At 43.7% G+C, this 72,089-nt stretch overlaps 2 protein-coding genes and 1 long non-coding RNA gene across 5 annotated transcripts in view; 2 read left to right on the forward strand and 1 right to left on the reverse strand.

Moving 5' to 3' along the window:
* LOC143784316 (uncharacterized) overlaps window positions 1–6,924 on the forward strand; it is a 7,973-nt gene extending 1,049 nt beyond the window's left edge. Inside the window, exons 2-4 of the mRNA XM_077272458.1 lie at window positions 4,824–4,849; window positions 5,739–6,073; window positions 6,654–6,924. Coding sequence (XP_077128573.1) covers window positions 4,824–4,849; window positions 5,739–6,073; window positions 6,654–6,699 — 407 coding nt within the window. The 3' untranslated portion in view covers window positions 6,700–6,924. The remainder of the gene's footprint in view (window positions 1–4,823; window positions 4,850–5,738; window positions 6,074–6,653) is intronic.
* Window positions 6,925–18,741: 11,817 nt separating this feature from the next.
* Window positions 18,742–30,845, reverse strand: LOC143785825 (uncharacterized). Its single transcript, XR_013218097.1, has 3 exons — window positions 30,780–30,845; window positions 20,947–21,019; window positions 18,742–19,575 (listed from the first exon to the last, which is right to left on the reverse strand). It is a non-coding gene; the product is annotated as an uncharacterized LOC143785825 (long non-coding RNA).
* Window positions 30,846–30,987: 142 nt separating this feature from the next.
* LOC143784307 (uncharacterized) lies at window positions 30,988–49,033 on the forward strand. 3 transcript variants are annotated; one of them, XM_077272437.1, is made up of 4 exons: window positions 30,988–31,012; window positions 46,956–46,981; window positions 47,873–48,234; window positions 48,815–49,033. In XM_077272437.1, the coding sequence occupies exons 3-4, from the start codon at window positions 47,882–47,884 to the stop codon at window positions 48,858–48,860; spliced, it is 399 nt and encodes a 132-aa protein (XP_077128552.1). In that variant the 5' UTR covers window positions 30,988–31,012; window positions 46,956–46,981; window positions 47,873–47,881; the 3' UTR covers window positions 48,861–49,033. The 3 variants fall into 3 exon arrangements, with proteins under 3 accessions (XP_077128552.1, XP_077128548.1, XP_077128551.1); XM_077272433.1 differs by lacking the exon at window positions 30,988–31,012 and adding an exon at window positions 32,742–32,900; XM_077272436.1 differs by lacking the exon at window positions 30,988–31,012 and adding an exon at window positions 45,279–45,356.
* Window positions 49,034–72,089: the final 23,056 nt, after the last annotated feature.

Here is a 72,089-nt window from a genome sequence, read left to right on the forward strand (position 1 = left end):
GGACATGCCTGCTGTTTTTGACCAATCTCAGAGAGCGAGCACTCCACAACTTTCTCAATCCACCGTAACATCTCAGCCTCCACCTCTTTCACGATCCAGCAGGTTGTCCGGTTCACTGTACTCTGCCTTCTCTCAGCACTGCAGCCAGCCCATGGTTCTGCAGTTGTGGTTACATAAAAGATATTTTCCTCCTGCACACGACAAAGCTTTGTGTGGGACTGCCTGTTTGTTAAGCAACCCCCACATGTATTCAGGCTGTCTAGCAGTCGCAAATCATGCAGCTGCATCAACATAAACTAAATCTCCGAGCACGTTGAAATAGTCGGAGACAACCCAAGCACGCTCGGAGAAACCCGAGTAACGAGCATACTCGCTCAGCACTAGTCTCCTTCATGCATGTTGGATGTAGCAACATGCTCCATATTGGGAAGGAAACATTTAGGAAGATGTGTATCCACTATCTACTGCATATAATTCCCACAAAGTTACTGCTAAGTAAAGAGTTTATTTTCAACTGGTGGTCTCCCTCATTGAAGTCTTCAACATCTGGTCCTGGCCAGCCAAAGGCACCTGTACTATGCATCCTGCAAGGACGTAGGGTCCCAATGGCACCGTACACACACCCAGCAAGGACCCTCACCTTCATGTAACATGTTGGGGTGTGAGAAATGAACACCTCACCCACAGCTACTACCCTGCGTCACGTTATTGGTGGACATTAAAAATCATCACTGTGTACTGCATATAGGAATATCCCACCTTATGTGTACAGCTCCAAGATTAATATTACCTCTTTTGTTGTCTTTTTCTGTGAATCTCTAATGGGAATCTACAGTATTATCAGGAAATGATCTTTTGTTCAAATTGAGTATATATATTTATTTTTTGGCAATATTTATTTTTTTATTTTGCAATCTGTATTTACAAAAAATAAAAAATAAGTACAGAAATTGCTATTTTCACACTGACCTCTGCAGTTATTTTAGGTTCATACTTCCTGTACTTTCAGGAACAGCTAATATAAGTCTCATTATCATCATAAACAGGATTACAATGAATGGTACTACCTCTAAACACAAGTGGTAACACTGGATCCACCAATCACAATAGGAAATGTGACAGTTCACCCTCATTAGATGCTTCAATAAAAAAGGGAGGGTTAGAGTCAGCCGATTGCTGCTAATGTACATATGGGTTGCCTAAAACTAAAGGAAGTAAGAGTTTAGAAAAGCTCAAAATAACAAAAAAAACCCAAATGTTTAAAAAAATCACAAAATAACAACCAAATTTGAACATTAGGTTATTCTCTGATGACACCCTTTAAATCTTCCTACATGTGTGTCATATGATACTGTTAATTTTGGTCAAGAGACCTGCAGCAGAGCCTAATAAAGATATGAACAGCCACATTACCACATTAATTACCCCTTAGTTGATGTTCAGCTTATATTTTTGCTATTTGAGGTAAGCACAAAAGCACAGTCAATCACACTTTTGTGCTTCCCTTAAGTAGGTGGTGCTGTCGAAAAGTCAGACCGAGCACAAACTGATTGCATCTGCGTCAATAAAATCAATGGCCCTGTCAGTGATTTTGCCTCATCACATTTTTCAGAGCTTTAGATGGAAGATCCACTGACCTGTGGCCAAATTTTAATGTGAACCTAGCCTGAAAAAATAGGTAATAAAACAGTTATGTGAATGAGATGAGGAGGTATTGTGGTTTGTGCATCTTACAGATATGATGTATCCAGGGCCGGCGTTAGGGGTAGACAGACCAGGCAGCTGCCTAGGGCCCACGCTCCTCCAGGGACCCCAAGCTAAGCAAGTGGTGTGCCCCTAATAGCGACACATCACATGGCCGCTGAGGGGCCTGGTGCCGCCCCCATCACTGATTCAAGTTATTGTCATCATAGACGCCAATATAGTAGAAAGCAGTGATGGAGGAACGAGCGTCTGCTGATGCTCCCTCTCCCATCACTCCTCCTGCCTGTGATTCAGCAGGCACGCAATGACATCACTTCATCGTGCGCCACACTGTGACAGCATTAGAGGTGATGAGACTGGAGCAGCCCATGGAACAAGGAAGGAGGAGGGGTGAGTATTGTGCGAGTGTGTCTGCACTATACTGTGGGTTGGGGAGGGAGCTGCACTGTACTATGTGTTGAGGGAGGGAGCTGCACTGCATTGTGTGTTGGGGGACCTGCACTGCACTGTGTTGGGGAGCTGCACTATACTGTGTGTTAAAGGAGCTGCACTATACTGTGTCTTGGGGGAGCTGCACTTTACTGTGTCTTGGCAGAGCTGCACTGTACTGTGTGCTGGGGGAGCTTCACTATACTGTGTGGGAGAGATTAACTATACTGTGTGTGTGCGGGGCTGCAGTATACTCTGAAGGGGGCTGCAGTATACTCTGAAGGGAGATGCAGTATACTCTGAGGGCGGCTGCAGTATACTCTGAGGGTGGCTGCAGTATACTCTGAGGGTGGCTGAAGTTACTATGAGGGGGGCTGCAGTATACTCTTAGGGTGGCTGCAGTATACTCTGAGGGTGGCTGAAGTTACTATGAGGGTGGCTGCAGTATATTATAAGGGTGGCTGCAGTATACTCTGAGGGGGCTGCAGTATACTCTGAGGGGGCTGAAGTATACTCTGAGGGAGCTGAAGTATTCTATGAGGGGGACTGAAATATACTCTGAGGCAGCTGCATTATACTCTATCAAGGACCATAGGCAGTGCATTATACTGTATGGGAGCTGCATTATACTGTATCGAGAACTATCTGTCTCCATCATTCCTCCTCGGCCGGTGTAAAGAAACTCAGGAACAAGCGTCTAACAACTTCAATGCCGTCGATCACGCTTGTTTAATGGCCTGAACTCCGCATCTGTAAATACAGCTGAAATGTTTGCGTGATGTGGAATATGTGAGCATTTGGGGCTCCACTTTAAACTTTTGCCCAGGGCCTTACTTTCTCTAAAACCGGCCCTGGATGAATCCTTTACCACAATATGAACATATTATAATGAGAAACAAATTTTTTGTACTATACTGTAATATAGTGTAAAAGATTGTAAAACTAAATAATGTGTCCTTCCCCATTACCCTATAGATTATAAGCCCATGAGGGCAGGGTCCTCTCCCCCCAGGGCCGGCGTCAGCACCCGGCATACCCGGGCAAGTGCCGGGGCCCTGGCGAGACAGTGGGGCCCATTCAGGGCCGGCGTTAGGGGCAGGTAGCTGCCAGTGCCTAGGGCCCCTGCTCCCCCAGGGGCCCTCAGCTAGCGGCACATCATGCAGCTGCTATGGGGCCCCTGTAAGGCAGGGGGGCCCGCCTGTCACAAGCGCCAACTCCCCTGACGTCGCTTTGAACTTTACCGGCGTCTGCCGGTAAAGTTCAAAGCAAATGATGGAGGAGAGAGTGTCACCTGACGCTTCCTCTCCAATCATTCCCCACTCTGCCTCTGACACTGCCGCTGCAGGTGCGCAATGACGTCATTGCGCACTCACTGTGTCAGGCAGTGCAGCGGCAGCAGCCAAGACCAGAGCAGGGAGGTGAGGAGTGTTTTTTTGTAACTATAACAGTGACAGTGAGTACTGGACAATGGGGACATTCTTGGGGGAGGGGGGCTGTGCTGTATACTACATGTCTGTGCTATATACTACATGGCTGTGTTATATACTACATGGCTGTTCTATATGCTACATGGCTGTGCTATATACTACATGGGCCGTATTATATACTACACGGGCTGTTATATGCTACGTGAGCTGTGCTACATGGCTGTTCTATATGTTCTATATACTACGTGGGCTGTGTTATATAATATGTGGCTGTGCTATATACTATATGGGCTGTTATATGCTACGTGGCCTGTGCTATATACTACATGGCTGTTCTATATACTACGTGGGCTGTGTTATATAATATGTGGCTGTGCTATATATTATATGGGCTGTTATATGCTACGTGGGCTGTGCTATATACTACATGGCTGTTCTATATACTATGTAGGCTGTGTTATATAATATGTGGCTGTACTATATACACTATATGGGCTGTTATATGCTACGTGGGCTGTGCTATATACTACATGGCTGTTCTATATACTATGTGGGCTGTGTTATATAATATGTGGCTGTGCTATATACTATATGGGCTGTTATATGCTACGTGGGCTGTGCTATATACTACGTGGCTGTGTTATATGCTACGTGGCTGTGCTATATACTACATGGCTGTGTTATATGCTACGTGGCTGTGCTATATACTACGTGGGCTGTGTTATATAATATGTGGCTGTGCTATATACTATATGGGCTGTTATATGCTACGTGGGCTGTGCTATATACTACATGGCTGTTCTATATACTACATGGGCTGTGTTATATAATATGTGGCTGTGCTGTATACTATATGGGCTGTTATATGCTACGTGGCTGTGCTATATACTACATGGCTGTGCTATATACTACGTGGGCTGTGTTATATACTACATGGTTGTGTTATATACGATCATGAATCATAGTATGTGTTAAAGAGGGGGCCCACTGAGACTCTTTCGACCGGGGCCCTCAAAAACCTGGAGCCGGCCCTGTCCCCCTATGTACTGATCTGTCACTTTTAGTTTGTTCATTGTACCTACTATAGCGGTATGTATTTTGTTTATAAACCCTCTTCACATGAACAGCACTATGGTGCTGTAGAAATAAATAATAATACTAATATACTACAATGTGAATATGCAACATTTTCATTACTAGTTTGCACTGCCATTGTAACTGTAACAGGCTAATACATTTTTATTTCATTTTTTTTCTTCACAGAAACACAATGTGGAATCCAAACCAAGGTAAATGAACAAAAACTATTTTAAAGAGTAATTCAGTACTACAAGTGAACATTAGATATACTTTTACAAAGTCTCGTATCAGAAAAAATAAATCTTCTTTCTCTTCCTGGATAAAACAAAGCAAACGACAGTCGCCTCTTTTCTACATCCGTAATCTGGAAAAGAGCAGCTCCCAGTCTTTGTTTACATGTGACTGGCATGAAACCGCTGCAGTCAATCATTATCTTAACATTCACATTCTGTACTAATGGCATCATGGCTCCACATGTTGACTAGTGGTGCTATTAGTTTAGTACACGACCATTAAGGCCACTGATTGGCTGCAGTAACCACATAAAAAACAGGAGCACTTCATGACTTTCAGCATTGGACAATTAGGGGAAAGAATAGGTGAGAATAATATATTTAACCGCAAATACAGCTTTAAAAAATATGTTTAAAAGTTGTGTAACTGTAAATTAAAGTTGAAGAATAAAAGTCGCATGGCCAAGGTTTTGTGGCCACGTCAGTATTTTATGGCTGGTGGACTAAAGCCTTGCAAATGTATTCCTACCTGTTGGCATCACTGGTGCCTCATTTGATTAGTTGGCTCAGCGAGAGGCATGCATGTTGTTGTATCAGGCCTACTAAGAAAAAGGGGTGCTGGGGTGGTCAGCAGGTAGGAGGAGGATTGCAGGCGCTGGTCCTGTGGTCGTTGGACCAGGATCCTGCAAAGTTTTGTGCTCAACTCTACTTTAAAGTTACTATAGTTAGTATGCTAAAATGCTATCTACATCTGCATATGCCAAAAATCTCCTTTTATGTTTCAGCTCTTTCTCATAGACATTGTCTTTGACATTGAAACACAATGATTTTAATTGCTTTCTTACAATTCCATTTTGTATGTTAGGAACACCATATGGACAGCCGGGATACCCGGCACCAGGATATCCTCCTCAACTGGCACCAGGTTGTCCTCCTCAACAAGGACCTTATCCAGGCCCGTGTCCTCCAGGCACTAACCCCTACCCAGGATATCCGGGGCCTGCTTACCCCCCTCCTCCAGGCGGTTTTCCTGGTGGATATGTCGTTCCACCAGGGTCGCATGGACCCTATGGCCAGCATGGACATCACGGACATCATGGGCATCATGGACCTGGTGTTCCTGGCTGGCCTCCCCAAACATATGGTTGCCATTATAAGAAACACAAGAAGAATAAGCACCATGGACACGGACATGGAAAGGTAGTGATCATCATGATTCATTATATTCGAATGTTATATCATTATATAAATGACACTGGCCAATCCATCAAATGAAATTCACCAGAAAAGTGAAAAGACATTTGCTAATTTCAAGCTGGTTTTGTGTCCCCTATAGTATATTTGGGAAAAAAAACTATGGTCTCCTATAGTTGTATCAAATTTATGAACAAATGTAATAATTACAAAATGCTGGTTGTTTCCACCTTAGTCAAAGCAAGGAATAAAACATGCAAAAAAGTTAATCGCATCTATATTTGCTTATGTGCCATATAATAAATCAGCCAAATTTGGGGTGATATTTTTGGAAGCGGTGGTATTTTTTTTTTTTTATAAACTATAGAAGCATTCCCCATTATACACCATAATGAAGCCATCATTTTTTTTTCTTGGATTCCGTATCGATCCAACAAAACATGTCATGTTTCATTATAAGAGGCACCATACAAAGATACAATGAGCCCCAATGGCTCATAGTATGGACTGTAAGCACATTGTTTCTGTTATCATGTAATAACTTATTGTAATGGTAAAAGTAAACATCCTCTTTTTATTATTACAGCATGGAAGTGGATCTAGCAGCTCCGACTCGGATTAAATGGGCTTAGAATGAAAAGTATGAATCTGAATCATCAAATATCCCACCTACGTATGTGGATGACAAGAAGAAATTAGCTAAAAACACCAACACTTCTCTCAAAATCGTGTCACGTTTCAAATTCATACAGAGTAAACATGAATTTTCTATTGATCTGTGAATAACACAATATATAAAGCTGGAGTGATTGTTTGCTCTGTAGTTAGTAAATAAAGACTAACTTCTTTCATTTGGAGCATGAAAGTCACTCTTTACTTGAAGTGTAAACGTGCCCTGGGGCGGTAGCCATAGGCGAGGGGCGGTAGTCCAACACCCCGTCACGTTACAGAAAAGTCCTAGGGTGTGTGTGATGCGGTTACTGTAGATACCTTCAGGTTCTTCCCTGCCAGTCTGTGTGGCTCCGGACCTCTCCATTCCCATGACGAAGCAACCAGAAAGATTGTTAAAAACAAAGTCCATTTTACGAGTCAAACAACGGCATACAAAGGATAACAGGAAATGTTCACTTCTGCATCGAACCGAGGCATGTTCTTGACGGTTACTGGTGACGGTCCAATGCTTGTAATAAACGTTGCTGACAGTTTACAGATTAAGCAAAAGACTGCCATATTACTAATGAAGCGCCACCTGGGTCGACGTGTTTAGCTGTGGAACTGCACTCAGACCGATCTTTCCTTGGGAACAGAAGTAAAGGAAAGATTCTCCCACTATCTTCCTCCAGACCCGCTGACACCGTCTCACGGACTGCAGCTTTCAGGCCTGTCCAGCACTAGGGATGTGCAGTGCCCAGGGGGGAACTAGATGTTATAGTTGCCAGGGCCGGCCAATAATAAAGAAATTAGGAATGTCACAGGCGACGTTGTGGCTTGCTATCCCTGTGTCCCTCACACTGAGCCCTTACAGCCTACTAGTTTGTGTGTGCGCAGTTTTAAGGATTAATGCTGACAAAGGTATTAACATAATCAAAAGGGAGTCTTTACTGTATTCAATTCAAAAGACCTAGTCCATAGTGATGGTATCTCAGTCTTTCATACAAGCTTGAAATTTTAGGTAGCAAGAGAGATGGTCACCGTAACGTTTAAGCTGTGTGCACACGTTGCAGATTTTTCGCGGTTTTTTTCGCTATAGAAGCGGGAAAAAAAGGCATACATTATGCATCCCATCATTTAGAATGCATTCCGCAATTTTTGTGCACATGATGCGTTTTTTCCGCGAAAAAAACCTCATCGTGGTAAAAAACGCAGCATGCTCATTAATTTTGCGGATTTCCCACTATATTATTGCATTGGGAAAGTCCGGAAAAATTCGCAAAAAAACGCACCAAAAACGCGGTAAAAACGCGCAAAAAACGCATGCGGATTTCTTGTAGAAAATGTCCTGTTTTGCTCAGGAAATTTCTGCAAGAAATCCTGAACGTGTGCACATAGCCTTAAGATGGAATCTTCCCAGTTAATGGCTTAAATAAAGTGATCGGCTGACTGCCGGTTATATACCGGGTTGCTATCTTCATTCACAAAGTTCTTCAGTTATATTACACTGCTCAAAAAAATAAAGGGAACACTTATAACTCCAAGTAAATCAAACGTCTGTGAAATCAAACTGTCCACTTAGGAAGCAACACTGTTTGACAATCAATTTCACATGCTGTTGTGCAAATGGAATAGACAACAGATGGAAATTATTGCCAATTATCAGGACACATTCAATAAAGGAGTGGTTCTGCAGGTGGGGACCACAGACCACATCTCAGTACCAATGCTTTCTGGCTGATGTTTTGGTCACTTTTGAATGTTGGTTATGCTTTCACACTCGTGGTAGCATGAGCCGGACTCTACAACCCACACAAGTGGCTCAGGTAGTGCAGCTCATCCAGGATGGCACATCAATGTGAGCTGTGGCAAGAAGGTTTGCTGTGTGTGTGTCATCGTAGTGTCCACAGGCTGGAGGCCCTACCAGGAGACAGACCAGTACACCAGGAGATGTGGAGAGGGCCGTAGTAGGGCAACAACCCAGCAGCAGGACCGCTATCTCATCCTTTGTGCAAGGAGGAACAGGAGGAGCACTGTCAGAACCCTGCAAAATTACCTCCAGCAGGCCACAAATGTGCATTTGTCTGCACAAACAGTTAGAAACTGACTCCATGAGGATGGTCTGAGTTCTCGACGTCCATGGATGGGGGTTGTGCTCACAGCCCAACACCGTGCAGCATGCTTGGCATTTGCCACAGAACACCAAGATTGGCAAATTCGCCACTGGTGCCCTGTGCTCTTCATAGATGAAAGCAGGTTCACACTGAGCACATGTGTCAGACGTGACAGAGTCTGGAGACGCCGTGGAGAGCGATCTGCCTGCAACATCCTTCAGCATGACCGGTTTGGCAGTGGGTCAGTAATGGTGTGAGGTTGCATTTCTTTGGAGGGCTGCACAGCCCTCTGTGTGCTCACCAGAGGTAGCCTGACTGCCATTAGGTACCGAGATGAGATCCTCAGACTTCTTGTGAGACCATATGCTGGTGCGGTTGGCCCTGGGTTCCTCCTAATGTAGGAGAATGCCAGACCTCATGTGGCTGGAGTGTGTCAGCAGTTCCTGCAAGATGAAGGCATTGAAGCCATGGACTGGCACGCCCGTTCCCCAGACCTGAATCCGATTGAACACATCTGGGACATCATGTCTCGCACCATCCACTAATGTCACTTTGCACCACAGACTGTCCAGGAGTTGGCGGATGCTTTAGTCCATGTCTAGGAGGTGATCCCTCAGGAGACCATCCGCCGCCTCATCAGGAGCATGCACAGGCATCGTAGGGAGGTCATACAGGCACGTGGAGGCCACACATACTATTGAGCATCATTTCCTTGTCTTGAGGCATTTCCACTGAAGTTGTCTCAGCCTGTAACTTCATTTTCCACTTTGATTTTGAGCATCATTCCAACTCCAGACCTCCATGGGATATTAGTTTATGAGTTGTGATTTACGTTGATCATTTTTAGGTTTTATTGTTCTCAACACATTCCACTATGTAATGAATAAAGATTTACAACTAGAATATTTCATTCAGTGATACCTAGGATGTGGGATTTTACTGTTTCCTTTATTTTTTGAGCCGTGTACTAGCAAGAATGGGTCTACACAGTTTGGTTCACTGTGGAAATAGTGTTCACTGCTTACTCACAATTAAGTCCTGACCCGGTTCCCTGTCGCAGGGTGTACAGCAGAAGATGCAGTAGAACATGAAGCACTCACGCTGGCAGGACCATTAAAGGCGTGGGGGGTGGCAGAAGAGCCCTTGTACAGCTCTATTTCTTCTGTCTCTATGAAGATTGAAATTTAATATGCCTTCCTGGCGTAGGCTGTGGCAGTTTCCTCGCCGATTGAAGATTAAGGGACGTGGGACCTAGGCTGAAGGCAGAGCAGTCTAGGAAATCGACCTCTCCTCCCGTTGCTCAGGCTGTTTTTTTTTCTTCGCTCCTCACAGGAAGGAGCGGAACTCCTTCCTACTTCTCCCTCAGCAGCTTCCAGAAGCTTTCTCAGGAAAACGGGTTGAGAAAGTGTCATGGAACCAAACTCTTGCACCTGTTCACTTTGGACAGTAGATGACTGTACAGGACAATTTATCGAATAAACCACATAACAGGTCATAGGTTTTTGGTAACCACCTGACAACTATATTTTGCAACAGATAGGAGGAGGTACTGGGACACTACAGATGTTCCTCTCTTCTCTCACTGTAGGTCACCCAACTAGCCTGTGCCAGGTAGAACACTGCTGCCAGTGAAGTTTTGTTGAGGAAACTTACTTCCTTTGTCACTAATTTACACACACACATACACACTTTTGTCACTGAGCGCGCACACACACGAAAAGAATGATCTTTTTCTTTTCTGAGGGTATCCTGTACTTCTTGCCTTGCTAATCTCAACTATTAATATGGGCATTGAGGTTATAGACTGCTGAGATACCTGTGTGTCTCATATCAGATGTGATGTTGCTGAGAAATCATCTTTTATCACTTTATATAAATGACCTCTTCCAGGCTCTGGGGCAGACGCTGCCTGGAAGATAACTCTGCCTCCAGAGCTTATTATACATGAAGGAGAGTTACCAGTGAGAAACTAGTAACCAAAACAGAACAGGAGAAATGAACCTTGTCTTCTTGCAAACATCTTATGCTTCTCTCTGATTTCTGCTGTATTGCAACAATGTTTTTTCATGACATTTTGCACAGGGTGGGCCATTTATATGGATACACCTAAGTGGGCAATGTATACGGATACACCTAAATAAAATGGGAATGGTTGGTGATATCAACTTCCTGTTTGTGGCACATTAGTATATGGTAGGGGGAAACTTTTCAAGATGGGTGGTGACCATGGCGGCCATTTTGAAGTCGGCCATTTTGGATGTAACTTTATAAATGGCCCACCCAGGTGTATCCATATAAATGGCCCACCCCGTACTTCATGATAGTGGTAAAACTTGTTCAATATGATTTGTGTCTATTTGTGAAAACATTAAAAAATGGTAAAAATTTCGCAATTTTCAAACTTTTAATTTTTATGACCTTAAACCAGAGAGATATGTCACCCAAAATAGTTAGTAAATAACATTCCCCACATGTCTTCTTTACATCAGAACAATTAAAAAAAAATTTTTTTTTTGTTAGGAAGTTTTAAAGAGGTAAAAGAGTAAGGCTATATGCTCACGTTGCAGAAGGTAAGCAGAATTTTCCTCATCAAAACCGGACTCCCTTGGCAGGAAATCCGCTCGCGTTTTTCTAGCTTTTTTTCACGCTTTTTTATCACGTTTTTCTTGCGTTTTTTTTTCCATGCGTCCCAATACAATTATATAGCGGCAAAATCGCAGAAATTCCGCAAAATTAATGAACATGCTGCGTTTTTTTCCACAATGCATTTCCGCTGCGGAAAAAAACGCATCATGGGCACAAAAATGTGGAATTCCATTAAAAATAATGTGATGAGTTTTGTAAGCGTTTTTTAAGCGTTTCTGCAGCAGAAAAAACGCTTAAAAATGCAACGTGGGCACAAAGCCTTAGGGTTATTTGTGACAAATTAGCGTTAGGGTTACCCTAACCCTAATTTGTCACACAATTTCTGCTGAACATGGAAATACCCAATATGTGGATGTATAGTACTGCTTAGCCACACAGCAAGACTCAGAAGGGATGGGGCGCTATAATGTCTCCTGGAGCACAGATTTTCCTAGAATAGTTTGTGGACTCCATATACAGAACCACTAAGTGCTAAAAGAGCAGAATCCCCCCTCAAGTGAACCCATTTTGGAAATTATACCCCTTTAGGAATTTATCTACAGGTGTATTGATGATTTGGCTCTGTGGGTGTTTTGCAGAAACAAGCAGCAGTGGATGTTGGTGAGTGAAAATGGCAAAACTGCTATTGTAGTGCCCAGCACGTTGTAGTGCTCAGTACGTTATGCTGAGGTCGTGTTTCTGGAGACATGCACCCATAAATTAGGCGAGCTCTCGGTGCTACAGGAATTCCAAACATGTGGATGCTAACTGATGTTTAGGCACACTGTAGAGCTCAGAAGGGATTTGGGCATTTGGATTTGGGCGCAGAATTTCATGAATTTCTTTTGGGGGAGGGGGCGGGGAGAAGCTATAGCGCTTTTCCAGAGTATTTGTGTTACCAGTACTGTGGAAGCCTCCGATATTTCTGGTGACAGATGACAGACCTTAGTGGGGACTTGCTTTTTTGTGCATTGATATGAAGTTTTGTTTTGAACATATTATATAACATTTGGGATCATATTTATTCTGCGCTTTATGCTGAGCACTTACTTTGGGGTTTCCATCTAAATCTCTGAGTGATGTGATCAGGGCCGGCTCCAGGTTTTTGAGGGCCCCGGGCGAAAGAGTCTCAGTGGGCCCCCCCCCCCCCCTTTAACACATACCACGATTCATGATGCCCAGATACAGCAGAGAAATATAGGTATAGTACAATGCCAGATTTCACTTCTTACATGAGTGAAAGCTATTGTAAATTCTGCAGTGTATATATACAGAACAGGAGGAGTGGTACTGTGCAGTGTATATATACAGGAGGAGTGGTACTGTGCAGTGTAAATATACAGGAGGAGTGGTACTGTGCGGTGTATATATACAGGAGGAGTGATGGTACTGTGCAGTGTATATATACAGGAGGAGTGGTACTGTGCAGTGTATATATACAGGACAGGAAGAGTGGTACTGTGCAGTGTATATATACAGGGCAGGAGGAGTGGTACTGTGCAGTGTATATATACAGGACAGGAGGAGTGGTACTGTGCAGTGTATATACACAGGAGGAGTGGTACTGTGCAGTGTATATATACAGGACAGGAGGAGTGGTACTGTGCAGTGTATATATACAGGACAGGAGGAGTGGTACTGTGCAGTGTATATACACAGGAGGAGTGGTACTGTGCAGTGTATATATACAGGACAGGAGGAGTGGTACTGTGCAGTGTATATATACAGGGCAGGAGGAGTGGTACTGTGCAGTGTATATATACAGGACAGGAGGAGTGGTACTGTGCAGTGTATATACACAGGAGGAGTGGTACTGTGCAGTGTATATATACAGGACAGGAGGAGTGGTACTGTGCAGTGTATATATACAGGAGGAGTGGTACTGTGCAGTGTATATATACAGGAGGAGTGGTACTGTGCAGTGTATATATACAGGACAGGAGAAGTGGTACTGTGCAGTGTATATATACAGGACAGGAGGAGTGGTACTATGCAGTGTATATATACAGGACAGGAGGAGTGGTACTGTGCAGTGTATATATACAGGACAGGAGGAGCGGTACTGTGCAGCTCTGTGCAGTGTATATATACAGGAGGAGAGGTACTGTGCAGTGTATATATACAGGAGGAGTGGTACTGTGCAGTGTATATACTTCAACAGCCGCCCAGCCCAGGCCCCCAGCACCTGTCCTGTATATATATTATATACACTGTATCTATACAGGCTGTGCTGGGCGGCTGCTGTAGTATCTATATATATATATATATATATATATATATATATATATCAGCTGCAGCCGCCCAGCCCATGGCCGCCCCAGGTCACCCAGTCCCAGACTGTCAGAACATACAGCAATATAGCATTGCACTCACTCAGGTGCTGGTAGGAGCTCCGTCTCCTCCGATAAGTTGCACACAGTCAGGAGATTCAGAGCAGGAGAACTCTCCGCCCACAATGTCACGCTGGCTGTGTCCAGTTAACCCCTATGTGTGCCTGGCCCTGCACTGACAGTGAGAAGATGCTTGTGCCAGCGCAAATTGAAAGGGTAGAAAGGGTTAAAGCAGCCAGATGGCTCTATGACTGTGTGAGTGGGCCCCCCTGTCTCGTCAGGGCCCCGGCACTTGCCCTGGTAGGCCGGGTGCTGCCGCCGGCCCTGGATGTGATTCAGATGAAACCCCCAAGGGATTCATTGACTATAATGAGACAGCAGAGTTACTCTGGACTCCATCTGGCCTTCTTTTCAGAGGTACACAAAACTGTGGCCGCCCGTGCTTTTATGCACGCCTAAGAAGATGGACACCGCTGGATCACAGGCCATACGGCATCCACAGTATCTCCATCTGCCTTATAAGGAGTTTTCCCTGGAAGATCCATCTGAATTCCATATTTCAGAGATTTACATGGACACCTCAGTGTAAGTGCTCAGGGCAGAGTGCAGGATAAATGTCAGCCGAGACTTAGCAAGATCTTTGGCAGGCAGAATGAACAAATCAACAGCAGGTCAAGAATTGGTTTCATTTATTTTTTAAGCCTTTCCTTGTAAGGTACAGCTGAAGAGTAGTGGACAGCTCTCCAGGCTGAGTATGAGCAATGACTGACTCCGCTGAACCTGCGTCCAGGGAAGGCCATGTCTGATAACAGTGCGATCCTGGTGGCAGTCCTACAGTCAGGCAAGCTCACACACGTTCCTTGCATGGCTCACATCCTCAACCTGGTGGTATACCATTTTTTCTGTCATTATCCTCACCTGAGTGAGCTGCTGCAGAAAGCATGGAAGCTGTGTGGTCACCTCTGCCGTTCGCACTCCTCACGTCATCGACTTGCATCGATACAGAGGTCTTTGTCGATGCCAGTTAACAGGTTGATATACGATGTGAAGACATGGTGGAATTCCACTCTGCACATGTTGCAGCGACTGTAGCAGCAGCAATGAGCTCTGACACAGTATGTCATGTCATATATGTCATGTCATATAGCCTGGGGCAATGCAGTACGGAAGTGGCGAATATCACATTTACGGAGTGGGCATAGATTAAGGACCTCTGCACCCTTTCAAAATGGCTACTAAGATGGTTAGGGCTGATGACGCCATCATCAGCATCACTATTCTTGTCATCTATATGCTGGAGCAGACTTTGAATAGCCTGCTGTAGTAGCATCTGAAAAGATGGCCACTCCACCAGAGGGATACTATTTGGACATATAGAACTTGTTAGGGGTTGTGTAATACTTGGTTACGCAAGCATTTATTTCTAAACAAGATATAAGTTGGGGAAGACTTCAGCTAAAGGTACCTTCACACTAAACAACTTTCCAACAAGAACGACAACGATCCGTGACGTTGCAGCGTCCTGGATAGCGATCTCGTTGTGTTTGACACGCAGCAGCGATCTGGATCCCGCTGTGATATCGCTGGTCAGAGCTAGAAGTCCAAAACTTTATTTGGTCGTCAGATCGGCGTGTATCATCATGTTTGACAGCAAAAGCAACGACGCCAGCAATGTTAAACATGGAGCTAATGACCTGTGAGAACGATAAGTGAGTCACCGCTACGTCACAGGATCGCTCCTGCATCGTTCTGGAGCTGCTGTGTTTGACATCTCTACAGCGACCTAAACAGCGATGCTGCAGCGATCGGCTCGTTGTCTATATCGCTGCAGCGTCGCTGAGTGTGACGGTACCTTTAGACAGAAACTCTGTTAACCTTTTGACTAAAAAGGGGATACCCATGATGCCACAGTGTGAATTCCAGGAATTTCTCTGTCTTTGCTGTTCTGCTTTTCACAGCTGATGTGCTACTCCTGGTGAAGTTTTTCCTGTGTTTTGTGCAATGTAAGTACTTTGCCTTTGTGATTTATATTATGCAAAAGTGTACGCAATATCACACTATTTCCTACTTTCTGCAATCATTTAATTATTATAATAAAATGAATCGCCTTCTTTAAAGCCGTATCCGACCCCTTTGAATACTTGGCAAAACACCTGCTGGAGGAGGTGGTGATCCCAGAGGAAGAGGAAGAAGCAGAGGAGGATGGGGAAGGGATAACATTGTCTCAAAGTCCCAGACTGTTGTCACACAGGCGGGTGCCAAGGGAGGGTGGATTACTGCGATTGAGTGAGGCTGGTGATAACAGTAATGATTCACAGAAACAAATATAAAGTGCCACAAAAATTGAATCACAGAGCAAAGCACTATGCCAATAAGAATAAATAAAACTTAACTTTTAATGATATATTAGGAAAGAAAACAATATACTATATAACATATAAAATTCATACAAACAGACATATGGCCAAAACAGGTGTTTGCTGTTTGGCCATAAATATGAAAGTGTAGGGTAACCCTAATGTCCAACTATTAATCCCCTACCTGGCTGCGGATGTTGGCACCCTAGGACTTGGGCAGTGGCACTCCCACTCAACATAGAATCTCCCTAATGTGCCCTAGTAGGCCCTAAAGTGTGGGGGAGGAAAAGAGTCAGACAGCAGGCACAATGATTCAGAAACATACACAATAAGATGTCATAGGGGTGCATTCAAAATAAATGTTGTAGATGGGAAGGAGGGGGGCAAAATTGCATTGAACAAGGAATAAAGGTGTAAGTATAGGTAAGTAAACACATACAGTATAAATTGCACATATTCTAAATTGTAATTTGGGAGCCTAATGCTTAGAAGGTATAGATTAAAAAAGTATGATAAAAAAATGTCACCTATTCCCAAGTATATTGCACTCATCAGTATTAACCCCTTCATGACCCGGGGTATTTTTGTTTTTTCATTTTCGTTTTTCGCTCCCCTCCTTCCCAGAGCCATAATTATTATATTTTTTCGTCAATATGGCCATGTGAGGGCTTATTTTTTGCGGGATGAGCTGTACTTTTGAACAACATCATTGGTTTTAGCATGTTATGTACTAGAAAACAGGAAAAATATTCCAAGTGTGGTGAAATGGCAAAAAAGTGCAATCCCACACTTGTTTTTTGTTTGGCTTTTTTGCTAGGTTCACTAAATGCTAAAACTGACCTGCCATTTTGATTTTCCAGGTCATTACAAGTTCACAGACACCAAACATGTCTAGGTTATTTTTTATCTAAGTGGTGAAACAAAAATTCCAAATTTTGCTTAAAAAAAAAAAAGTGCCATTTTCTGACATACGTAGCGTCTCCATTTTTCGTGATCTGGGGTTGGGTGAAGGCTTATTTTTTGCGTGCCGAGCTGACGTTTTTAATTATACCATTTTGGTGCAGATACGTTCTTTTGATCGCTCATTATTGAATTTCTTTCTCGCTAGGCCGTGTAGTAATCAGATTAATCCTTTTCCTTTATTGATAGATCGGGCGATTCTGAATGTGGCGATACCAAATATGTGTAGGTTTGATTTTTTTTAATTGTTTTATTTTGAATGGGGCAAAAGGGGGGCGATTTAAACTCTTATTTCTATTGATTTTTTTATTTTATTTTAAAAACTTTTGCCATGCTTCAATAGCCTCCATGAGAGGCTAGAAGCTGGCACAACTCGATTGCTCAGCTGCATAAAAGCCAAGCTCAGATCGCTCCTATGTTGCTGAATTCCTGCATTGCTATGAGCGCCGACTACAGGGTGGCGCTCATAGCAATCCGGCATCAACAACCATAGAGGTTTCAAGAAGACCTCTGGTGGTTATGCCGACGCATCGCTGACCCCCGATCATGTGACGGGGGGCAGCGATGCGCTCATTTCCGGCCCGATGGCTTGAAGCGGTAGTTAAATGCCACTGTCAGCATTTGACAGCGGCATTTAACTAGTTAATAGCGGCGGGTGAATCGCGATTCCATCTGCTGCTATTGCGGGCACATGTCAGCCGTTCAAAACAGCTGACATGTCCTGGCTTTGATGCAGGCTCACCGCCGGAGCCCGCATCAAAGCAGGGGATCTGACCTCGGACGTACTATCCCTTCCGAGGTCAGAAAGGGGTTAAAGAGACTAGTATCTTAAATAAAGGGTTGATTTTTTTTGGAGAAGAAAAGTAACTACCAATATTAATGGATGCAAAATCTAGGTGCGAGGTTGCTTTCAATGACCTAGAAAATGGTTACTATATGTGATGGTCATTTAAACAATCAAAATACATTTTTAACCCCTTCAAGACCCAGCCTGTTTTTACCTTTCTGACCCAGCCAATTTTTACAATTCTGACCACTGTCACTTTATGAGTTAATAACTCTGGAACGCTTCAACAGTTCCTGATGATTCTGACAGTTTTCTCGTGACATATTGTACTTCATGTTAGTGGTAAAATTTCTTTGATATGATTTGCGTTTATTTGTGAAAAAAATGGAAATTTGGCAAAAATGTAGACATTTTTTAATTTTTATGCCCTTAAATCAGTGTGTCATATCACACAAATTAGTTAATAAATAATATTTCCCACATGTCTACTTTACATCAGCACAATTTTGGAAATAACATTTTTTTCGTTAAAAAGTTATAAGGGTTGAAATTTGACCAGCAATTTCTAATTTTTTTCAACAAATTTTACAAAACCATTTTTTTTAGGGACCACATCACATTTGAAGTCACTTTGAGGGATCAATATGAAAGAAAATACCCAAAAGTAACACCATTCTAAAAACTGCACCCCTCAAGCTGATCAAAACCACATTCAAGAAGTTTATTAACCCTTCAGGTGCTTCACAGCATATATGCATGTATATATAAATATAATGTTGCACATATGAGTGGGCAGGATGGATATATACAGATGCTACTCACTAACTTAGAATATCATCAAAAAGTTAATTTATTTAAATTCTTTAATACAAAAAGTGAAACTCATATATTGAGTCAATACAAACAGAGTGATCTATTTCAAGTGTTTATTTATGTGAATGATTGTGGCTTTCAGCCAATGAAAACCCAAAAGTCATTATCTCAGTAAATTAGAATAATTAACAAAAAATACCTGCAAAGGCTTACTAAGTGTTTAAAAAGATCCCTTTGTCTGTTTCAATAGTCACTCTCTTTGCAATAGTCACTCCCCACTAAAACTAAAGACAGAGAGGGAAGACGGATATGGGGAATCAGCTTGAAAAGACCACCGCGATGTCAAACTAGCTATCCTTCAAGGGTCCTCAGGGAAGACACTAACCGACTGCTTGAACTTCCAACAAGACTGAGGCAAGTATGAGCTAACACCCGCACCATGCTGCAGCTATTGAAAGTATTTAAACCTTCAGCACAGGTGTGTGATTATTAGCAGAAGGTGGAGGTAACTAATGGGTCCTAGAGGGAGAAGGATATCGCTCCATAACAGAGATGCAAAAAATAAAGAACGTGCTTGAGCTAGATGCAAATACCTGACACACCTGTAACACAAGTGGGGACCATAATTTCTTTAGGGTCCAATTAGGGACATTATTACTACTGTAATATTAATTACTTTTTAGGAAACTTTTTTCCATGCAGGGAACAAAAGGGAGGTCCTATTACACTAAGTCGCTTTTTTTCTTGATCCGACGTAGTGTAGAAGTCAGGGAAAAAGTGGGCAATGTGCTCTGGAAGCAATCAGCTATTGATGAATGTGTCATTTTTTGCAGAAACGAGTCCTGGATGGAAGAAGTGATGGCGGTCTGTGCTGGATGAAGAAAAAAAACGAAGATGAAGGACTTCAACACAAGACGTCTGTAATAATTATAGGGGATAACTCAGGAGACTCTTTGCGTGGAACAAGACAACTACAGGACACAGTTTTATAAGTGGTGATTCAAACAGGTGCAGAGAGAAACTCAAGTCCACAACACTTGTTAAATATAAAATGCAGCTTAGCAGTCTATAGGAAACTTCAGAGGAAAATGCAATGAAGCAGAAAGTCTATGAAGCACAGTTATTTTTGAGGATACTTGACACGAATAAATCCTTGTCTTTGTCCAAACACAGATAGATAAGCTTATAAGGCAGTTCAAATCATATCTTAGCTCAACCAGGGAGGCCTGGTTTATAGTCTCAGGTTCTTGCAGAGCAGAAACAGCTTACATGTCCAGCAAATGCAGATAGAAGTAAACACGAGCAGCAGATGAGGGAGGATTACTGGAAACTGGTATAAGCAGCAGGAACTCAGAGCAGAGTAGCAGGATCACCACACAGGTTCACAGGAGCAGGTATATAGCCAGGGAGTAATCAGAGGTCAGGAGCTGGATGCAAGGCAGAATACTCTAGCACAGACTGAAGGCTGGGGTGGAGTTTTATAGCAGGAAGACACAGTGCACATGAGACCAAAGACGCCATCTTGGAAAAGGGCAGTAATGCACAAAAGGTAAAAAATGTTCTGAGTCCTGACAACGTCACTGGTGAGTCAGTATTTTACATGTACATGCACACTATACACTACATACTGTGTACAGAGTTCCTGTGTATAATGTCACCAGTGATCACTGAATTACCTGTACGCTGACACTTTATACAGAACTCCTGTGTATAATGTCACTGGTAATCACATTATTACCTGTACACTGACACTATATACAGAGCTCTTGTGTATAGTGTCACCGGCGATCACTGTATTACCTGTGCACTGATGCTGGATTGTGCTGTTTATGGTGGTCATTTGTTCTCTCTGATATTAATTAGGAGAAGATTCTTTATTTCCATTAGAGATTAAATACTTGGAACACAGCAGCAGAGATGCACTTACAGGGGTTCTCTAGTGAAAAAAAGTAATCACCTCTCCACAGGAAAAGTGATAACGTATTGACTGGGTCCAAGCAGTCAGACCCCCACCAATCAGCTGAATGTGGAGCTCTTATCCCATTAGACTGGAGTGGCATGTTGTATTGCCAAGTTTTTAACACTAAGGTTCGGATATGGCTTTAAAAAAGGCTACTACTTGTGAGATAACGCAATTTTATTTTAAAGTACAAAATTAAAGGAGTAGTATGATTGAGTACACATTTGCATATTTTATCATATAAAGAGTAAGTACATATAATGATTAAGTACGTATACTCACATGATCACCAAGGAGCTATCTAAACATCATCCGTCTGGAATATCAAAGAAGCAACCACCAAGACCGAGAACTCCTGGAAAATTCACAACACTGCATGAGCGTCGCCACTTATACAGGTATTAAAACACTGTACACGTATAAGTACAGTTACACAATTTCTGCTTCTATCTTAGCCATGTTTCTCTGGCCTTCTATAGTGATTTGCATTATGTGTAAGCCTGGTTTGGCCTTGCCCTACAGTGGCCAGCCTTTGGGATAAGATGAATCAGAAATACTAGGCAAACATCAGACAAAGGGGCAATAAGCCCACACAATTCAAAAGCTCCCAAGGATAACATAAATCAACAGCAGACAGAGGTTAAATAAATCTCCATGTTTTACAATAACAAATAACAAATGGAGAACTATTTGTGAGGTAAAAACCTTCAGACAATGGGAGTAAACAATTCTCAAGATTTTGTCACTATGAACATTGTCTGTCTGTAAATGTATGACAGCAATGCTACTCTGTCATGGTCTGTATATTTCAATATGGTTTCAAAATATCCATTTTTATGTTCACACCAAATATGTTCGACTTGACCACTGATCTATCCATTCCCTCAGTAGCTGCGGGCACTGCACTTGTTTTTTTGTGGAAGCCCCAAAGAGAATGAATGGAGCTGCAGTCAGACATCTCACCTGTCGATCTATTTTAAAATGGGGATATGTGTCTTGTCAAGGATAAAACTTACCCATTCTTCTGATTGGTGCAATTGCTAATGGTCAAACCAAAGCAATCACCTATCCTGTAGAGCCCATGGATTGGTAACTTGTTTTAACAAAAGAACCCCTTTAAAGTAAACTACCATAATTGCACATCCCAGTTATGGTGGAGCACAGTAGATGTGCAGGAGACACATGTGTTTTACAGTCGATGCCCCATTATAACAGGGATAATGGCTTACAGACCGGGTCGGACTGGGGTGTCTGGGGCCCACCGGGGGAATGGACTCTAGGGGCCCACCCTACAGCTAAATGCAAATATCTGTCAGTCATCCCTATTATAGTGGAGCATCGGCTGTAAAACACAGGCGGCTCCTGCACATCTACTGTGCGCCCCTATAACTGGGATGTATAATTACGGTAGTTTGCATTAATGGGGTTCTTTGGTTAAAACAAGTTATCACCGATCCATGGGCTCCACAGGATAGGTGATTGCTTAGGTCCGACCATTAGAAACAGCACCAATCGGAAGAATGAGGAAGTTTTATCATTGATAAGACACTTATCCCCATTATAAAATGGAGCGGCAGGTGGGATATCTGACCACAGCTCCATTCATTCTCTTTGGAGTTTCTAGAAAAAAACAAGTGCAGCCACTGAGGGAATGAATGGATCTGTGCTCAAGTTGGACATACCACGCCAGTCTTTTGGGGATAAAAAGTTCCACATTTTGCTGAATGGGTCCACGTAGTCAGTCCCCCACCAATCAATATGTTATCGCTTATCATGTGGGTAGGTGATTACTTTTTCCACAGGAAACCCCCTGTAAGTGCATCTCTGCTGCTGTGTACAAAGTATTTAATCTCTAATGGAAATAAAGAATTTTCTCCTTATTAATATCAGAGACAACAAATGACTACCATACACAACACAATCCCCTATACCAAGACCAATACCATCACATACAGGAAAAAATACCACCACACCATGACCAGACCACATAGTGACTGAATAATGCTACATACAAGGGACAAATACCGCCACACCATGACCAGATCACATTACCACCACATAGTGACCGAATAATATGACATATTACCAGCATATAGGGATCAAATAATACCACATACAAGGAGAAATACTGCTACACCGTGACCAGACCACAAATTACCACTACATAGTGACTGAATAATATGACATATTACCAGCATATAGGGACTAAATAATACCACATACAATGAGAAATACTGCCACACCGTGACAATTTTTCTGCAGCGTGGTGGAGCACTGATGCGATCTGTGTGAACCCTGAGCTGGGCTCCTCCCAGCCGTTTCTATGGTAGCTTGTTGTGAGGAGAATAACCACTTAGTTTTCATATACACATTGGCCAGTAGATGGCAGCAAAGCATATTTATGAGTCGTCGGTATACAATGCAATGTATTACATTTTCTTGCTCACAGTGCCCAAACTAATTCTGACACACTGGAACAAATCTACTGCCACACGACAACTGCCTCATTCAGCAGCAGTAGAACAGGGTGGGTGAGGTATTCACTGTGTGGGTGAGGTATTTACTGTGTGGGTGAGGAATTTACTGTGTGAGTGAGGTATTTACTGTGTGGGTGACGTATTCACTGTGTGGGTGAGGTATTCACTGTGTGGGTGAGGTATTTGCTGTGTGGGTGAGGAATTTACTGTGTGGGTGAGGAATTTAGTGCGTGGGTCTGTTTACTGTGTGGGTGAGGCATTTACTGTGTGGGTGAGGAATTTAGTGGGTGGGTCTGTTTACTATGTGGGTGAGGCATTTACTGTGTGGGCGAAGTATTTACTGTGTGGATGAGGTATTTACTGTGTGGGTGAGGTATTTACTGTGTGGGTGAGGTATTTACTGTGTGGGTGAGGTATTTATTGTGTGGGTGAGGTATTCACTATGTGGGTGAGGTATTTACTGTGTGGGTGAGGTATTCACTGTGTGGGTGAGGTATTTACTGTGTGGGTGAGGTATTCACTATGTGGGTGAGGCATTTACTGTGTGGGTGAGGAATTTAGTGGGTGGGTCTGTATACTGTGTGGGTGAGGCATTTACTGTGTGGGCGAAGTATTTACTGTGTGGGTGAGGTATTTATTGTGTGGGTGAGGTATTCACTATGTGGGTGAGGTATTTACTGTGTGGGTGAGGTATTCACTGTGTGGGTAAGGTATTTACTGTGTGGGTGAGGTATTTACTGGGTGGGTCTGTTTACTGTGTGGGTGAGGTATTTACTGTGTGGGTGAAGTATTTACTGGGTGGGTGAGGAGTTTACTGCCATGGGGGAGGTATTTATTGTGTGGGTGAGGTATTTACTGCTGTGAGTGAGGTATTTACAGTGTGGGTGTATTTATGTGTGGGGGAGGTATTTACTGTGTGGGGGAGGTATTTACTGTGTGATTGTGGGGGAGGTATTTACTGTGTGTGTGAGGTATTTACTGCCTGGGGGTATTTACTGTTTATGGGGGAGACTTACTGTAACGGGCCTGGGGAAGATTTACTGTGATGGGGTATTTAGTGTAATGGGCCAATTATTTATTCAGGGGCTCAGAGTAGGGCAGATATTTTCATTCAGAAGCATTATAATGACACTGCTATCTTTGTGGGGGGATGTGCTGCAGGAGACAGTAGAAGATGGATGTCTGCAGCGATGGCTGTGGATGAGAAAACTCATCATGACGTCTGGACAAGATGAAGAAGAAAAGAAAGAGAATGACTCCAGAGACAACGTCATCTATAAGGCTGCATTCACACATCATTTTTTTGCCGTCAGGCATAATCCAGTGAATTTAGAAAAAAACGGATCCTGCAAAAGTTGCCACTGGATCCGTTTTTTTTTCTCTTAGAGTTGTATTAGCTCCGGATTGCAATGGATGGCCTCACATTTCAGGCTATTTTCACACTAGCGTCGTGCACTGCACGTCGCTATGCGTCGTTTTGGAGAAAAAAATGCATCCTGCAAAAGTGCTTGCAGGATGCGTTTTTTCTCCATAGACTTTAATTAAAGACGCAGTGCGACGCATTGCCACACGTCGCAACCGTTGTGCGACGGTTGCATCGTGTTGCGTCGGACCGTCTCCACCAAAAAACATTACATGTAACGTTTTTTGGTGCGTCATCTGCAGCATTTCCAACCGCGCATGCGTGGCCAGAACTCCGCCCCCACCTCCCCGCACCTCACAATGGGAAGAATGGGTGGTTTGGTGTCCCTGCGCTGGCCCAGATCCTCGTCATTAGGTAATGTGCACACTTATTTTTTGTATATGCATTTTGGCAAAAGCATGGATTATTACCTATGGGTTGTGGATATAGATGTTGACGGTATTTATTGCTAACCATTAAATCTTGCATGTTGCACTTTAATATTTACCTATGAGCTGTATATGGACTGGTAGCAGGGTCTGCTGTGCCTTGGGCTGTTTTTACATGCTGCTTATGGGCATTCTGTGTCATCCTCTAGCCTTATTGTACACTGTTCGTTTGGTTTTTTTTATGTTTACTTTGAATAAAATGTCTTTTATATTGGATTCTATGACTGCATGGTGTTCTTTTTCTAGTCTTACCTCACAATGGGGCAGCGGATCCGTTGAAAAACAGCATCCGCTGCCCCCGTTGTTCGGCGCTTCCACAGCCAGCGTCGGTGCGCCGCAACGTCGCATAGCGACGTGCAGTGCACGACACTAGTGTGAAAGTAGCCTCATCTGTTTTTTGCTGGATCCGTTGAAAATTCAGCGACAGATCAGGAGGAAAACTGATGAATCTTTCTCTCTCTCTCTCTCTCTCTCTCTCTCTCTCTCATGCCGGCGATTTGCATGCATACAGTCACGTGCCGACTGAAAATCGGCCGCACACGTCTAGATGGAATGTGGCCAGAAGTATTTAAATCACATACTTATGCAAGGGAGAATCCTAAAATTAAGCAGTACATGCGCTGTGAGAATTCAAAAGCTGCAGTCACACATAGTGACTGAAGACTTTCATCTCCAACCTGGACAAGCCCTTTAATTATAAAATTATCCCTGTAGCATGCCAGTCCTTTCAATGAGTAATATCCCCACTGTCAGGATTCAGCTCTGCAGGTTCCAACACTCATCACCTAGCCAAGTCACTCATGCGATTTTCATACTTACGATCATGTGTCGAGCTTCTCTTCCTGCTTCTGTTTTTCATTGGACATTAAATTAGGAAGAGCAGCTCGTCGGCACGTGACTAAGTGTATACATCCCATATTTGCTTGCGCAGAGGGGTGGGGTCGGTTCGCCGAACTGAGTTCTTGCTCCAGGTACCAGAAAACCTAGATACACCTCTGCTGTCATTGTCAGCATGCAGATGTCAGCTGCTGGCCTTTGATTGGCTGGCAGCTTGCATTGATATTACTGTGCAGAGAGTCTCTGAGACACTGTGATACAAATCATAGACAACGTGTTAGGCTGGAGTCACACTCAGCGTAAGACAATACGGTCCGTTTTTTACAGCCGTAATACGGCCGTAATACGGTGAAATGTTCCCAAAATAGTGATCCGTATGTCCTCCGTAGTCAGGGTGTGTCAGCGTATTTTGCGCATGGCCTCCTCCGTATGTAATCCGTATGGCATCCATACTGCGAGATTTTCTCGCATGCTTGCAAAACCGACATCTAATGGATTTATGTGCTCAAATGTTCGGTAAAACATATATACAGTATATATATATATATGTATATATATGTCATTGAGACACATATATATATATTCTGTATTTATATTTCATTCAGCGCGATATCTGTGAAAAGCCGGTAATTCAATTGGTGGCTTCTCATTTCTCCTTCCCAAACCCGACAGGATATGAGACATGGTTTACATACAGTAAACCATCTCATATCCCCTTTTTTTTGCATATTCCACACTACTAATGTTAGTAGTGTGTATGTGCAAAATGTGGGCGCTGTAGCTGAGAAAATAAAGGGTTAAATGGCGGAAAAAATTGGCGTGGGCTCCCGCGCAATTTTCTCCGCCAGAATGGTAAAGCCAGTGACTGAGGGCAGATATTAATAGCCAGGAGAGGGTTCATGGTTATTGCCCCCCCCCCCCCCGTGGCTAAAAACATCTGCCCCCAGCCACCCCAGAAAAGGCACATCTGGAAGATGCGCCTATTCTGGCACTTGGCCACTCTCTTCCCTGTTATGACCCCAATGGCGAGGGTCTCAGAGGAACGTGGAAGTCTGCAGAATACAAAAATCCAGCTCATAGGGCAGTGGTAGCTGGGTTGACCATATATCTACTCCTAACGCCAACACTAGAAGTAGCCGGGGATCATTCCTACGTTGATTCTAGATGACACGCTCCAGCCGGAGAATCTAGCTACCCCTAGTAGAGGAAAACAAAAGACCTTTCTTGCCTCCAGAGAAGGGGACCCCAAAGCTGGATAGAAGCCCCCCACAAATAATAACGGTGAGGTAAGAGGAAATGACAAACACAGAAATGAACCAGGTTTAGCACAGAGAGGCCCGCTTACTGATAGCAGAATAAAGAAAGGTAACTTATATGGTCAACAAAAACCCTATCAAAATCCACACTAAAAATTCAAGAACCCCCGAACCGTCTAACGGTCCGGGGGGAGAACACCAGCCCCCTAGAGCTTCCAGCAAAGGTCAGGATATATATTTGGAACAAGCTGGACAAAAATACAAAACCAAAACAAAATAGCAAAAAGCAAAAAGCGGACTTAGCTGATATAACTGGAACCAGGATCAGTAGACAAGAGCACAGCAGACTAGCTCTGATAACTACGTTGCCAGGCATTGAACTGAAGGTCCAGGGAGCTTAAATAGCAACACCCTTAACTAACGACCCAGGTGCGGATAAAAGGAATGACAGAAAAACCAGAGTCAAAAAACTAGTAACCACTAGAGGGAGCAAAAAGTAAATTCACAACACTTCCCACTCCCTGCAGCGGTGGGATATGGGGTAATGAAGGGTTAATGCCACCTTGCTATTGTAAGGTGGTATTAAGCCAGATTAATAATAGAGAGGCGTCAATTATGACACCTATCCATTATTAATCCAATAGTACGAAATGGTTAATAAAACACACACACACATTATTAAAAAGTATTTTAATGAAATAAACACACAGGTTGTTTTAATATTTTATTGCTCTCTCAATCCATTTGCAAACCCTCGCTTGGCAAAATAATAAACGCACAAGATACATACCCTCAGATGAACCGTCACGTCCCACGAGGTAATCCATCTGAAGGGGTTAATTATTTTACAGCCATGAGCTGTGCTAATGCACTCGCTGGTGGTTGTAATCCCCGGGGAATGAAGGAAATCTGAGTGATCTGTACTTACATTGAGTTGCGGTGAGGCGCCCTCTGGTGGATGAACTCATATGAACTCGAGCGTGGGAACTTTTCCAAGGCTGCAGTTCATGAGTTCATCCACCAGAGGGCGCCTCACCGCAACTCACGTGACCGCGATGTCATCCCAGGTCCTTCACGCAATGCATCCCTGGGAACGGAAGCCACCACATGCACCGCTGAGAGGCAGGAGGACTCCGGGGGCCATCACAAGGTAAGTATATCCATATTTTTTAATTCTTTTTTTTTTACAGAAATATGGTTTCCAGGGCCTGAAGGAGAGTCTCCTCTCCTCCAAACCCTGGGTATCATCCGCACATGAAGCGCTCACTTTACGCATAGTGGGCATAGTCACATGCGTAAAGTGAGCATTTCAATGCAATCCTATGGAGGTGGAATCGCCGTGATTCCGCAGAAATAATGAACATGCTGTGAATTTTACCGCTATGCGATTCCGCAGTGGGAAAATGTGCATGGGCCCAGCAACTGCGGAATCCCACAGGATTGCATGGGAATGCGGTTTTTAACCGTTTATATGCGTTTCTGCTGCGGCAAAAAACGTGGCAGAAACGCATAAAAAATGCAATGTGGGCACACAGTCTAAAAATGTCTTTTTGTAGTGCTCCCTTGCCCTCTGGGCCCCCATTTACTGCAAAGGCTGAGCAGCAGTAATAAACATGGTGTGGGGCTCTGACTGCAATGACGACACCAGAGGCCACAGGTACATCCTGCCGGCCAGAAGCCCGACTCCACAGCAGAGCTTTTGGTTCACTGCTTGTGGCATGTTGAAGGCCGGGAAAGGTGGGAACAGGAGCAGACTGCCCAGTGTGAATTCGAAACGTGCAGCCCACTGGGAATCTGCCCAAGCGGGCAGCTGGCCAGTTCAGGCGTGGCATTATATTATATTAGTATAACTTTGTTCTCTGATATTGAATCCCAGTGATCTTCCTACAGTAGTAGATGCACGGTGTCAGAAATGAGGAATTAGACTCTCCAGGAGTAAAGTTTCTCCGACCTCTTCATGACAGTACAGAGGCATTTTGGAATATAAGAGTTATAAAATCTACAAACACACTGAACTTACTGACAAATTCTCAGCTACCTCATTCTGCAGCCAGCTATGGAAAGTGTGATGCATAAAACCCTTAATTGCTAAGACTTCTAATCAACCCAAATCTCAAAACTGACATAACCCAAACGTTAAAAAAATGTCTCAAAGGTTTCCATATATTTAACCTATGGAAAATGTGCACTGTACTTGATATCTGAACTGCTCTTATAGCGACAGATATATCATAGTTGCAAAACATTCACTATAAATATTACAGGCTTTCTTCTGATTTATAAATGCTGTCCTATGTGGATATATGTCTATATGTAGATATCCAATAATTTGGCCAAAAGTATAAGGTGTCTCCTATCTAATTACTAACTCATCCTATCAAGAACTGGAGACCTCTGTTTAAAAGGACAATACAAAAATCTTTATTACATACAATGACATATATTTTTTTTTAAAACGTAAGGATTGCAATGTAGTAAATGATAAGGAAACACATGGTACACTCTAGTACAAATATGGCATAAATTCATACAATACAGGATGTTGTTTTATTATGTTACGTAGAAGGTTAGTTTCCTTTGCAGGTCATATACTATGCCTTCAAATCAAATATACGTATACAATTTCAGAAAATATTTCCACATGGACTATAATAACGTTTTCGTAAAGAAAAAGACGTGCACTCTCACTAATGTTGGTGCAGACTGAACGTGGAGGGATACTCCAGAATATAGTCCTATACAACAACAGTCGCACCCAAGGAAAAGATTTTCAGATTTTTGCTTAAGTTGAAAAGCGTGGTTTTCTTTATTACAAACACCAAAATAAAGGTATCACCGCAGTGTTTCAAGGTAGGTAACGTTTCGACCCTCAGGGTCTTTCTCAAACCTTACTTAAAGTAGTAGAAACAGGGCGAAGAGCACAAATCCCTGGAGGGGTGTGGGAGTCCCGTTAGGGGCTATAGCAAAGGAACTGCTGGTGTCTGCGGCGATGGTGACACACCACCGCCGCAGACACCAGCAGTTCCTTTGCTATAGCCCCTAACGGGACTCCCACACCCCTCCAGGGATTTGTGCCCTTCGCCGTTTCTACTACTTTAAGTAAGGTTTGAGAAAGACCCTGAGGGTCGAAACGTTACCTACCTTGAAACACTGCGGTGATATCTTCATTTTGGTGTTTGTAATAAAGAAAACCATGCTTTTCAACTTAAGCAAAAATCTGAAAATCTTTTCCTTGTGTGCGACTGTTGTTATAATAACGTTTTGTAATAAAGTCATAAAGCTGCTTATGCAGAATTTTGAAAGGGCTATTTATTGGCGAAGACGGGGGGAAGTTTATTGATCCCAGTATATAGAACTTCTGTACAGAAATCAGTTGTGCTCAGAAAAAAATCATATTATTCCTAAATGACGATTAATCTGCCATCTAGTGGTAGGTTAGGGAATAGTATCCCACTTGAACATGACTGTGCAGTTTCCACCTATGCCTTGTAAAAAGTCCTGTGTGTATTGTACATGGTGCCAAGCACTACAAAATAAAATATTAAATCAAGTGAATATACCCCTTGGCAGATTTAGTTAAGGTGCATAAAAAAAGGACATTAAAAAGTGCAAACGTACATTTAAAGATGCTCTTATAGTGCAGGGTAACCATCACACTAAGGCACACAGAGGGTTGCGTAGACATATTATTTACCAGTAACTCTAACAGTGGACCACGCGCAGAGACCCCATAATGCACGTTTCGTGATAGCTTCCTTCGAAGGGGTGTGTACTTCTGTATGTTTTAGGAGCGTGACAGGGAGTGTTTTGTCACTCCTTCCCAGAACTCAGAAAAACCTGTTCTGCCTCTTCCCACCCACCTCATATTCCATCAGCATTATAAAAGCAGCAGGTTTCCTCTATAGGAAACAGAACCTCTGGACTCCTGTGAGTGGTATGTACTGTATGTATTCCGGCTGTTGGGTGTGAGCGATTGATGTAGACTTTATCAGTAGTGATCAGCGAATTTGTTGGGATTTGTCATCAGAAACATGACCAAAATTTTATAAAATTGGAAAAAATCGGTAACATTTGGTAATAGTGTGGGAAAATATTTGCATTGCCACAAAAGTATTTTCAGCACTTTAGCGATGATAATGGTGGGGTATCATGAGCGTATGGCACATGTTTGATGAGGGGAGGGGATTTGCAGAGCTCAGAGGCGCAGCGTTCTTGTAAACAGTATTTTTTTTTCTAATTTTACGTGTGCACATAGCAGACAGCAAATCAGGGGGCAGGAAACACCCACAATGTCCTGACACAACTGCTTGTGTCACTAGCTGCTGAAATCACATGTCCCTCTCCATATAAATAACAGACATCTTATTTTAGCACCATTTTGATACTGTAACAGCGCAGAGAGGCTGCTGCTGACGCTGGCACTGTTAGCAAGATTTTAGCTAGTTAGCTAGGCGGTTGTCAGTCAGATAGTGTAGCTAGCTAGTGTCTAGTTTGGCTGTTAAATTTACCTTCCAGCATTTTTTTGCCATTACTGAGGTCCACAGACAAAGCCAGCAGGGCACATTTCATACAAATGTGTTGTGCACTGCTTCTACTGTGCTCCATGCACGAGTATACCATTCTAAATAATATTTTTTCACTAGCTAAATGTGAAACAGCCTGCTGTATCCCACCTTAGGCACATTAAAAAAATTATAATTTTTCAGTTGCAAAAAGTTAGACAACCTGCTGTATCACACTTTGTCATTTTGTTGGGTTGAAATTAAGCTGCAGAGGCCTGATCCAGAGGCCACAAACAATTTTTCTGTTCCTAGTGTCATATAGTAGAAAACCTGACTTTCAAATAGTTTGTAGCATCTAGTGTGTTATAGAGGCCTGATTCAGAGGCCATAAAAAAATTCTACTGTTCCTAGGGTCATACAGGAGGAGACCTGACTTTCAAATAGTTTGTAGCATTTAGTGTGTTATTAAGGCCTGATCCAGAGGCCACCAGAAAATCCTTGTGTTCCTAACTTCAGACAGTAGGGGACATTTGACTTTCAAATAGTTTGCAGCATCTAGTGTATTATAGAGGCCTGATCCATAGGCCACAAAAGTTCTTCTGCTTCTAGTTTCATACAGTAGGAGACCTGACTTTCAAATAGTTTGTGGCATCTAGTGTGTTATAGAGGCCTGATCCAGAGGCCACAAAAAATTCTTGTGTTCCTAATGTCATCCAGTAGGCTTTCAAATTGTTTGTAGCATATCTTCTTTGTCATACAGGCCTCATCCACACTCAAACAATTTTTTTCTGTGACTTTGTGTGTGACAGCACGCCATATTTCATCTTGGAATTTACTGTCAATGAAATTCAGTAATTGCAGAGGTGGTGCAGAGTTTAAAATCTAATTTGTTGTTGCTAATGCTGCGCTCCTACCACACTATCTGAGCAACATCACTGTGAAAAGCTAGGCCGTGGTTGAAGGGGAATTAGGATTGGTGTTCAAGGTGTATGTGGGGTAGGTGGTATTGTTTGTTAAAGCACTAGTGAACCAATAGCAAGTCTTATGGAAAGACAACTAACAACTTCTGTTACTGGACGGGCTACTCCACTACCTTTCTTTGGCAGATGCACAGTGGTATGCCTTGCTGATGAGTTCCAGAGAGAGCATGTGCTCGAGTTGATGGGAAGTGCAGCTTTAAGTGGCCTCTCCTCTTCCTCCACCTCAACATCACACCCAGCACAGTCCACAGAAGTAGCACCCAAATTCCCCTTACTTCCCCCCTGCATCCCAGCTCTCCAACCATACAACTGCCTGCACGGAACCACAGATGGGTAAGTCTGAAGAGCTGTTTACATATTCTATGCCATGGTCTTCAGACATGTACTTAAAAGCTTCACAGAGTCAGAGGGAGGAAATCTGCCCCGATGCCCAAAATGTTTTGAGCTTGGATCCGGGGCAGGACGAAGTAGGATCCGAACAGCATCCTGACTCTCGTCATCAGATGTTAACTCCTGGGGGGGAGGTGATCCTGATGAGACTCAGATATCAGAGGCTCACGCGGACTGCACTGTGCTGTCAGGGCAGGAAGAGGAGGAGAGTGATTCCAAGGGCGAGAAATGTGATAGCACAAAGGATGATGATGATGAGGTGTTAGATCCCAGTTGGCGTGAACATAGAGACACGCAGCTGAGTAGGTCATCTGAGGAGGAAGAAAAGTTGGTTGTTTCACTGTACATTGCAGACACGTAGTAATGCAGCCACGACAAGAAATGCATCCTCAGCCACAACTGTGGCTGAGACCAGCAGCGTCCATGTGTCTGCAGCTCACGGGATTGGCAAGAGTTGCCTAGCCTGGGCCTTTTTTGACACTGCAAAGGATGAGCCAACTCACGTAATCTGTCAACTTTGAAAAAAAACTGAGTCGTCGTAAAAAGTGCAATAATTTGACTACTACATGAACCTTCACATGCGCAATCAACATGCGTTACTGTGGGAATCCCACTGCGCAAAAATGCAGACCATCGGACCTCAACAACTATCAGCTGCCCAATCAATTACATCTGCTGCTTCATCCTCCTCCTCTGTTACCGTGCCAACTATTGAGGTGCAGGTCTTCGACCGCAGAACCTCAGGTTCTTTTCCTGCTCCAGTCATTGCTGACTGAGAGTCCAATGTTAGCTCTAATAGAAGCGGACATGCCTGCTGTTTTTGACTGATCTCAGAGAGCGAGCACTCCACAACTTTCTCAATCCACCGTAACATCTCAGCCTCCACCTCTTTCACGATCCAGCAGGTTGTCCGGTTCACTGTACTCCGCTGTTATGGATCTGGTGGTTAGGAACACTTGGAATGACCTGATAGGTAATCCAGAAATATAGGACAAGCTCTGGGGATGTGAGAACTTTACTGACCGCAACCCTGATCCTATCGCACACACTATAGGCAGCCGTGGAGCGTACCTAACTCTCCCTAGACGCCTCTTCACAGCCTGAGAGCTAGCTACCCCTAGAGAGAAACAAAGCCTCACTTGCCTCAGAGAAATTTCCCCAAAGTAATAGCAGCCCCCCACAAATAATGACGGTGAGTTAAGAGGAAAATACAAACATAGGAATGAAAACAGGTCTTAGCAAAAGAGGCCCACTAATACTAAATAGGAAGAAGATAGCAAGGTAACTGTGCGGTCAGTATAAAATACTACAAAAATATCCACGCAGAGAATACAAAAAGACCCTCACATCGACTCACGATGTGAGGGAGCAACTCAGCACCCCAGAGCTTCCAGCTAGCAAGAAAATAGCATATAAGCAAGCTGGACTGACATAATCATATACTGAGAAACATTTTCCAAAAGCATTGAGCAAAATGAACTAGCATGAACTTAGCTTCTCCAGGAGGAGACAGGTCACAAGGGAAGTCCCAGAGAGATCTGAACCAATACTGAATACAACGACAGCTGGCAACAAGTAAAGATCTAGGTGGAGTTAAATAGGCAGCCAGCATAGCAGAAAACGAGGCAGCTGGGAGCCCAGCTAAAGACCAGCAGTATCACTCAAAGCCACCAGAGGGAGCCCACGAACAGAACTCAACAAAGTACCATTCACGACCACAGGAGGGAGCCCGAGAACGGAATTCACAACAGTACCCCCCCTTGAGGAGGGGTCACCGAACCCTCACCAGAGCCCCCAGGCCGATCAGGACGAGCCAAATGAAAGGCACGAACCAAATCGGCAGCATGGACATCAGAGGCAACAACCCAGGAATTATCCTCCTGACCATAGCCCTTCCATTTAACCAAGTACTGAAGCTTCCGTCTCGAAATACGAGAATCCAAGATCTTCTCCACCACATACTCCAATTCTCCCTCGACCAACACTGGAGCAGGAGGATCAACAGAAGGAACCACAGGCACCACATACATCAGCAACAATGACCTATGGAACACATTATGGATGGCAAAAGATGCTGGGAGGTCCAAACGAAATGACACAGGATTGAGGATTTCAGAGATCTTATAAGGACCGATGAAACGAGGCTTAAACTTAGGAGAGGAAACCTTCATAGGGACATAATGAGAAGACAACCAAACCAAATCCCCCACACGAAGTCAGGGACCCACACAGCGACGGCGGTTAGCAAAGCGCTGCGCCTTCTCCTGTGACAGCGTCAAATTGTCCACTACGTGGTTCCAAATCTGCTGCAACCTATCCACCACAGAATCCACACCAGGACAGTCAGAAGGCTCAACCTGCCCTGAGGAAAAACGAGGATGAAAACCAGAATTACAAAAAAAAGGTGAAACCAAAGTAGCCGAACTAGCCCGATTATTGAGGGCGAACTCAGCCAATGGCAAAAATGTCACCCAATCATCCTGATCAGCAGAAACAAAACATCTCAGATAAGTTTCTAAGGTCTGATTAGTTCGTTCGGTTTGGCCATTTGTCTGAGGATGGAAAGCCGAAGAAAAAGACAATTCAATGCCCATCTTAGCACAAAAGGACCGCCAAAATCTGGACACAAACTGGGACCCTCTGTCAGACACAATGTTCTCCGGAATACCATGCAAACGAACCACATTCTGAAAAAACAGCGGAACTAAATCAGAGGAGGAAGGCAATGTAGGCAAGGGCACCAAATGGACCATCTTAGAAAAACGGTCACAAGCCACCCAGATGACAGACATCCTCTGAGAAACCGGAAGATCTGAAATAAAATCCATGGAGATATGCGTCCAGGGCCTCTTTGGGACAGGCAAAGGCAAAAGCAATCCACTGGCACGAGAACAGCAAGGCTTGGCCCGAGCACAAATCCCACAGGACTGCACAAAAGAACGCACATCCCGCGACAAGGAAGGCCACCAAAAGGACCTAGCCACCATATCTCTTGTTGTGTATCCGCTTTTTGGGCTCCCCTGGTGGTTGCTGGTGGTACTGGTGACTTGTTTGCACTTTGCTGCTTCTGTTCATCTGCTTCCATCAGTGTTTGGGAGTTTCCTATTTAGCCTTGCTCTCCAGTCATTTCCTTGCCGGTCATCATTGTAACCAGAGCCTTCGGTTGCATGTTCCTGCTACTAGTCTGCTGATCAGCTAAGTGGACTTTGTCCTTTTGTTTTGTACCTTTTGTCCAGTTTGCAGTTTTTGTAATTCTCTGTAGCTGGAAGCTCTTGCGGGCTGAAATTGCCACTCCTGTGTCATGAGTTGACACAGGAGTCTTAAAGTAATTTCAGGATGGTTTTTGAAAGGGTTTTCAGTTGACCGTGAAGTCCTCTTTTGTATCCTTCTGCTATCTAGTAAGTGGACCTCTCTTTGCTAAATCTACTTTCATACTGTGTATGTCTTTTCCTCTTAATTCACCGTTATTACATGTGGGGGGCTGCTATCATCTTTTGGGGTATTTCCCTAGAGGTAAGCCAGGTCTGTTTCTTCCTCTACCAGGCGTAGTTAGTCCTCCGGCTGGCGCGTGGCATATAGGAAGCCGTAGGTATGCTCCCTGGCTACTGTTAGTTGTGTGGTAGATTTAGCTCACGGTCAACTCGAGTTTCCATCACCCGAGAGCTCGTTCGTTACTTATATGTTTCTTATGTTCCCTTGCCATTGGGAACCATGACAATCTCTGGTACCAAAAATCCCAGGATGACCTGCCAACACTGAACAATGAACCTCGGAAATAACTCTACTGGTCCATCTATCAGGGACAAACAGTCTCTCCAGTGGACAACGGTCAGGTCTATCGACCTGAAACTCCTGCAGCACCCGCCGCAAATCAGGGGAGATGGCAGACAGAATCACCCCCTCTCTGAGGATACCAGCCGGTTCAGGAACTCCCGGAGAGTCAGGCACAAAACTCCTAGAAAGGGCATCAGCCTTCACATTCTTAGAGCCCAGAAGGTACGAAACCACGAAATCAAAACGAGAGAAAAACAGTGACAATCGAGCCTGTCTAGGATTTAGCCGCTTGGCCGACTCGAGATAAATCAAATTCTTGTGATCCGTCAAGACCACCACACGATGTTTGGCTCCCTCAAGCCAATGATGCCACTCCTCAAATGCCCACTTCATTGCCAACAACTCCCGATTACCAACATCATAATTACGCTCGGCAGGCGAAAACTTTCTCGAAAAGAAAGCACATGGCTTCATCACAGAGCCATTAGAGCTTCTCTGAGACAAGACAGCCCCTGCTCCAATCTCATAGGCATCAACCTCGACCTGAAAAGGGAGAGAAACATCCGGCTGACGCAAGACAGGAGCCGAAGAAAACTGACGTTTCAGCTCCTGAAAGGCCTCAACGGCTGCAGAAGACCAATTCGTCACATCAGCACCCTTTTTGGTCAGATCAGTCAAAGGCTTAACAACACTAGAAAAATTAGTGATGAAGCGACGGTAAAAATTAGCAAAGCCCAGGAACTTCTGAAGACTCTTCACAGATGTAGGTTGAGTCCAATCATAAATGGCCTGGACTTTAACTGGATCCATCTCGATAGTAGAAGGGGAAAAATTAAAGCCTAAAAAGGAAACCTTCTGGACTCCGAAGAGACATTTAGAGCCCTTCACAAACAAGGCATTAGCACGCAGGACCTGAAATACCATCCTGACCTGCTTCACATGAGATTCCCAATCATCAGAAAAGACCAGAATATCATACAGGTATACAATCATGAATCTATCCAGATACTCTCGAAAGATGTCGTGCATAAAGGACTGAAACACAGAAGGGGCATTAGAAAGCCCAAATGGCATCACCAAGTACTCAAAATGGCCTTCGGGCGTATTAAATGCTGTTTTCCATTCATCGCCCTGTTTTATACGCACAAGATTATACGCTCCTCGAAGATCTATCTTGGTGAACCAACTAGCCCCCTTAATCTGAGCAAACAGATCGGACAGCAGAGGCAGAGGGTACTGAAATTTGACCGTGATTTTATTAAGAAGGCGATAATCTATACAGGGTCTCAGAGAACCATCCTTCTTGGCCACAAAAAAGAACCCTGCTCCCAAGGGTGACGAGGACGGGCGAATATGCCCTTTCTCCAAGACTCCTTTATATAACTCCGCATAGCGGCATGCTCTGGCACAGACAAATTAAAAAGTCGACCCTTAGGGAACTTACTACCAGGAATCAAATTTATAGCACAATCACAATCCCTATGAGGAGGTAGGGCACTGGATTTGGGCTCATCAAATACATCCTGGTAATCCGACAAAAATTCAGGGACTTCAGAAGGAGTAGAAGATGCAATTGATACCAACAGAGCATCACCATGTACCCCTTGACAACCCCAACTAGACACAGACATCGATTTCCAATCCAATACTGGATTATGAACCTGCAGGCATGGCAACCCCAAGACGACAACATCATGCAAATTATGTAATACCAGAAAGCGAATATCCTCCTGATGAGCAGGAGTCATGCACATGGTCACTTGAATCCAGTACTGAGGCTTATTCTTGGCCAATGGCGTAGCATCAATTCCCCTCAGTGGAATAGGGAACTGTAAAGGCTCCAAGAAAAAACCACAGCGCCTGGCAAAATCCAAATACATCAAATTCAGGGCAGCGCCTGAATCCACAAAAGCCATAACTGAGTAGGATGACAGAGAGCAAATCAAAGTAACAGACAAAACAAACTTAGGCTGTACAGTACCAATTGTGAAAGACTTAGCGAACCTCTTAGTGCGCTTAGGACAATCAGAAATAGCATGAGTGGAGTCACCACAGTAAAAACACAACCCATTCTGACGTCTGTGATTTTGCCGTTCAATTCTGGTCTGAATCCTACCACATTGCATAGACTCAGGCTTCTGCTCAGAGAACACCGCCAGATGGTGCACAGGTTTGCGCTCCCGCAAACGCCGATCAATCTGAATGGCCAAGGACATTGATTCATTCAGACCTGCAGGCGTGGGGAACCCCACCATAACATCCTTAAGGGCTTCAGAAAGACCCTTTCTGAAAATCGCTGCCAGGGCACACTCATTCCATTGAGTGAGCACAGACCACTTCCTAAACCTCTGGCAGTAAACCTCCGCTTCCTCCTGACCCTGAGACAGAGCCAGCAAGATCTTTTCTGCCTGGTCTACTAAATTAGGTTCCTCATAAAGCAATCCAAGCGCCAGAAAAAACGCATGCACATTTAGCAATGCAGGATCTCCTGGCGCCAGGGAAAATGCCCAATCTTGAGGGTCACCACGTAACAAAGAAATAATAATTTTAACTTGCTGAGTAGGGTCACCAGAGGAGTGGGGTTTCAGAGCAAGAAACAATTTGCAATTATTTTTGAAATTCAAAAACTTAGATCTATCGCCAGAAAACAAATCAGGAATTGGTATTCTAGGCTCTAACATAGGATTCCGAACTACATAATCCTGAATGCTTTGTACCCTTGCTGTGAGATGATCCACACTAGAGGACAGACTTTAAATATCCATATCTGCAGCTGAGTCCTGAACGACCCAGAGATTAAGGGGAGGAGAGAGGCAAAACACACTGCAGAGAAAAAAAAATGAGCTCAGAACTTCTCTCATCCCTCTTTTGCGATGCATGAACTCTTTGGCCAGCTGTACTGTTATGGATCTGGTGGTTAGGAACACTTGGAATGACCTGATAGGTAAACCAGAAATATAGGACAAGCTCTGGGGATGTGGGAACTTTACTGACCGCAACCCTGATCCTATCGCACACACTATAGGCAGCCGTGGAGCGTACCTAACTCTCCCTAGACGCCTCTTCACAGCCTGAGAGCTAGCTACCCCTAGAGAGAAACAAAGCCTCACTTGCCTCAGAGAAATTTCCCCAAAGTAATAGCAGCCCCCCACAAATAATGACGGTGAGTTAAGAGGAAAATACAAACATAGGAATGAAAACAGGTCTTAGCAAAAGAGGCCCACTAATACTAAATAGGAAGAAGATAGCAAGGTAACTGTGCGGTCAGTATAAAATACTACAAAAATATCCACGCAGAGAATACAAAAAGACCCTCACATCGACTCACGATGTGAGGGAGCAACTCAGCACCCCAGAGCTTCCAGCTAGCAAGAAAATAGCATATAAGCAAGCTGGACTGACATAATCATATACTGAGAAACATTTTCCAAAAGCATTGAGCAAAATGAACTAGCATGAACTTAGCTTCTCCAGGAGGAGACAGGTCACAAGGGAAGTCCCAGAGAGATCTGAACCAATACTGAATACAACGACAGCTGGCAACAAGTAAAGATCTAGGTGGAGTTAAATAGGCAGCCAGCATAGCAGAAAACGAGGCAGCTGGGAGCCCAGCTAAAGACCAGCAGTATCACTCAAAGCCACCAGAGGGAGCCCACGAACAGAACTCAACAAAGTACCATTCACGACCACAGGAGGGAGCCCGAGAATGGAATTCACAACACTCCGCCCTCTCTCATCACTACAGCCAGCCCACGGTTCTGCAGTTGTGGATACATAAAAGATATTTTCCTCCTGCACACGACAAAGCTTAGAGGTTGAACTCCACCATCTCCAATATGTTGGCCATGGAAATGCTGCCTTTCTGCCTGGTAGATACAGACGGATTCCAAAAGCTGATGGCCGTTGCAGTCCCCCAGTACTAATTGCCAGTCGCCATTATGTTTCTACGAAAGCTGTGCCTGCGCTACACCAGCATGTCGCAGAGAACATCACCCATTACTTGACTAAATTTTTGTCTGCCAGGGTGCATTTCACCACACACAATTGGACAAGTAAGCATGGCCAATGGTGTGATATCTCGTTGACTGGGCACTAAGTGACTCTGGTGGCTGTGGGGGCAGGCATTGCTCCACAAGTCTTGGAATCCCCAAGGCTTGCAGGACAAACCTCTACGTTTAACACTTCCTCCACTGCTTCTGCAGCGCCCCAGAGTCCTGGTCGTTGCAGTAATGTCGCTCTGCCACTAAGGGGAGTGATGTTACGTCTGATTGCACTAAAGGAGTTTCTCTGACCAGGTAACACTCACACTACACTTCACACTCCGGCCACCAGGGGGGGTGGTTCTATCTAGTAGGCCACTCCTCACACTCTGGTAAAACTGGGGGTTGGACAGGAAGACAGGGAGAGAAGTAACTGGGAAGAGCTAGAGAGAGGACCTGTCAGGGATGGGATCCTGACAGATTCCTAAAGAAAGGACAAGAAGCGAAGTTTATTGTGCCGAGTGAGAAAAGCAGGAATACAGCAAAGAGGCGATAGGACCAGAAGGAGTCGTGCTGTAAGACCGAGGCAACATCCTTCTGAGGCGCAAACAGTCGGTGGCCGGAACGCCGAGAAAGTAAGAGACTTTAAGCATTACTTCAAACCACGGCAGGACAGCCAATTATAGGTTGGCTGTCTCACACATATCACCTAAGCAGACAACGGAGGCACCTGTGGGAGAGGGGCGACTCTAGGGTCCCGGAAGAACTCCAGGCCTACCCCGTCATACGGGTGCGTCCTGCCATATCATCTGGGGGACGGAGAGAGAACGAACATCAGAGACAGACAGAATCAGTTGTGAGGACTATCCCGGGGTGCCCAGCAGGGAAGGACTACAACACACAGCGCTAGAAGGTAGACGCTGATTCCCACCTGTGAAGGGGACTCCTGATGTGCCGTCGGACCGGCCGGTCTCAGCCAGCCCGGTTAACAGTGCCCTGGATTGGACACCTGAAGCCTTCAGTAAAGAGGTAAAGAGACTGCAACCTGGTGTCCTCGTTATTTACTGCACCGCACCACCACCACCATCCACATCTATCATTGTGCGCCCCTCAGCAGGGTCACGGACCGGGTCTAGCCACCGTGACAACCCCAGAACAGAGACTCAGAGGCCCGGTACCGGGTACCCCTCGGCCCTGCGGCAGTGGGGGCGCTACACTTCTGCCTCCTCCTTTATCTCCTCTAGGGCCTCCATATGCCCCCTTAATCTCTGCCTTAATTAGACACGTGTTCCAACAGTGCAGAGTGAATACCCACCACCTCCGAACTGCGCAGCCAGGGCTCACCCCAATCAGGCAGTATTAAAATTGATATGCCTTGGAGATCGCAGTCATACAGCTGAAGAGTTGTGGACAGCTCTCCAGGCTGAGTTTGATCAATCGCTGTCTCAACCTGCATCCAGGGAAGGCCGTGTCCGATAACGGTGCAAACCTGGAGGCAGCCCTACAGCGAGGCAAGCTCACACACGAGCCTTGCATGGCTCACATTCTCAACTTGGTAGTACAGTGAGTCGCCCACCTGGGCAGAGGGTACTCGGTACCGGGTCCGGTCACAATTAATGGGGATGTCACGGTGGCTGAGACCCAGGCCGTGGCACTGGGCGCTCAATTAAAAGGGGAATGGTCTTGCAAGGGGATTTGTAATAAAGTTTATGTTCGTGACACCACCTGTGGTTCTCGGTCAGTAGGGACCGACGCTGCTTAAAGGGGTCCTCTGGGGTGATGTTACTGCAGCAAAGATGGTGATGCTTCCCACAGGTAAAGCGGGGTCCCCAGGGCTCCCAAAGTTTATGGCAAGGGTGGTGTATGCTGGCAAATAAATGGAGGATACAGAGTTGTAACATCTTTACCTGGTTTACTGGTGGTAGCAGGCCACAGTCCGGGGTACCAGGAACAGGTGGTGATATGGTCCGGAGGCAAAAGGTGATCCCTCTCCCAAGTGAGGTCCGTAAGCCTTCCTACCCGCGCTTGTATGTGAGGTCCTTGCTGTCTGTGGCTTCCGTACAAAGTCTTTTCTCTCCTGTCCTGGGACAGTAACCCGTATGGTGGGCAGTGTAAACATGCTTTTACACCTTTTTAAGAGACCTTTTCCCCAAGACAGCAGTGAAGCACACAGCTCGCATCACAGCTCTATACTTCCAAACTTCAGCACGTCAATTCGTCAACACCAAAACATTAGCAGCAGCAGCAGTGGTGTAAGTGGAAGAAGCAATTTCTGTGAGTCCTTTGACACTTTTTTTAGACCAGCCTGTGAACCAGCACAACAGAGTCCAAGTCTTACACGTGGTGAACAAATGGAGAGGATGGTGCAGGAGTATCTAGAACTACCATCAATACCATCAGGGAAATTTTGGACCCTTTCACATTTTGTTCCAAAATGGATGAGTGGCCTGAGCTCGCCACACATGCATTGTAGGTTTTATCTTGCCCGGCAGCCAGCATTCTCTCAGAACGTGTCTTCAGCACTGCTGGTGGTGTCCTAATGGATAAGCGCAGCCTGCTGTCCCCTGAAAGTGTAGACCGCCTAACTTTCATCAAGATGAACATGTCATGGATCTCCAAGGACTTTTGCTCCCCAATCGCAGACTGTACAGACTAGGTGATACTGCATTTTTTTGTGTGATGCATTAATGTCACGTAACTGCACTCTGTCATATCTTAAGTGTGGCTTCGCTTCCTGTTGTGGCTGCTGCTGCTAACACAAATTTGTGGAAATGTGAACAATCATGGTTGGTCTACATCTGCTGGGTTAGCTGTAGTGGAAGTGTAGTGTGTAGCTGTATTGTGTTGCTCCCTAATATACTATTTCTATTCTCGTGACAGTTATTCCACTTCGGTGGTGTCAGGCCCTCATTTTTTAAAATGTGAAAACTTCAGGTTAGGTGTCCATCGGCTGGATTGGGCGTAGTGGAAGACCTGTCGGTCTCTATTATACAATTTCTACTGTGGTGAAATTGATGCCACTTTTGTGGTGTCTGCCAATAATTTTTGGAAATGTGAACAATCCTGGTTGGGTCTCCTTTAGTGATGAGCGAGTATGCTCATTACTTGGGTTTCTCCGAGCCTGCTTGGGTGGTCTCCGAGTATTTCCGTGTGCTCGGAGATTTAGCTTATGTCGACACAGCTGCATTTGTTAAGCAACCCCACATGTATTCAGGCTGTCTAGAAGCTGCAAATCATGCAGCTGCATCAACATAAACTAACTCTCCGAGCACGTTAAAACACTCGGAGACCACCCAAGCACACTCTGAGAAACCCGAGTAACGAGCATACTTGCTCAGCACTAGGCTCCTTCATGCATGTTGGCTGTAGCAACATGCTCCATATTGGGAAGGAAACATTTAGGAAGATGCGTATTCACTATATACTGCATATAATACCCACAAAGTTACTGTTAAGTAAAGAGTTTATTTTCAACTGATGGTCTCCCTCATTGAAGTCTTCAACATCTGGTCCTGGCCAGCCAAAGGCACCTGTACTATGCAGCCTGCAAGTACGTAGGGTCCCAATGGCACCGTACACACACCCAGCAAGGACCCTCACCTTCATGTAACATGTTGGGGTGTGAGAAATGAACACCTCACCCACAGCTACTACCCTACGTCACGTTATAGGTGGACATTAAAAATCATCACTGTGTACTGCATATAGGAATATCCCACCTTATGTGTACAGCTCCAAGATTAACATTACCTCTTTTTTCGTCTTTTTCTGTGAATCTCTAATGGGAATGTGCAGTATTATCAGGAAATGATCTTTTGTTCAAATTGAGTATAAATATATATTTATTTTTTGGCAATATTTATTTTTTTATTTTGCAATCTGTATTTACAAAAAAAAAAAAAATAAATACAGAAATTGCTATTTTCACACTGACCTCTGCAGTTATTTTAGGTTCATACTTCCTGTACTTTCAGGAACAGCTAATATAAGTGTCATTATCATCATAAACAGGATTACAATGAATGGTACTACCTCTAAACACAAGTGGTAACACTGGATCCACCAATCACAATAGGAAATGTGACAGTTCACCCTCATTAGATGCTTCAATAAAAAAGGGAGGGTTAGAGTCAGCCGATTGCTGCAAATGTACATATGGGTTACCTAAAACTAAAGGAAGTAAGAGTTTAGAAAAGCCCAAAATAACAAAAAAAAACAAATGTTTAAAAAAATCACACAAAATAACAACCAAATTTGAACATTAGGTTATTCTCTGATGACACCCTTTAAATCTTCCTACATGTGTGTCATATGATACTGTTAATTTTGGTCAGTAGAGCCTAATAAAGATATGAACAACAATATTACCACATTAATTACCCCTTAGTCTATGTTCAGCTTATATTTTTGCTATTTGGGGTGAGCACAAAAGCACAGTCAATCACGCTTTTGTGCCTGCCTTAAATAGGTGGCGCTGTCGAAAAGTTAGACTGAGCACAAACTGATTGCATCTGCGTCAATAAAATCAATGGCCCCATCAGTGATTTTGCCTCATCACATTTTTCAGAGTTTTAGATGGAAGATCCACTGACCTGTGGCAAAATTATAATGTGAACCTAGCCTGAAAAAATAGGTCCTAAAACAGGTATGTGAATGAGATGAGGAGGTATTGTGGTTTGTGTATCTTACAGATATGATGTATCCAGGGCCGGCGTTAGGGGCAGGCAGACCAGGCAGCTGCCTAGGGCCCACGCTCCTCCAGGGACCCCCAGCTAAGCAAGTGGCGTGCCCCTAATAGCGACACACCACATGGCCGCTGAGGGGTCTGGCGCCGCCTCCCCATCGCTGATTCAACTTATTGGCATCAAAGACGCCAATACAGTAGAAAGCAGTGATGGAGGAACGAGCATCTGCTGATGCTCCCTCTCCCATCACTCCCCCTGCCTGTGATTCAGCAGGCACGCGATGACGTCACTTCATCGTGCGCCACACTGTGACAGCAGTAGAGGTGATGAGACTGGAGCAGCACATGGAACAAGGAAGGAGGAGGGGTGAGTATTGTGCAAGTGTGTCTGCACTATACTGTGGGTTGGGGAGGGAGCTGCACTGTACTATGTGTTGAGGGAGGGAGCTGCACTGCACTGTGTATTGGGGGAGCTGCACTGCACTGTGTTGGGGGGAGCTGCACTATACTGTGTGTTGGGGAGCTGCACTATACTGTGTGTTGAAGGAGCTGCACTTTACTGTGTCTTGGGAGAGCTGCACTGTACTATGTACTGGGGGAGCTTCACTATACTGTGTGTGGGAGAGATGCACTATACTGTGTGTGTGCGGTGCTGCAGTATACTCTGAAGGGGGCTGCAGTATACTCTGAAGGGAGATGCAGTATACACTGAGCGTGGCTGCAGTATACTCTGAGGGTGGCTTAAGTTACTATGGGGGGCTGCAGTATATTCTGAGGATGGCTGTAGTATACTCTGAGGGGGCTGCAGTATACTCTGAGGGGGCTGCAGTATACTCTGAGGGGGTTGAAGTATACTCTGAGGGGGCTGAAGTATACTTTGAGGGGGACTGAAGTATACTCTGAGGCGGCTGCATTATACTCTATAAAGGACCATAGGGAGTGCATTATACTGTATCGAGGACTATCTGTCCCCATCATTCCTCCTTGGCCAGTGTTAAGAAACTCGGGAACAAGCGTCTAACAACTTCAATGCCGTTGATCACGCTTGTTTAACAGCCTGAACTCTGCATCTGTAAATACAGCTGAAATGTTTGTGTGATCTGGAATATGTGAGCATTTGGGGCCCCACTTTAAACTTTTGCCCAGTGCCCTACTTTCTCTAAAACCGGCCCTGGATGTATCCTTTACTACTATATGAACATATTATAATGAGAAACAATTTTTTGTACTATACTGTAATATAGTGTAAAAGATTGTAAAACTAAATAATGTGTCCTTCCCCATTACCCTGTAGATTATAAGCCCATGGGGGCAGGGTCCTCTCCCCCTATGTACCGATCTGTCACTTTTAGTTTGTTCATTGTACCTACTATAGCGGTATGTATTTTGTTTATAAACACTCTTCACATGTACAGCACTATGGAAGCAATGGTGCTTTAAAAATAAATAATAATACTAATATATTACAATGTGAATATGCAAAATTTTCATTAGTAGTTTGCACTGCCATTGTAACTGTAACAGGCTAATACATTTTTATTTCATTTTATTTCTTCACAGAAACACAATGTGGAATCCAAACCAAGGTAAATGAACAAAAACTATTTTAAAGAGTAATTCAGTAGTACAAGTGAACATTAGATATACTGTTATTAGAAAGTCTCTTATCGGAAAAATAAATCTTCTTTCTCTTTTTGGATAAAACAAAGCAAACGACAGTTGCCTCTTTTCTACATCTGTAATCTGGAAAAGAGCGGCTCCCAGTCTTTGTTTACATGTGACTGGCATGAAACCGCTGCAGTCAATCATTATCTTAACATTCACATTCTGTACTAATGGCATCATGACTCCACATGGTGACTAGTGGGGCTATTAGTTTAGTACACGACCATTAAGGCCACTGATTGGCTGCAGTAACCACATAAAAAACAGGAGCACTTCATGACTTTCAGCATTGGACAATTAGGGGAAAGAATAGATGAGAATAATTTATTTAACCGCAAACACAGCTTTAAAAAATTTTTTTTTTAAATTTTGTAACTGTAAATTAAAGTTGAAGAATAAAATTCGCATGGCCAAGGTATTGTGGCCACATCAGTATTTTATGGCTGTGGACCAAAGCCTTGCAAATGTATTCCTACCTGTTGGCATCACTGGTGCCTCATCTGATTAGTTGGCTCAGCGAGAGGCATGCATCTTGTTGTATCAGGCCTACTAACCAAAAGGGATGCTGGGGTGGTCAGCAGGTAGGAGGAGGATTGCAGGCTCTGGTCCTGTGGTCGTTGGACCAGGATCCTGCAAAGTTTTGTGCTCAACTCTATTTTAAAGTTACTATAGTTAGTATGCTAAAATGCTATCTACATCTGCATATGCCAAAAATCTCCTTTTATGTTTCAGCTCTTTCCCATAGACATTGTCTTTGACATTGAAACACAATGATTTTAATTGCTTTCTTACAATTCCATTTTGTATGTTAGGAACACCATATGGACAGCCGGGATACCCGGCACCAGGATATCCTCCTCAACCGGCACCAGGTTGTCCTCCTCAACAAGGACCTTATCCAGGCCCGTGTCCTCCAGGCACTAACCCCTACCCAGGATATCCAGGGCCTGCTTACCCCCCTCCTCCAGGCGGTTTTCCTGGTGGATATGTCGTTCCACCAGGGCCTCATGGACCCTATGGCCAACATGGACATCATGGACATCATGGACATCATGGACATCATGGACATCATGGGCATTATGGACATGGTGTTCCTGGCTGGCCTCCCCAAACACATGGATGCCATTATTAGAAACACAAGAAGAATAAGCACCATGGACACGGACATGGAAAGGTAGTGATCATCATTCATTATATACCAATGCTATATCATCTTATAAATGACACTGGCAAATCCATCAAATGGAATTCACCAGAAAAGTGAAAAGACATTTGCTAATTTCAAGCTGGTTTTGTGTCCCCTATAGTATATTTGGGAAAAAAAGCTATGGTCTCCTATAGTTGTATCAAATTTATGAACAAATAATTACAAAATGCTGGTTGTTTCCACCTTAGTCAAAGCAAGGAATAAAACATGCAAAAAAGTTACCGGTAATCGCATCTATATTTGCTTATGTGCCTTATAATAAATCCGCCAAATTTGGGGTGATATTTTTGGAAGTGGTGGTATTTTTTTTTTAATATAAATTATAGAGGCATTCGCCATTATACACCATAATGAAGCCATCATTTTTTTTTTCTTGGATTCGGTATCGATCCAACAAAACATGTCATGTTTCATTATAAGAGGCACCATACAAAGATACAATGAGCCCCAATGGCTCATAGTATGGACTGTAAGCACGTTGTTTCTGTTATCATGTAATAACTTATTGTAATGGTAAAAGTAAACATCCTCTTTTTTTTTATTACAGCAGGGATGTGGATCTAGCAGCTCCGACTCAGATTAAATGGGCTTAGAATGAAAAGTATGAATCTGAATCATCAAATATCCCACCTACGTATGTGGATGACAAGAAGAAATTAGCTAAAAACACCAACACTTCTCTCAAAATCGTGTCACGTTTCAAATTCATACAGAGTAAACATGAATTTTCTATTGATCTGTGAATAACACAATATATAAAGCTGGAGTGATTGTTTGCTCTGTAGTTAGTATATAAAGACTAACTTCTTTAATTTGGAGCATGAGGCCATGTGCACACGTTCAGGATTTTTAGCGTTTTTTTCGCGTTTTTTCGCTATAAAAACGTGATAAAAACGCGAAAAAAACGCTTACATATGCCTCCTATTATTTACAGTGTATTCCGCATTTTTTTGTGCAAATGTTGCGATTTTTTCCGCGAAAAAATCGCATCGCGGAAAAAAAAGCAACATGTTCATTCAGGGTATGTGCACACGTCCGGATTTCTTGCAGAAATTTCCTGAAGAAAACCGGAAATTTTCTGCAAGAAATCCGCATTTTTTTTTGCGGTTTTTTTTAGCATTCTGCAAGCGTAATTAGCTTGCAGAATGCTAAGTTTTCCAAGCGATCAACATACTGTTTGACAAGTGTGACCAACTTTTTACTATAGATGCTGCTTATGCAGCATCTATAGTAAAAGATAGAATGTTTAAAAATAATAAAAAAAATTAAAAAAATGGTTATACTCACCTTCTGCAGCCTCCGTTCCTATAGCTGGAGTGCGGTGAAGGGTCTGCGATGACGTCACAGCTTGTGATTGGTCGCGAGCGGTCACATGAGCGGTCACGCGACCAATCACAAGACAGCGACGTCATCACAGGTCCTGAACCACACCAGCTATAGGAACGGAAGAGAGAGCATGCACCGGAGAGGCGGGAACACTTCTGGGGCCATCAGAGGGTGAGTATAGGACTATTTTTTATTTTAATTCTTTTTTTTGGACCAATTATATGGTGCCCAGTCCGTGGCGGAGAGTCTCCTCTCCTCCACCCTGGGTACCAACCGCACATAATCTGCTTACTTCCCGCATGGTGTGCACAGCCCCGTGCGGGAAGTAAGCAGATCAATGGACTCCTAGGTGTGCGGAATCCCCGCAATTCCGCATTTTTAATGAACATGTTGCTTTTGCACAAAAAATGCGGAATACACTGTAAATAATAGGAGGCATATGTAAGCTTTTTTTCGCGTTTTTATCACGTTTTTATAGCGAAAAAACGCAAAAAAACCCGCTAAAAATCCTGAACGTGTGCACATGGCCTAAAAATGCAGAATTGCGGGGAAACCGCGAAAAAAAACGGGAAAAAAACGCAAGAAAAAAATGCGGATTTCTTGCAGAAAATTTCCGGTTTTCTTCAGGAAATTTCTGCAAGAAATCCAGACGTGTGCACATACCCTGAAAGTCATTCTTTACACGAAGTGTAAACGTGCCCTGGGGCGGTAGCCATAGGCGAGGGACGTTAGTCCAACACCTCGTCACGTTAAAGTCCTAGGGTGTGTGTGATGCGGTTACTGTAGATACCTTCAGGTTCTTCCCTGCCAGTCTGTGTGGCTCCGGACCTCTCCATTCCCATGACGAAGCAACCAGACAGGTTGTTAAAAACAAAGTCCATTTTACGAGTCAAACAAACGGCATACAAAGGATAACAGGAAATATTCACTTCTGCATAGAACCGAGGCATGTTCTTGACGGTTACTGGTGACGGTCCAATGCTTGTGATAAACGTTGCTGACAGTTTACAGTTTAAGCAAAAGACTGCCATATTACTAATGTAGCGCCACCTGGGTCGACGTGTTTAGCTGTGGAACTGCACTCAGACCAATCTTTCCTTGGGAACAGAAGTAAAGGAAAGATTCTCCCACTATCTTCTTCCAGATCCGCTGACACCGTCTCACGGACTGCAGCTCTCAGGCCTGTCCAGCACTAGGGATGTGCAGTGCCCAGGGGGGAACTAGATGTTATAGTTGCCAGGGCCGGCCAATAATAAAGAAATTAGGAATGTCACAGGTGACGCTGTGGCTTGCTATCTCTGTGTCCCTCACACTGAGCCCTTACAGCCTACTAGTTTGTGTGTGCGCAGTTTCAAGGATGAATGCTGACAAAGGTATTAACATAATCAAAAGGGAGTCTTTACTGTATTCAATTCAAAAGACCTAGTCCATAGTGATGGTATCTCAGTCATTCATACAAGCTTGAAATTTTAGGTAGCAAGAGAGATGGTCACCGTAACGTTTAAGATGGAATCTTCCCAGTTAATGGCTTAAATAAAGTGATCGGCTGACTGCCGGTTATATACCGGGTTGCTATCTTCATTCACACAGTCTTTCAGTTATATTACACTGCTCATAAAAATAAAGGGAGCACTTAAACAACAGAATATAACTCCAAGTAAATCAGTCTTCAGTGAAATCAAACTGTCCACTTAGGAAGCAACACTGTTTGGCAATCAATTTCACATGCTGTTGTGCAAATGGAATAGACAACAGATAGAAATTATTGGCAATTATCAAGACACACTCATTAAAGGAGTGGTTCTGCAGGTGGGGACCACAGACCACATCTCAGTACCAATGCTTTCTGGCTGATGTTTTGGTCACTTTTGAATGTTGGTTATGCTTTCACACTCGTGGTAGCATGAGCCGGACTCTACAACCCACACAAGTGGCTCAGGTAGTGCAGCTCATCCAGGATGGCACATCAAGGTGAGCTGTGGCAAGAAGGTTTGCTGTGTCTGTCAGATTAGTGTCCAGAGGATGGAGGCGCTACACCAGGAGATGTGGAGAGGGCCGTAGGAGGGCAACAACCCAGCAGCAGGACCGCTACCTCAGCCTTTGTGCAAGGAGGAACAGGAGGAGCACTGCCAGAGCCCTGCAAAATGACCTCCAGCAGGCCACAAATTTGCATGTGTCTGCACAAACAGTTAGAAACTAACTCCATGAGGATGGTCTGAGGACCTGATGTTCATGGATGGGGGTTGTGCTCACAGCCCAACATCATGCAGGATGCTTGGCATTTGCCACAGACCACCAGGATTGGCAAATTCACCACTGGCGCCCTGTGCTCTTCACAGATCAAAGCAGTTTCACACTGAGCACATGTGACAGATGTGACAGAGTCTGCAGACGCCATGGAGAGTGATCTGCTGCCTGCAACATCCTTCAGCATGACCGGTTTGGCAGTGGGTCAGTAATGGTGTGGGGTGGCATTTCTTTGGAGGGCCGCACAGCCCTCCGTGTGCTTGCCAGAGGTAGCCTGACTGCCATTAGGTACCGAGATGAGATCCTCAGACCCCTTGCGAGACCATATGCTGGTGCAGTTGGCATGGGGTTCCTCCTAATGCAGGACAATGCCAGACCTCATGAGGCTGGAGTGTGTCAGCAGTTCCTGCAAGATGAAGGCAATGAAGCTATGGACTGGCCCGCCCGTTCCCCAGACCTGAATCCGATTGAACACATCTGGGACATTATGTCTCACACCATCCACCAACGTCACGTTGCACCACAGACTGTCCAGGAGTTGGCCGATGCTTTAGTCTGGGTCTGGGAGAAGATCCCTCAGGAGACCATCCGCTGCCTCATCAGGAGCATGCCCAGGCGTTGTACAGTAGGGTAGTCATACAGGCACGTGGAGGCCACACACACTACTGAGCATCATTTCCTTGTCTTGAGGCGTTTCCACTGAAGTTGGATCAGCTTGTAACTTCATTTTCCACTTTGATTTTGAGCATCATTCCAACTCCAGACCTCCATGGGATATTAGTTGTGATTTACGTTGATCATTTTTAGGTTTTATTGTTCTCAACACATTCCACTATGTAATGAATAAAGATTTACAACTAGAATATTTCATTCAGTGATATCTAGGATGTGGGATTTTAGTGTTCCCTTTATTTTTTGAGCAGTGTACTAGCAAGGATGGGTCTACACAGTTTGGTTCACTGTGGAAATAGTGTTCACTGCTTACTCACGATTAAGTCCTGACCCGGTTCCCTGTCGCAGGGTGTACAGCAGAAGATGCAGTAGAACATGAGGCACTCACGCTGGCAGAACCATTAAAGGCATGGGGTGTGGCAGAATAGCCCTTGTACAGCTCTATTTCTTCTGTCTCTCTGAAGATTGAAATGTAATATGCCCTCCTGGCATAGGCTGTGGCAGTTTCCTCACCGATTGAAGATTAAGGGATGCGGGACCTAGGCTGAAGGCAGAGCATTCTAGGAAATTGACCTCTCCTCATGTTGCTCAGGCTGTTTTTTTCCTTCGCTCCTCACAGGAAGGAGCGGAACTCCTTCCTACTCCTCCCTCAGCAGCTTCCAGAAGCTTTCTCAGTAAAACGGGTTGAGAGTCATAGAACCAAACTCTTGCACCTTTACACTTTGGACAGTAGATGACTGTACAGGACAATTTATCGAATAAACCACATAACAGGACACAGGTTCTTGGTAACCACCTGACAACTATATTTTGCAACAGATAGGAGGAGGTACTGGGACACTACAGATGTTCCTCTCTTCTCTCACTGTAGGTCACCCAACTTGCCTGTGCCAGGTAGAACACTGCTGCCAGTGAAGTTTTGTTGAGGACACTTACTTCCTTTGTCACTAATTTACACACACACATACACACTTTTGTCAATGAGCGCACATGAGAGCACACACACATACACGAAAAGAATGATCTTTTTCTTTTCTGAGGGTATCCTGTACTTCTTGCCTTGCTAACACTCAATTTTTAAAGGGAATCTGTCACCACATTTGACCTATCTCAACTATTAATATGGGCATAGAGGTTAAAGACTGCTGAGATACCTGTGTGTCTCATATCAGATGTGATGTTGCTGAGAAATCATCTTTTATCACTTTATATAAATGACCTCTTCCAGGCTCTGGGGCGGACGCTCCCTGGAAGATAACTCTGCCTCCAGAGCTTATTATACATGAAGGAGAGTTACCAGTGAGAGACTAGTAACCAAAACAGAACTGGAGAAATGAACCTCATCTTCTTGCAAACACCTTATGCTTCTCTCTGATCTCTGTTGTATTGCAACAATATCATAATCCTGTCTGCCTGTGAGATGGAAACTGAGAGGAACCTGCAGATCTGTCAGGTGTAATCACACACAGCTCTGCAATGAGATCAGGATATCAGAAGAGCGACCATTACACATCACACTGGTAGCACTGGTAACCATTATACGTAACACTGGTATCCATTACACATTACACTGGTAACTCCCCTTCATGTATAATAAGCTCTGGAGGCAGAGTTATCTTCCAGGTGGTGACCTCCCTATAGACTGGAAGAGGTCATTTATATAAAGTGATAAAAGATGATTTATCCGCAAGAAGGCATCTGATATGAGGCACACAGGGATCACTCTCCTCAGCAGTCTATAACCTCTATGTCCATATTAATAGTCTACATAGGTCAAATGTGGTGACAGATTCCGAACTTCCTATTCCGGTCACTAAACCAATATCCCCAGTCTGGGCCAGATTTACAATTAACCCTGCATACAAATCTCACATAGACTGTGCCACAAAGATGACTATTGAATCAACATTGCCATCTGCTGATCTATAAACATACTGCCACATTGCAGAATAATATTATTATTATTATTTATTGTTATAGCGCCATTTATTACATGGCGCTTTACATGTGAGAAGGGGTATGCATAATAAAAACAAGTACAATATTCTTAAACAATACAAGTCATCATAACTGGTACAGGAGGAGAGAGGACCCTGCCCGCGAAGGCTCACAATCTACAAGTGAGAATACAGTAGGTGAGGATAGAGCTGGTCATGCAGCGGTTTGGTTGACCGGTGGTTACTGCAGGTTGCAGGCTTGTCGGAAGAGGTGGGTGTTCAGGCTCTTTTTAAAGGTTTCGATGGTAGGCGAGAGTCTGGTGTGTTGTGGTAGAGGGTTCCAGAGTAGGGGTGATACGCGAGAGAAATCTTGTATACGATTGTGGGAAGAGGAGATAAGAGGGGAGTAGAGAAGGAGATCTTGTGAGGATCGGAGGTTGCATGTAGGTAAGTACCGGGAGACGAGGTCACAGATGTATTGAGGAGACAGGTTGTGGATGGCTTTGTACGTCATGGTTAGGGTTTTGTACTGGAGTCTCTGGGCAATGGGGAGCCAGTGAAGGGATTGACAGAGGGGAGAGGCCGTGGAATAGCGGGGGGACAGGTGGATTAGTCGGGCAGCAGAGTTTAGAATAGATTGGAGGGGTGCGAGAGTGTTAGAGGGGAGGCCACAGAGCAGGAGGTTGCAGTAGTCAAGGCGGGAGATGATGAGGGCATGGACTAGGGTTTTTGCAGATTCTTGGTTGAGGAATGTACGGATTCGTGAAATATTTTTGAGTTGAAGTCGGCAGAAAGTGGAAAGGGCTTGGATATGTGGTTTGAAGGAGAGATCAGCGTCAAGGATTACCCCGAGGCAGCGAGCTTGTGGGACTGGGGAGAGTGGGCAGCCATTTACTGTAATGGATAGGTTCGTTGGGGGGGTTGCATGAGATGGGGGAAAGATGATGAATTCTGTTTTGTCCATGTTAGGTTTCAGAAATCTAGCGGAGAAGAAGGATGAAATAGTGGACAGACATTGAGGGATTCTGGTTAGTAGGGAGGTGATATCTGGTCCAGAGATGTAGATCTGTGTGTCATCAGCATAGAGGTGATACTGGAAGTAATGAGATTCTATGAGCTGTCCCAGGCCAAAGGTGTAAATGGAGAAGAGCAGGGGCCCAAGGACTGAACCTTGTGGGACTCCGACAGATAGGGGGCGAGTTGAGGAGGTGGTGTGTGAGTGGGAGACACTGAATGTCCAGTCTGTAAGGTATGATGAGATCCAGGATAGGGCTAAGTCTGTGATGCCAAGGGATGAGAGGGTCTGTAATAATAGGGAATGGTCCACTGTGTCAAAGGCAGCTGACAGGTCGAGGAGGAGGTGGACAGAGTAGTGTCGCTTGCTCTTGGCGGTTAAAAGGTCATTGGTGACCTTAGTTAGGGCAGTTTCAGTGGAGTGGTGTGACCGGAAGCCAGATTGTAAGCGGTCAAAGAGGGAGCAAGAAGAGAGATGGGAGGACAGTTCAAGGTAGACGTGTTGTTCCAGTAGTTTGGAGGCATAAGGGAGAAGTGATATAGGGCGATAGCTAGATACAGAAGATGGGTCAAGGGAAGGCTTTTTGAGGATAGGTGTGATTGAGGCATGTTTAAAGCTTGAGGGGAAAACACCAGTTGTTAGTGATAGGTTGAAGAGATGGGTTAGGGTTGGGATGAAGACTTTGGTGAGGTTTGGGATGAAGTGGGATGGGAGCGGGTCAAGTGCACAGGTGGTGAGATGCGATCTTGAGAGTAGAGTGGAGAGTTGATCTTCTGTAATGGTGGAGTAGTTGGTTTTGGAGGTGGAGGGCTTGGAAGTCGGGAGGAAGGGCTCTGGGGGTTGTTGACCAAAACTGTCTATGATGTTCTCAATCTTCTGCTTGAAAAATGAGGCATAATCTTCAGCTGAGATAAGTGGGGAGGGAGGAGGTGCTGGGGGACGGAGGAGAGAATTGAAAGTGTTGAATAACTGTTTAGGGTTGTGAGACAGGGAGGATATGAGAGATGAGAAGTGGGTTTGTATAGCTGTGGCGAGTGTGGTCTTGAAAGTAGTGAGGGACTGTTTGAATGCGATGAAGTGCTCGTTGGAGTGGGATCTTTTCCATCTGCGCTCAGAAGCCCTGGAAGCTCGCCTCAGTTCTTTGGTCAGGCTGGTGTGCCAGGGCTGTCTGTTGATTTTGCGAGCTTTGGTATGTGTAAGTGGGGCAGCAGATTCCAGAGCTACAGCTATTGTGGTGTTGTATAGAGCGGCAGCGTCATCCATATTGTGTAAAGAACTTATGTCTGTGAGAGGGAGAAGGGATTCAGAGAATGAATGTAGGTCAAGATGTTTAACATTTCTGCGAGGGTGTGAAAGTTTGTGGGGTGGGGATTGTAGACATGGAGTGGAGAGGGAAGAGAATGTGAGAAGGTTGTGGTCAGAGAGAGGAAGAGGTGAGTTAGAGAGGTTAGATAGGGAGCAGAGGCGGGTGAAGATGAGGTCCAGTGTGTGACCATCTTTGTGAGTGGCTGCAGAAGACCATTGAGTGAGGCCGGAGGAGGAAGTGAGAGATAGAAGTTTAGTGGCAGCTGAGAGGGAAGTGTCAATGGGGATGTTGAAGTCGCCCATGATGATAGTGGGGATGTCTGCGGAAAGGAAATTAAGTAGCCAGGTGGTGAAGTGGTCAAAGAAGGTGATGGCTGGCCCTGGGGGCGGTAAATGACAGCCAGTTGGAGGTTGGAGGGGGAGTAGATGCGCACAGAGTGCATTAAAGTACATTACACAACAGAGTTTTCCTCAGGGGGTGCAGGATCCTCCAAACACCATCTTAAAATGATTTAATTTATCTTATTTTACTGCCACTTTCCAACTCCAAAAATAGACGGTAGGTATAGTTAACTGTTATATATGACAGTATAGGAAATATATTAAATTATATTAAAAAGAAATATACTAACAAAAAACAGTGTAACAATAGGAACCATAAAAGATAGTACAGAGATAGTACATATACGTACTGTATGTCAAAAAGGGTAAAAAAACAGAGAGTCCATAATGTGTATGGTAAAAAAAAAAATGCTTTATTAACTGTTTTATGCAAGAGCCTCTTTTCACCTTCATGACCAGGCCAATTTTTTCAATTCTGACCACTGACACTTTAAGTGATAATAACTCTGGTACACCTCAACATGTCCGAGAGATTCTAACAATGTTTTTTCATAACATATTGAACAGGGTGGGCCATTTATATGGATACACCTGGGTGGGCAATGTATATGGATACACCAAAATAAAATGGGAATGGTTGGTGTATCAACTTCCTGTTTGTGACACATTAATATATGGGAGGGGGAAAACTTTTTAAGATGGGTGGTGACCATGGTGGCCATTTTGAAGTCGGCTATTTTGGATGCAACTTTATAAATGGCCCACCCAGGTGTATCCATATAATTGGCCCACCCTGTACTTCATGATAGTGGTAACATTTGTTCAATATGATTTGTGTCTATTTGTGAAAACAGAAATTCTGCAAAATTAATGAACATGCTGCGTTTTTTTCCGCAATGCGTTTCCGCTGCAGAAAAAAATGCAGCATGGGCACAACAATGCAGATTTCCATTAAAAATAATGTGATGCGTTTTGTAAGCATTTTTAAAGCGTTTCTACAGCGGAAAAAGCGCTTAAAAATGCAATGTGGGCACAAAGCCTTAGGGTTATGTGTGAAAAATTAGCATTAGGGTTACCCTAACCCTAATTTGCACAAAAAAAAAAAAAAAACATGAACCACACCTCCAAAAATCATAAGTTGATCTAAAGCCGCCAGGCAAAAATTTATATAACTGAATTTGAGGTTTTCAGTTTAACATTCTGATCAGACTGTATGAAGCCCACTGCCACGTCACGGCAAACCTCGTAGTGGGTCCTAATGCCCTAACAGAGCGGAGCCATGCGGCACAAAGCCACAGCAACAATCGCCGCCACACAGCACCAGCACCAAAATGAAAGGAGCACTTAAACTCACCTTCCTCCAGCTCTTCAGTGAGAGCCAAAAATGGGCTAGACCCCTTATATTGCAGTCTCCTGCCAATTAAAATCACCTGTGCCAAATGGGAGGAGTGCTAGTCCAAGAAAGAGACTAGAACATGCTATGCACAAAAAGGAAAAAAAAAGGCATGAACCGCACCTCCAAAAATCATAAGTTGATCTAAAGCCGCTAGGCAAAAATTTATAAAACTGAATATAAGGTTTTCAGTTTAACATTCTGATCAGACTGTATGAAGCCCACTGCCACGTCACGGCAAACCTCGTAGTGGGTCCTAACGCCCTAATGGAGCGGAGCCGTGCGGCGACCACCGCCACCGCGGCAATGCACCAGCAGGGCGGACGGCCTAATTTGTCACACAATTTCTGCTGAACATGGAAATACCCAATATGTGGATGTATAGTACTGCTTAGCCACACAGCAAGACTCAGAACGGATGGGGCGCTATATGTCTCCTGGAGCACAGATTTTCCTAGAATAGTTTGTGGACTCCATATACTAAACCGCTAAGTGCTAAAAGAGCAGAATCCCCCCTCAAGTGAACCCATTTTGGAAATATACTCCTTTGGGAATTTATCTACAGGTGTATTGATGATTTGGCTCTGTGGGTGTTTTGCAGAAGCAAGTAGCAGTGGACGATGGTGAGTGAAAATGGCAAAACTGCTATTGCAGTGCCCAGCATGTTGTAGTGCTCAGTACGTTATGCCGAGCTCGTGTTTCTGGAGACATGCACCCATAAATTAGGCGAGCTCTCATTGCTACAGAAATTCCAAACATGTGGATGCTAACTGATGTTTAGGCACACTGTAAAGCTCAGAAGGGATTTGGGCATTTGGATTTGGGAGCGCAGAATTTCATGAATTTCTTTTGGGGGGGCAGGGAGAAGCTATAGCGCTTTTCCAGAGTATTTGTGTTATCAGTACCGTGGAAGCCTCCAATATTTCTGTTGACAGATGACAGACCTTAGTGGGGACTTGCTTTTTTGTGCATTGATACAAAGTTTTTGTTTTGAACATGTTATATAACATTTGGGATCATATTTATTCTGCGCTTTATGCTGAGCACTTACTTTGGGGTTTCCATCTAAATCTCTGAGTGATATGATTCAGATGAAACCCTCCAAGGGATCCATTGACTGTAATGAGACAGCAGAGTTACTCTGGACTCCATCTGCCCTTCTTTTCCGAGGTACACAAAACGCCATACGGCGTCCACAATATCTCCATTTGCCTTATAAGCTATTTTCGCTGGAAGATCCATCTGAATTCCATATTTCAGAGATTTACATGGACACCCCAGTGTAAGTGCTCAGGTCAGAGCGCAGGATAAATGTGAGCCGAGCCTTAGCAAGATCTTTGGCAGACAGAATGAACAAATCAATAGCAGGTCAAGAAATGGTTTCATTTATTTTTTATGCCTTTCCTTGTAAGGTACAGCTGAAGAGTAGTGGACAGCTCTCCAAGCTGAGTTTGAGCAATGACTGACTCCGCTGAACCTGCATCTAGGGAAGGCCATGTCTTATAACAGTGCGAACCTGGTGGCAGCCCTACAGTGAGGCAAGCTCACACACATTCCTTGCATGGCTCACATCCTCAACCTGGTGGTACACCATTTTTTCTGTCATTATCCTCGCCTGAGTGAGCTGCTGCAGAAAGCACGGAAGCTGTGTGGTCACCTCTGCCGTTCGCACTCCTCACGTCATCGACTTGCATCGATACAGAGGTCTTTGTCGATGCCAGTTAACAGGTTCATATACGATGTGAAGACATGGTGGAATTCCTCTCTGCACATGTTGCAGCGACTGTAGCAGCAGCGAAGAGCTTTGACGCAGTTTGTCATGTCATATAGCCTGGGGCAATGCAGAACGGACGTGGTGAATATCATATTTACGGAGTGGGCATACATTAAGGACCTCTACACCCTTCTGCACAGTTTCAAAATGGCTACTAAGATGGTTAGCGCTGACGGCGCTGTCATCAGCATCACTATTCCGGTCATCTACATGCTGGAGCAGACTTTGAATAGCCTACTGTAGTGGCATCTGAAGAGTTGGCCACTCCACCAGAGGGATACTATTTGGACATATAGAACTTGTTAGGGGTTGTGTGATACTTGGTTATGCAAGCATTTGTTTCTAAACAAGATATAAGTTGGGGAAGACTTCAGATAAGACCAAAACCCTGTTAACCTTTCGACTAAAAAGGGGACGCCCATAATGCCACAGTGTGGATTCCAGGAATTTCTCTGTCTTCGCTGTTCTGCTTCTCACAGCTGATGTTCCCAGACAGATGATGTGCTACCCCTGGTGAAGTTTTTCCTGTGTAGTGTGCAATGTACTTTGCCTTTGTGATTTATATTATCCAAAAGTGTACGCAATATCACACTATTTCCTATTTTCTGCAATCATTTAATTATTATAATAAAATTAATCGCCTTCTTTAAAGCCGTATCCGACCCCTTTGAATAATTGGCAAAACACCTGCTGGAGGAGGTGGTGGTCCCAGAAGAAGAGGAGGAAGCAGAGGAGGATACGGAAGGGATAACATTGTCTCAAAGTCCCAGACTGTCTTCACACAGGTGGGTGCCAAGGGAGGGTGGATTACTGTGATTGAGTGGGGCTGGTGATAACAGTAATGATTCACAGAAACAAATATATAAAGTGCCACAAAAAATCGAATCACAGAGCAAGGCACTATGCCAATAAGAATAAATAAAACTTAACTTTTAATGATATATCAGGAAAGAAACCAATATACTATATAACATATAAAATTCATACAAACAGACATATGGCCAAAAAGAAGTGTTTGCTGTTTAGCCATAAATATGAAAGTGTAGGGTAACCCTAATGTCCAACTATTAATCCCCTACCTGGCTGCGGATGTTGGCACCCTAGGACTTGGGCAGTGGCACTCCCACTCTACATAGAGTCTCCCTAATGTGTCCTAGTAGGCCCTAAAGTGTGGGGGAGGAAAAGAGTCAGACAGCAGGCACAATGATTCAGAAACATACACAATAAGATGTCATAGGGGTGCATTCAAAATAAATGTTGTAGATGGGAAGGAGGGGGGAAAAAAATTGCATTGAACAAGGAATAAAGGTGTAAGTATAGGTAAGTAAACACATACAGTATAAATTGCACATATTCTAAATTGTAATTTGGGAGCCTAATGCTTAGAAGGTATAGATGAAAAAAGCATGATAAAAAAATATCACCTATTCCCAAGTATATTGCACTTATCAGTATTAACCCCTTCATGACCCGGGGTATTTTTGTTTTTTCATTTTCGTTTTTCGCTCCCCTCCTTCCCAGAGCCATAACTTTTTATTTTTCCGTTAATATGGCCATGTGAGGGCTTATTTTTTGCGGGACGATCTGTACTTTTGAACAAAATCATTAGTTTTAGCATGTTATGTACTAGAAAACGGGAAAAAAATTAAAAGTGTGGTGAAATGGCAAAAAAGTGCAATCCCACACTTGTTTTTTGTTTGGCTTTTTTGCTAGGTTCACTAAATGCTACAACTGACCTGCCATTTTGATTTTCCAGGTCATTACAAGTTCATAGACACCAAACATATCTAGGTTATTTTTTATCTAAGTGGTGAAAAAAAATCCAAATTTTGCTACAAAAAAAAATAAAAAATTGCGCCATTTTCCGATATCCGTACCGTCTCCATTTTTCAAGATCTGGGGTTGGGTGAAAGCTTATTTTTTGTGTGCCAAACGGACGTTTTTAATTATACCATTTTGGTGCAGATACGTTCTTTTGATTGCCCGTTATTTAATTTTTTTCTCGCTACGCCGTTGAGCAATCAGATTAATCCTTTTCTTTATTGATAGATCGGGCGATTCTGAACGCAGCGATACCAAATATGTGTCGGTTTGATTTTTTTTCTATTGTTCTATTTTGAATGGGGCGAAAGGGGGGTGATTTAAACTTTTATTTATTATTATTATATTTTTCATTTTTTAATACATTTTTTTAAAACTTTTGCCATGCTTCAATAGCCTCCATGGGAGGCTAGAAGCTGGCACAACTCGATCGGCTCAGCTGCATTGGAGCGAAGCTCAGATCACTCCTATGTAGCTGAATTCCTGCATTGCTATGAGCGCCGACTACAGGGTGGCGCTCATAGCAATCCGGCATCAACAACCATAGAGGTTTCAAGGAGACCTCTGGTGGTTATTCCAACGCATCGCTGACCCCCGATCATGTGACGGGGGGCAGCGATGCGCTCATTTCCGACCCGATGGCTGGAAGCGGTAGTTAAATGCCACTGTCAACGTTTGACAGCGCCATTTAACTAGTTAATAGCAGCGGGTGAATCGCGATTCCACCCGCTGCTATTGCGGGCACATGTCAGCCATTCAAAACAGCTGACATGTCTCGGCTTTGATGTGGGCTCACCGCGGGAGCCCGCATCAAAGCAGGGGATCTGACCTCGGACGTACTATCCCTTCCGAGGTCAGAAAGGGGTTAAAGAGACTAGTATCTTAAATAAAGGGTTGATTTTTTTTTGGAGAAGAAAAGTATCTACCAATATTAATGGATACAAAATCTAGGTGCGAGGTTGCTTTCAATGACCAAGAAAATGGTTACTATATGTGATGGTCATTTAAACAATCAAAATACATTTTTAACCCCTTCAAGACCTAGCATGTTTTCACCTTTCTGACCCAGCCAATTTTTACACTTCTGACCACTGTCACTTTATGAGGTAATAATTCTGGAACGCTTCAACAGATCCTGATGATTGTTTTCTCGTGATATATTGTACTTCATGTTAGTGGTAAAATTTCTTTGATATGACTTGTGTTTATTTGTGAAAAAAATGGAAATTTGGCAACAATTTCGAAAATTTTGCAATTTTCAAACTTTTAATTTTTATGCCCTTAAATCAGAGAGTCATATCACACAAAATAGTTAATAAATAATATTTCCCACATGTCTACTTTACATCAGCACAATTTTGGAACCAAAATTTTTTTTCGTTAGAAAGTTATAACGGTTAAAAGTTGACAGGCGATTTCTAATTTTTTCAACAAATGTTACAAAACCATTGTTTTTATCGACCACATCACATTTGAAGTCACTTTGAGGGGTCAATATGAAAGAAAATACCCAAAAGTGACACCATTCTAAAAACTGCACCCCCTCAAGCTGACCAAAACCACATTCAAGAAGTTTATTAACCCTTCAGGTGCTTCACAGCAGCTAAAGGAACGTGGAAGGAAAAAATGAACATTTAACTTTTTAGTCACAAAAATTATCTTTTTAGAACGTAGAGCCATGAAAATATAAAATCACATTTTTTCCACAAAAATGATTTCTCAGCAATGATTTTTTTATTTTCACAAGTGTAGAAGGAGAAAATGAACCACAAAAGTTGTTGTGCAATTTCTCATGAGTACGCCGATACCCCATATGTGGGGGAAAACCACTGTTTGGGCGCACGGCAGGGTTCGGAAGGGAAGGAGCAACTGTTGACTTTTTGAACGCAAATATGGTTGGAATTGATAGCGGACGTCATGTCGCGTTTGAAGAGCCCCTGATGTGCCTAAACATTGGAAAACCCTGACAAGTGACACCATTTTGAAAACTAGACCCTTCAAGGAACTTATCTAGCCATGTGGTGAGCACTTTGAACTCCCAGGTGCTTCACAGTATTTTAGAACGTAGAGCCATGAAAAAAAAATCACATTTTTTCCACAAAAATGATATTTCAGCAAAGATTTTTTTATTTTCACAAGTATAAAAGGAGAAAATGGACCACAAAAGTTGTTGTGCAATTTCTCCTGAGTACGACGATACCCCATATGTGGGGGAAAGCCACTGTTTGGGCGCACGGCAGGGCTCGGAAGGGAAGGAGTGACGTTTTGGATTGCAGATTTTGATGGAATGGTCTGCAGGCGTCATGTTGTGTTTGCAGAGCCCCTGATGTGCCTAAGCAGTGGAAACCCCTCACAAGTGACCCCATTTTGGAAACTAGACCCTTCAAGGAACTTATATAGCTGTGTGGTGAGCCCTTTGAACTGCCAGGTGCTTCACAGTAGTTTAGAACGTAGAGCCGTGAAAAAAAAAATCACATTTTTTACGCAAAAATGATTTTTCAGCAATGATTTTTTTATTTTCACAAGTGTAAAAGGAGAAAATGGACCACAAAAGTTGTTGTGCAATTTCTCCTGAGTACGACGATACCCCATATGTGGGGGAAAACCACTGTTTGGGTGCACGGCAGGGTTAGGAAGGGAAGGAGTGACGTTTTGGATTGCAGATTTTGATGGAATGGTCTGCAGGCGTCATGTTGTGTTTGCAGAGCCCCTGATGTGCCTAAGCAGTGGAAACCCCTCACAAGTGACCCCATTTTGGAATCTACACCACTGAATGAATTTATCTAGAGGCATAGTTTTATAGTATTGATTATAATGCTTTTTGTTTTACTGGTGTATGAATTTATAATGTGGCGGTATGTGTAAGATGTGCGAGGTACATCAGATTTATAAAAGTGTGTTGTGTCAACAGGGTATAAACAAATTTTATTAATTTTTGGACGTGTGGTATGCTTTGAAGCAATGCAAAGGCCAGGTTTCTCAGGGCAGTTTTCACAATGGTAAATTGTGTCTGTAAGTTTGTACAGCTTTATTCCGTACCTGGATCTCTTACTGGGCAGGTATTGTCGGAATTTTAGCCTCCCTTTGAAGTGAACGAGAGATTCATCAATAGCGATGTCCCTCTGGGGTGTTTACGCCTCAGCAAATTTTCTGCTGAAGTGTTCAATCACTGGCCGAATTTTATATAGTAGATGATCAAAGTTAGGATCGTCTCGGGGAGGACACTGAGCATTATCATTATAATGCATGCAAATTGCCTCTTCTGAGAAAAAGAGGACTTAAACTCTACAGCGCCACCTATTGGAAGTAGCGATCCTACAAGTCACAATCAACCCTTTAACGAGTCGTGCAATATGACTTAGGATAAAAGCCAAATCAGTATCTCAATTCGCAGACACGGTGTTTCGGGCTGTTGGCCCTCGTCAGTGCGAAGCATGAGAACTGATTTGGCTAGGTGAGAGGCTCTGGACATGGGGTCTAAGGGGTATCGTTTCTCCTTATGGAGAGTGACATACCATCTCTGGCTTGTCAAGGTAAGGAGGCTTATTTGCCGTACAATGCTCCTCTGGGAATTTAAATATGCAAATTGCCTCTTCTGAGAAAAAGAGGACTTAAACTCTACAGTGCCACCTATTGGAAGTAGCGATCCTACAAGTCACAATCAACCCTTTAACGAGTCGTGCAATATGACTTAGGATAAAAGCCAAATCAGTATCTCAATTCGCAGACACAGTGTTTCGGGCTGTTGGCCCTCGTCAGTGCGAAGAGGCACTCAGAAGAGGCAATTTGCATATTTAAATTCCCAGAGGAGCATTGTACGGCAAATAAGCCTCCTTACCTTGACAAGCCAGAGATGGTATGTCACTCTCCATAAGGAGAAACGATACCCCTTAGACCCCATTATAATGCAAAAATTTATGGATGCCTTCAAACCGTTTGCTTGTCATGGCCATGCCGGTGTACTGTAGAGAATATCAGTACTCCAGTATTGACGAATCTGGTTTTTTTAATTATGCCCATATGCAGCATAATTCCCCAAAATGTCATCATCTCTGCTGCATTGGCATATGATGACGTGGGATTTTGGGTGAAAAATTGTTGGGCATACAGGTTCGTCTGGGCCACCATAAGATTTATTATTTCATCACTGAAAAAGAATTTGAAGAAGTCAATTTCAGTGAGGCCAGTGTGGCAAACTGGAACACTGAGCTGCTGCTGAAATCTGGAATGACGGGCTGAAAATCTTCAGGGAGTGCAATCCATACAGGATCGATTGCTGCAGGAGTTGCCTGGTCCTAGGGCGCCTTGCTGGGGGTCCTTCCTCACCAGATGAGGAGGAGGATGATGAGGAATAGAGGATTGTGGGATCTTCCTTACTGGCTGAATCCGTGTCGGACGCAAGGATGGCGTAAGCCTCCTCTGGTGAACAGTGCCTTGTTGACGAATGGGCCATTTTTATTTTTTCCCAAACTCTGGGGATGTGTGTGTAAGTGGTGCAAGTGGTGCTTTTACACGTGTAATGTGTGGGGCTCATCTATTAGCGTACTCTTTATTATAACAAAACGGAGAGAAAAAAAGTAGAGAGATAAAGTGTAGAAAAGAAAAAAACTAAAACAAAAATCAGATGTTAAAAAAAAAAAAGTTTGTAAAAAAAAATTAGATGTTCACTACACTAATGCCCTCCCTATAAATGTACCAGCCGCAAATAATTCTTTTTTACAAAAGAAAAACGGACGTCAGCAACATGGGGGATGGGAAAGGTGCTGCTGCTCTGCTGTGATCAATGGAGTCACACAGCAGGCAGATCGCAGCAAAAAGCAGAGAGCACAGCAGGAAGCTGGAGCTGGAGGATGAATCAGGAGGCAGGAGATCACACTGGGTTGATCGGGTTGATCACACTGGCCACCAATGGATTCTCTATCACAAGGTACACAGAGGGGCTTAGCGCCCTAGGGGTTAATCAGGTGAGGTGACGTGGTGATCACCCCACCTACTGTGACGGCTGTGATTGGTGCTACGTCACTCGCACAGATCACAGCCGGTCACATGCTTTTTTTGAATAACTTTATTGTTTTATTGCTGTGATTGGATGGTCAGAATTGACCAGCCAATCACAGTGATCGCCGATGTGGAGGGGCAGTGCAGCCCCCCGGGGATATGTGCAGAAATGGTCTGCTGTCATGGACAGCAGCCATCGGAACCCAGTCACTGCGCGATGCCGCGTGGTGACCGGAAAATGGCGGCGCCGTACTAGTACTGCGCTGGTCAGAAATGCACCTCCCGCAGCGCAGTACTAGTATGGTGGAGGTCGGGAAGGGGTTAATTAGCACAGGCCTAGTGGAAGCCTAGAGCTTGCTTGGCGGAAACAGAGGGTACCTAAAGAGACCTGTTATACAACCGATAATGCCCTACCTTGACCTGCGCAAATGGCGCCCATGGCCGATAAAAACTGGCATGGTCGGATGGACACTGTTCCCCATTGCATACAAGGGAACACCTGACTCTTTTAATCCATGGAGTTTATTCCCCTTTTTCTGGTTCATTTGATTCAGATAATTTTTCGGGGGGCGAAGAAGAAGCAGGGCGGCGAAACGTGCGCGTCGGGGCGAGAGGTTTAGGTCCTAATACCAACACACTCAGCGGACTTTGATTCTTACAGGTAATTATTTGCGGTGTTTGAAAATTCCATTCATTAATCATATCAGCCACTTGTATTTCCTACTTTGCAGGACACAACCTGGTTTGATTTATAAACAGCAGCATGTATTTGTTTATTTGTTTGGACTGGACACTGCACCTTATAATATGTGCATAATTTAAACATTCCCCTATAGATTTGTACTTAAAACGCTGGTATAGATGTGTTTGGCTAGATGGTGGCATTATATACATGCATTTTTTTTCTCTTTTTTTTTTGAGAGTCAAAGCACCACCTAGTGGCCAATTGTGATATTAATGGCATTAATGTAATAATTATACTACAAGCAATTTCTTGGCACTATGCACTTTCATTAATATTTTGATATGAGTATTTAATATTTAATTTATTAATATAATTTGCCATTTATTAATTGGCTGCTATTTGGTGTTATGCTTTGATATTTGAAATTGTTTGCCATATATGCTATTAGAGATCCTTCTTTCAACCTCTGTTTTTCCAGTATTTATTATACTCCTGAACATTTTTTATCATGTCTTGAATAAATTAATAAACTATTGTAGTTTTTTTTTTTTTAAATATTTTGTGTCAACTTCCAGAGATTTTTTTTCTTGCACCTTGTGTTTGAATATGGTGCATGACGAATAAGGTTGTATAGTTGTTTTTAAGTATGTCTCCTGATGAACCGATTGTAGGAGAAACGTGTTGAGATTAGCATACTTAATAGCTATAGGTTTATACACTATGGCTCTTGTGGCTAACCTATTATTCTCTATTATAGGTATATCTGTTTTTCTGAGCTGTCATACTATTATGGTGCATTATAGGATTGATGGGGGAGTTGCTCTCTACTTATAACTGAGAGTTTCATGCCTATACTAGATGGGTGCTTAGGCCTGTGTTTGTTTATAAAAACTACATGAAGCAAAATAAACATAAACCCTGCTGTAACTAAATACGTAAAAAGCAAAAGTGCATTTAAATAGCACAGGGTTCTTAGTAATACTGTTTTTGATCAAAAATAGCATAGAAGACATTCCGCCGTCGACAAGGTGACCCTCATCGGGACGGTCCTATGCTGTCTAATATTAAAAACCTTACCAACTGTCAGAGTTCACCTCAATGCGTGAATAAGGGCAGACAATAGGACTGGCTCCCGACCTATGGACACCCAGCCTAGGGGAAGCTTTTAAATCTAATTTCTAGCTCAAGGGAAGGAGGCCGCACCCCGGCTTGCACAGAATGCAAAAATGCAAAGAAAAAAAACCTAAAGATTGAGCTCGGTTTAAATTGGTATACATGCAGCACATAAACACATGTTCACTTTGGCCATAAAGTTTATGCATTAGTATACTTTGCTGCATGTGGGACGTGATTACATTTTAAGGGTGCACACACAGCCCACTGAGCCTCTTGGGACTCTTTTATCCCCTTCTACCATAGAGCAAAATAGGTCATATTAGGGGGAATCGACGCCAAGCCGGGGCGCCGTTTGCGCAGGTCCTAGGGTGCCAACCTCTGCAGCAAGGTAAGGCATTATCAGTGGTATAACAGGGCTCTTTAGGTATCCTCTGTTTCTGCCATACACAAGCAAGCTCTAGGCTTCCACTAGGCCTCTGCTAATTAAAAATTTCTTTTGATTATTTAAATTACCATCACATATAGTAACCATTTTCTTTGTCATTAAAAGCAACCTCGTACCTAGATTTTGTGCCCATTAATATTGGTTGTCACTTTTCTTCTCCAAAAAATCACCCTTTTATTTAAGAGATACTAGTTTATTACTGATGTGTGCAATATACTTGGGAATAGTTACAGTTGATGTTTTTTTATCATAATTTTTTCATCTATACCTTCTTACCATTAGGCTCCCAAATTACAATTGAGAATATAGTGGGGAAAAAAGTATTTAGTCAGTGACCAATTGTGCAAGATCTCCCACTTAAAAAGATGAGAGAGGCCTGTAATTGACATCATAGGTAGACCACAACTATGAGAGTCAAAATGAGAAAACAAATCCAGAAAATCTCCTTGTCTGATTTGGCAAAATTTATTTTGCAAATTATGATGGAAAATAAATATTTGGTCACCTAAAAACATGGAGGATTTCTGGCTCTCACAGACCTGTAACTTCTTCTTTATGAGGCTCCTCTGTGCTTCAATCATTACCTGTAGTAATGGCACCTGTTTGAACTTCAGCAATTGTAATCCGAACCGAACAATGAAATATTCACTCATATCTATGCATTATCCTACTACGGGGGGTGCATTATCCTACTATGGGGGTGCATTATTCTACCATGGAGTTGCATTATCCTACCATGGGGATGCATATCAAACTATGGAGTGCATCCTCCTCCTATGGAGGTTCATTATCCTACTATGGGGCTGCATTATACTAATATAGGGGTGCATTATCAAACTATGGAGTGCATCATCCTACTATGGAGGTTCATTATCCTACTATGGGGCTGCATTATACTAATATGGGGGTGCATTATCAAACTATGGAGTGCATCATCCTACTATGGAGGTTCATTATCCTACTATGGGGCTGCATTATACTAATATGGAGGTGCATTATCCTAATATGGGGGCACATTATAAATAGGTCAGTAAAGCATCAGTCACATTGTATGATTATTACCATATCCAATGCTTCTTTTGCACAAGACTAATCTTGGAAGTAGAAAGCACCTTCCCGATTATTAAGGTCTACCCACTATCACTGATAAGCCCTCTCCCATTCAGCATACTTGATGTTTATTCTTAAAATGTCTTTTTGTAGTGCTCCTTTGGCCCTCTGGGTCCCCACTTATTGCAAAGGCTGAGCAGCAGTAATAGACATGGCTAGCGGCACTGACTACAATGACGACACCAGAAACCCCAGGCATAGCCAAATAGATCGGCCCCCACCGCACATCCTGCTGGCCAGAAGTCATTCTCCACTGCAGAGCTTTTGGTTCACTGCTTTAGGCACAGCAATGGGCCAGGAAAGGTGGGAACAGGAGCAGGCGGCCAAGTGTGAATTTGAAATGTGCATCCCACAGGGAATCCACCCAAGCAGGTAGCTGGCTGTTGTGAATTAGTCTTTTTGGCTCCCTCTTGTGGTTACTAGTGATATGACTCTGGGATTTCCTTCCCTCAGTTTGCACCCAGCTGGGTCGTTACTTCAGGGGCGTTGCTATATAAACCTCCTGGAACCTTAGTCCAGTGCCTGGCATCGGTGTTATCAGACACATTCTGTTTGCTCCTATCTGCTGGTCCTGGTTCGTGCAAAATTAAGCTAAGTCTTGCTTCTTTGTTTTTTGGGTTATTTGCTTGCTCTCATTTTTTGTCCAGCTTGTACTAAATGTGATTCCTGACCTTGCTGGAAGCTCTAGGGGGCTGGTGTTCTCCCCCCGGGCCGTTAGACGGTTCGGGGGTTCTTGAATTTCCAGTGTGGATATTTTTGATAGGATTTTTTGCTGACCATATAAGTTATCTTTCTATATTCTGCTATTAGCTAGTGGGCCTCTCTTTGCTAAATACCTAGCTCATTCTTATGTTTGTCTTTTCCTCTTACCTCACCGTTATTATTTGTGGGGGGCTTCTATCCAACTTTTGGGGTATTTCCTCTGGAGGCAAGAAAGGTCTTTCTTTTCCCTTCTAGGGTTAGTTAGCTCTCCGGCTGGCGCGAGACGTCTAGGATCAACGTAGGAACGTTCCCCGGCTGCTGGTATTTGTGGTGCTAGGATTAGATATATGGTCAGCCCAGTTACCACTGCCCTATGAGCTGGTTTTCTGTGTTTACAGACTTAGCAATTATTCCTGAGACCCTCTGCCATTGGGGTCATAACAGTATGCCAGGCCAACATTGAATGTTTAATGCATTGCAGAAGTGGGATAATAAGAAAGGAAATTCTGAGTTTTTTTTTTTTCTTTCCTCTCTTCCTCCCCTTTACCTTTGAGTGGCTTGTGCTCGCTGCAGACATGAATGTCCAGACCTTGATTATATGTGTAGACCAGCTGGCAGCTCGTATGCAGGGTATACAAGATTTTGTTACCAGTAGTCCTATGTCTGAACCTAAAATACCTATTCCGGAATTGTTTTCTGGAGACCGATTTAGGTTTAGGAATTTCAAGAATAATTGTAAATTGTTTCTTTCTCTGAGACCCCGTTCATCTGGAGATTCAGCTCAGCAAGTTAAAATTGTTATTTCTTTTTTGCGGGGCGACCCTCAGGATTGGGCTTTCTCGCTAGCACCAGGAGATCCGGCATTGGCAAATATTGATGCGTTTTTTCTGGCGCTCGGATTGCTTTACGAGGAACCCAATCTTGAAATTCAGGC

The sequence above is a fragment of the Ranitomeya variabilis genome, chromosome 7 (genome assembly GCF_051348905.1).
Source record: "Ranitomeya variabilis isolate aRanVar5 chromosome 7, aRanVar5.hap1, whole genome shotgun sequence".
Classification (NCBI taxonomy): domain Eukaryota; kingdom Metazoa; phylum Chordata; class Amphibia; order Anura; family Dendrobatidae; genus Ranitomeya; species Ranitomeya variabilis.

Coding starts and splice junctions, on each gene's coding strand:
- LOC143784307 (XM_077272433.1), top strand. Junction 46,982..47,872: donor AATGTGGAATCCAAACCAAG/GTAAATGAACAA, acceptor TTTGTATGTTAG/GAACACCATATGGACAGCCG. Junction 48,235..48,814: donor ATGGACACGGACATGGAAAG/GTAGTGATCATC, acceptor TTTTTATTACAG/CAGGGATGTGGATCTAGCAG.